The sequence below is a fragment of the Solanum pennellii genome, chromosome 11 (assembly GCF_001406875.1).
Source record: "Solanum pennellii chromosome 11, SPENNV200".
NCBI classification, from domain to species: Eukaryota; Viridiplantae; Streptophyta; class Magnoliopsida; order Solanales; family Solanaceae; genus Solanum; species Solanum pennellii.
The window spans coordinates 36,514,554-36,586,642 of record NC_028647.1 but is presented as its reverse complement, the minus strand read 5'-3'; the positions used below and the strand labels follow the sequence as shown (position 1 = coordinate 36,586,642).

At 34.4% G+C, this 72,089-nt stretch overlaps 1 long non-coding RNA gene, 1 other non-coding gene and 1 pseudogene across 2 annotated transcripts; 1 reads left to right on the top strand and 2 right to left on the bottom strand.

Moving 5' to 3' along the window:
* Positions 1-35,469: 35,469 nt before the first annotated feature.
* LOC107003467 lies at positions 35,470-38,458 on the bottom strand. The gene is made up of 4 exons (XR_001454671.2): positions 38,258-38,458; positions 36,864-36,972; positions 35,944-36,001; positions 35,470-35,860 (listed from the first exon to the last, which is right to left on the bottom strand). It is a non-coding gene; the product is annotated as an uncharacterized LOC107003467 (long non-coding RNA).
* A 4,433-nt stretch (positions 38,459-42,891) lies between these two features.
* On the top strand, positions 42,892-48,801 carry LOC107003822 (annotated as a pseudogene).
* A 9,921-nt stretch (positions 48,802-58,722) lies between these two features.
* TRNAF-GAA lies at positions 58,723-58,795 on the bottom strand. The gene has a single exon. It is a non-coding gene; the product is annotated as a tRNA-Phe (tRNA).
* Between the last annotated feature and the right edge of the window lie 13,294 nt (positions 58,796-72,089).

The window sequence follows — 72,089 nt, the reverse complement described above, 5'->3', positions numbered from 1 at the left end:
AAATTATTCTCTTTATTTGGTTTCCAATTCTATTAGGAAAAGGATTGGAATTGTAATCCTATTTGTAGTTGGTTTTGGCTTTGTAAGGAAAAGCACAACTCTATAAATAGAGGATGGTTTTGAGAGAATAATTAATTGCTCATTGGTATTATCTTTGAAAGACACTAGAACATAAGACAGGTTTTTGAGAGAGCTTTCAACAAGAGAAAAAGAGAGAAAGAAAAGGGTTCTTTTGCTGCAGTTTTTTTCTCTGACCAGCAACGTTCAGATCGTGTTTTCCGATTAAATAACCGTTGTATCGGGCTGAAATTTGGACTGAGTGTTCCTGACATCTTGGTGATTGATTTGAACGGTGGAGATCAGATTCGGAGGTTAGCAAGATCCTGTTTTAGGTCGCGGGACCAAGAAGCTGGATTTGAGTGGTGTTTCTTTCTATTTATTTTTGTTGGTGTAGCTATTGTTTGTTCTCTTTTGGCACTTGTTGTGTAGCCATTAGAAGAATATTTGTAACCCTCTTATTGGTATAGTGAAACAATTTGAATCTTGTCGATCCCGTGGTGTTTACCTTCGGTTTGAAAGGTTTTTCCACATTAAATTTGGTGTTCTTTATTTTTAGATTTTCCATTTCATCTTTTCGTCAGAACAATCTTAGGAGTTACATATATTACATATGTTACAAAAAAATGAAGGATAAAGAGTGATGATAAAGGATAAATAAGTGTAAGAAGTAATGGCCATGGTTGACCAACTTCTCCCTCAGAGAGGAACTTCCAACGGTTCAACAAATAATGACAATTATAACATTGATAAACAGGTGAATAATTAGGTACCTATAAGCCATTTAAGAGTATGAGCAATTTTAACATAAAATGTAATATTAAAATGCTCACTAACCAATAATCCCCCACTCATTTTAATATTAACTAAGAGAATATATCAGTTGAAGGAAGACTACCATGCATAATGAAGGTGTGCTCTCATTGAACCTTCACTTAGTGAAACAGTAATTTTTACTCCAGAGTCGTAGTCGTCTCAGACTTGAACTATGACTTCTTGAGGGAAATAAAATATCTCTGTCCACATATAATAATTAAGGTGTTGACATGAGCTCTAAAAGCCAGCAGGTTACGGTCATGTGCTATCACGGTTTCACGAGTGTTTTTGAGAATAATCATAATTCTCATAGAAAGCGACCTACTTCCACACATCACATAGGTGAAATTTGTCGAGAGTGCCCCCTGTAAGATTAACACTCCACTCATACGGGCTACAAATATTCATTAAGAGTTTTATTAACTCAGCCTTCACAAACTATAGGAGAAAATGCACCCACGTCATAGGGAGGGAACAAAAAGATCATGCATTTTTTCATAAAAAGTCATCATATGATTAGTTTTTCCCTTTGGACCTGGTTATAGGATCTCTAGTCCCTAGGTTGGGCTTCCTCATATATGACTCAAGGACTCAATCTCACCCCCTTCGATGTGCTCCAAACCTTTTCTCTTGTTAAGGCTTTAGTAAGAGGATCTGCAAGATTATCACAAGATTTGACATAATCAACATTAATGGTACCATTTGTCAAATATGACGTTACATTACTGTGTTTCCTCCTTATAGGTTTGGATTTACCATTGTAACGATTTTGAACTCTACCAATTGCAGCGGTGCTATCACAATGAATTAAAATAGGAGGAATTGATTTTTCAAAATAAGAAATTTGAAACAATAAATCCCTTAACCAATTCACTTCCTCACTAACTGAAGCTAAAACAATTAGTTCAGCCTCCATGGTAGAGTTAAAAATTATAGTTTGCTTTTTTATCTCCAATAAACAGCACCACCACGTAAAGTAAAGACATAACTAGTGGTAGAACAGGAATCACCTGATAAAGTGTTCCAATCCACATCACAAAAACCTTCAAGTATAGCAGGATAGTTTTTATAGAACAAACCACAAATTTTCATTCCAATTAAATATCTCATAACTCTTGTTACAGCATGCCAATGTTCATTATCTGGCTTGCTTGTAAACCTGCCAAGTACTCCTACTGCATATGAATATTAGTCCTAGTGCAATCAGTCACATATCTCAAATTTCCGATTATACTAGCATATTTCTTTTGATTTATTACATCATTTTCACTTTCAACAGGAAAAAAGTGAACACTTGAATCAAAAGGAGTAGCAACATGTTTGTAATCATGAAAGTTATATTTTTTTAAAAAAATTTCTCAACTTAATGTAACTGGTCAAGGAAAATTCCCTCACATGTTCTTGTTACTTTTATTCCAAGAATAAAATTTGTCTCACCAAGATCTTTCATATCAAAATGACTTCTAAGAATATTTTTAGTTTCATCAATAACATTCATGTTAAAGTTAGTGATCAACAAGTCATCAACATATAGGCAAATAATCACATGTGAATTATTCCAAGAGTTATGATATATGCACTTATCACACTCATTTGTTTTAAAAGCATTTTGAATTATGCAGGAATCAAACTTTTCATGTCATTTCTTTGGTGCCTGTTTCAATTCATATAGGGATTTAGTAAGTTTAAGTACTTTGCTTTCTTGACCTGCTTCAACAAAACACTCGGGTTGATCCATATAAATTTCTTCATTTAGGTCTCCATTTAGAAAAAAACAGTTCTTACATCCATTTGATGAATTTGCAAGTCAAAAATTGCAGTCATAACAATTAAAAGTCTTATTGATGTAATTCTTGTTACCGGAGAAAAAGTATCCAAAAATTCTAGGCCTTCTAGTTGTTTAAAACCTTTTGCAACTAGCCTAGCCTTATATTTATCAATAGATCCATCCAGTTTTAACTTTTTTCATAAGACCCATTTACAACCAATAGTTTTACAACCCGATGGTAAATCAACTAACTTCCAAATTTTATTAGAAATTAGATATTTCATTTAATCATTTACATCCTCTTTTCAAAAATAGTATCATGTGAAGATAATGCTTCTTTCAAAGTTAGAGGATCATTTTCAACATTAAACACATAAAAATCAGGAGCAAAATCTTTTTTACTCTAGCTCTTTTACTTCTTCTTAACTCAAAATCATTATCTTCTTTATTTTTCAAAGTAGAAGTAAAAGAACTAGGTAGTGACAAAATATTTTGTTCAATCCTTTGACCCCCGCTATTTTTAGAATCAAATGGAAATTTATTTACATGAAAAATAGCATTACCAAATTCTATTACAATATTATCTTCAAGATTAAAAAATATATACGCTGTACTATTTGAAGCATAACCGAGAAAAGCACAAGTAGTAACTCTCTTAACCAACTTTGTAATCTTGAGATCCATTAACCTCACAAAGGTTAGACAACCCCAAACTCTTAGATATCCCAAAATTGGCTTGTAACCTTTCCACAATTCAAAAGGTGTCAATTTAGAATTTTTATGAGGCACACGATTCAACACATAACAATCAGTTATACTAGCTTCACCCCAAAAATTTAAAGGTACATGTGAGTCAATAAGCATGACATTAGTAAATTCAATCAAAGTTCTATTTTTCCTTTCCTCTACTCCATTAGATGAAGGAGAAAAAGAAGGAGTAGCTTCATAAATTATTCCAATGATCTAACAAAAGAATTAAAATCATTTGATTCATATTCACGGCCTCTATCACTTCTAATTCTTTTTATTTTTCTTCCAAACTGATTTTCAACCTCATAGAGATAAGTTTTGAAATTTTCAAAAGCATCACTTTTATTTTTCATCAAGTAAACATATGTAAACTTAGAAAAATCATCAATGAAAGTGATAAAATATTTATTACCTCCATGAGTTAGAAATCAACCAAGTTCACAAATATTAGTATGAACTAATTCTAGCAAATCAGTTTTTCTTTAAACTTGAAAGGTCTTTTAGTGATTTTAGCTTTACTACAAGCCCCACACTTTTCAAAATTCTTTTTAACCATTGGGATTAATCCTAAACTACTCATGATTCCAACATAACGATCATTAATTTGACAAAAACGAGCATGCCAAAAATTAGTAGAAGAAAACATATAAACAGAAGTTGAAGTTTTATTCATTTCAACATTCAACTCAAACATCCCATAACATGCATACCCCTTCTCCACAAAAATGTCCTTCTTCACTATTACATGTTGATCAGATTCAATAATCTTTTTAAAGTCTGCTTTATTAAGAAGAAAACTACACATCAATTTTTTCTCATAGAAGGAGTATAAAGTACATCTTTCAAAGTTAACACCCTTCCAGAAGTAAAACACAATTCGACATCTCCCTTTTCAAGAAGTTGAGTAGTGTGAGCATCACCAAGAATTATGATTTTGGGCTCCTCAAAATGAGTATATTTTCTAAATCAGTCTTTGTCATAACAGACATGACGGTTTGCACCAGAATCATGCCATCATCCATCAATATTCTCAAGCATGTTTATTATGCTTGTAATCACCGCCAAAAAAGATTCTTCGATAACGTTTGCCTGAGGGTTAGGACCATGTTTTCAAAATCTGTAAAATCGAGCAATGTGCGCACTCTTGCCACAAACAAAGCATGATACCTTTTCTTGAACTTGGTGATTTTGTGCTTGGTTATTTTCACCATTATTTTTCTTGGGAGGTCTACCATTACTTTTCTTGAATTCTTTTTTCTTAGGCTTCAAAGAAGCATTTTTGTGAGTTTCAACAGTAGCATTATTCGAAATAATTAAGTTTACCTTCGTTGTGATATTGTTTTTTTCTGTTTGTAAAAATGCATCTTGTTCTTTTGCTTCTTCTTCCATGCAGACTTTCATTATCAAGGTTTCAAGAGAGGTTTCCTTTTGTTTGTGGCGCATAGTTTTTTGAAATTCCTTCCAAGAAGGTGGAAGTTTATCTTCTATGGCACAAACAATAAGGTTATCTCCAATTTTAACCTCTTCGGACCTAAACTCTCCAACAATCATGATAAAGTCTTGATCTTGGTCTACCACTAATTTATTGTCCACCTTTGAAAATGAAAGAATCTGCTAGCCGTATATTTGTCGTTCCCATCTCTTCGGTATCATATTTACTTTGCAATGCCTTCCAAATTTTCTTTGCACTAGAGTAAGTTCTATCATAATAATCATAAAAATTATCAGATAGACAATTAAGAATATAATACCGACATTTATAGGAATCACCATCGTACTTTTCCACTTTCTCAAGATAAGAAATAGTTTCATCATCATTCATAGAGGTGATGTCTACTTTATTCAGATTCTTCTCAGTTAACACATAAGAAACATTGAGAAGACTTAAGTAGAAAAGTAATTTATCTGTCTATCTTTTAAAATGGTTACCATTGAACCGAAATGACTTGTTAAGATCTCCCATCTGAACATCCATAGTTTTTTCATTTGTAGCCATGTTGAATTTCCTTAAAAATATCAGTGAAAACTTACAAGATAATAAAAAATACAATATTACAACTGAAAATGAAATGAAGAAATAAAATCTCTTCAGGCTGAGGCGCGGATATCTCGCTCTCTTTAAATAGATTCAAGCCCACTGCATGAAATGTTTTCACCGGTCCAGCAGTATTCCTCTTTGACTTTCCCCCTCCAGGATACAACAACCTATTCACAAAATATAACTTAATAACTCTGGACAAGAGTTGATTCTAAAGATCCACAAAAATTACACCTCCCTTCAACTAATAAGAACTCTCTTTTTGACAAACTTTATCACTTTATATTTTCTCTTATGTGTTGTATGTCTAAAACCAAATGAAAACCACCACTATTTCTACTACAAGAAGTCTTCCTAGCAATGAATAGGAAGATAATGGTGTAGTAATTTAGAAGTTACATATGTTACATAGGTTACAAAGAATAATAAAGGAATAAAGAGTGAGAATAAAGGAAAAATAAGTTAGAGAAGTAATGGTCATGGTTAATCAACTCTCCCTCAAACAGTAACTTCCAATGGTTCAACAAATAAAGGCAATTATGCCTGTAAACATTGATTAACAAGTGAGTAATTAGGCAGCAATAAGCCATTAAAAAATGAGCAATTTTAACATAATATATAATATTAAAATGCTCACTAACCAACACTTATCTTCTAGTACTTTCTCTAGAATATCTAGATATATCTTCAAGATCATTATTATAAGTATTACACTAGACCATCCTAGAAACTATACTAGAAAAATTTATGATATTCCAAAAATCAACTTTATCATTTTTCACACTCCTCCTTAAAGTGATTTTTTGAAACTACCCCACACTTGTTGTGGAAAAACTCAAACGAAGCTTTGAGCCATGTTTTGGTGAAAATCTCAGCATTTTCTTCCGGACTCGTCTTCCTTCTTCAAATGATAAAGATTTTTCACCGTTACTTGATCCATGTAGATTATCTCCTTGTTGAGTTCTCAAACTCCCCATTTCTCTCAACTTCTCAACAATAATATTATCGAGACAAGCACTATCAATTTTCTGTGAAGTCTCAACACCAACATAGGATCTACTGTCATATTCTCTTATCATCTCCTTGATATATTTTTTGGCAGCTTTGGAGTTTTCAAATAGCATATCGTTTGACTCCAAGACTTTAATGTCATCTTCTTCCTCTATTTGATCAACATTTTCTCCATTTGCTTCAAATATTTGATCTAAGCCAATGGCCAAACTCTATATGGCTGACGATTGATCAGAGACTTCAACTTCCCATACATCTTTCTCAGTACTTTCTCCATAAAGGTCACGATCGACACATATAGATCCAGACACTCCTTGTTCAGAATCTATTTCCTTGATTTCTTCGATTGAAGCTACCATATCACCACTTGGAACATCCTCAAAGATTTCTTGTTTCATACCGATAACATCAACTTCTTGCTTCTTTAAGTGATCGGCTGTATTATATTCTATATCCTAGATCCGGACTCTTTCAAGATTGATGGAAATCATGGCATCTATTGCTTGAGCCTCAGCTACTAAACACTTTTATCACTCTTATTTTTCTTCTGCAACTTTTTGAGCCATATTGCTCTCATTGGCTCGGCAATATCCTTTTATATGCCCTATTTCGCCACAACGATAACATTGTTTTATTTAAAGAAAAAATATTTATTTATGGTTTAAGACTGACTTTAGAGTCGCCACTTAATTTTAGGAAAAATCAAGAAACCTTTGTTTTCAAAAGATTTGCACAGAAAATCAATTGAAAACCTTAAAGGGGGTTTATAGGTTCTTATTAATATTTTAGGAAGGTTTTTACGACACATAGGAAATATTCGCTAACTTGCAATTATCCGACAACTAATTTGTTTGCTTAAAGGTGTAACTTTGTTGATTTTTAAAATAATTTAGGATCCTTTAAAGATGAAATATCGACCTGCCCTCTGAGTGAGATATCTAACTTGCAAAATTTATATTTTTAAATATATATTAGGTTTGGTTGACTTGATTAAGTGGTTAAAACGAAGTGATGTCTTGCTGGGAATTTGAATTTTAACACTAAGGCTAACGACAATTAATAACAAACAACAGAGCGATAAGGTAAGAGAAAGAGATGGTTAGTTCCACATTTGGTTTCTGTCCGCCTGGAGTGGTATTTCGACCCGTTTCCATTTTGGGCCTTAGGCTCACTCGATTCGGTACCTGTCCTAAACTAATCATGAAAGGTAAATATTTTTTCTTCAGGCTTCGGGCCTAATATTTAACAAATACATCTAAAAGCAAAATAAGATGTGGGCCCTTCCCCAAGCTCTTCAATTCTTGATCTGCTTCCTCAGTTTCCCTCAACCCAGTTGACTCGATAAAGGAAAATTGGGTCTTAAAGGCCCAAACTCAATATGCAAAGATTGGAAGAAAGTCCCCAATGGACTCGAAAGAATCAATGCAACAACAAAAATAAAATTACACCATTAGCATTTTTGAAACAATTTAATAAGGAGATATCAGTTAAGGCAAGATTCAGTGGAGGCTAAGACAAATTAACAACATAAAATAAAGTTCGACATGAAACTGTGACCCAGACATAAACTTATGAACACATTATAATATGTGGGCATACTTAGCCGATAGTCCACAACAACTCACAATGTTGAGAGGGAACATGCTGCAAAAAACATCTCATTCTATAGTCTTACCAACTTTATTTAATGGTGTCTAGAGATGGTGGATTAACACATGAAAGGAGACGAAGGGGGCAAAAAAAGTTTGTAAGGAACAACAAACCCAATTCTTTTGAGCGACGGATGAAGAAGAAAGAAAGAAAGCTAAAATATGACTGCCAATAATCGAAACCAAGCAACCTAATTTCCAGAAATACACACTGGACATAAGCTCATGTAGACATGAATATACAAATGAAAAGAAAATAAGTGTCATTGAGAAAATGTACCACCTAAATGTTACGGTAGACATCGAGCTAAAAACACGATAGATCTCTTCAAATTTGGACGAAATAAATAAATAACATAAAAGACACCACTACGATTTAATTAGCTACAACATGCTGGAAAATGATCACCAAGCCTCAAAACATCGATTGATTAACATTTATTTAAATAACCCGAAACAAGGTTGTAAGGACAATAGTATCAAAAGCAATAATAAATAAAAATTTTGAAGAAAGGAAGAAGACGTAGCTTTGACTCCACTCAAAACAAACACACAAGAATAAAGAGTAACCAAAGCAAACTCCTAATACGAAGACGATAAACCAACATGCCAAATCCAAACTCACGAAGCTTTAACTCGACATAGGACTAGATCACTGAAATGACTAAGAAAACATGTGCACATCGAATCATCAACAACAAATCAATAGTGAACAGAAAACAAGTAGTCACGTATCAAAACTTTCCCATACATCAAACATATTATATAAAGATGGAGACAGAGGCAAGAAGAATACCGAGAAAAGAAAAAAAGGAAGAAGAAGGATCACCTTTTCCGGTGCAGCGAAGAGACGACGAGTAGCAAGGGGCTAGCTATTCCACCACTACGAAGAGACTCCTACGACGTGAACTAGACTCAGACAGCAAACAAGGAAAATAGGCACAAATTCGAAAATCTCTCTATTTTTTGAAGTGTCTATAATGCATTTTTTTAGTGCTAGTTCTAGCTTTCTTTGTATTCTTGCTAAGTAAGGCTCCCGAAAATTTTTATCCAAATCCAATCTACAACAAATTTCCTCCTAAAAATTCTCCAACTAAAAGAGAAGATCCCAGAAACTTCTTTTTTGAAAAAATTCCCTCTTTCAATAGTGAATAATAAGCAATATATAGCAGGAAACTTGGGTTTGAAAAAAGTGGGGGGAAATGGGTCAATTTGTTTTACCAAAATCGATCCCTAATTCAAATTTAAAATGCCTAAACTTTTCACCACTTAGGCTAAACACCCTTTTTATGAGGTTTCAACTCCATTCCGAGAGAGGAAAGGAGAATTGACGACTTCGATCGATTCTAACATCCTTGCTAATCGACGTGAGGTCATCTCGAGCCATCATAATGGAAAGTACGTGCCTCGTGGTTGCTTTTGCTGCTACAAACAGTACAAATGTACTAGGGAAGACACATGGGAAAGACGGTCCGGGTCACGACCATTGGGCTGCTTGACATGGGCTTGATTTTCTGGGATCAAGATTTTATGGGTTTCTATTCTGGCTGATTTTCACGTTTTGGGGTTGCTGGAATTTCTGGGTTTTCCCCTGCTTCTACGTCATTTGGCTGAAGAAAAAGAAGAAGGAGTGCGGGTCTAGGTCGAGTCAGCTAGGTTAAAAATTGGGTATTCTTTTTTGTGGGAAGATGATGGGCTGGGTCAGTTTAATAAATTGGGCTGGTGCGCTGGGAAAATAGGAATGGGTCGGGTTTGGGTCACTGGTTACTGGAAATAGAGAGTGGGCTGAAAAAATAGAAATTAAAGAGGGAATGGTTTGGATCAAAGCAATGGTCCGGTTGATACGTTTGAGTTGGAATTAGGCCTCTTGGAATTGGATTAAAAGAAGGAAGGGGTTGCTGGAAAACTTGTAGCTATAGACCCAAAATTGTCTTGAAATCTTGGCTCATTAAAAGTTAATTTGGCCAAGTTGAGTTGATTAACAAATTAAAATTTAAACAAGATGAATTAATGTAATTAATTAAGGAGCCTCTTAATCTTAATGACTTAAAATGATTAACTTAATTGCAAGTTAGTGATCCGAAAATACAACTATAATTTTAACTAAACTACTTTAATAAAAACTTGTTAAAACATAAAATCTTTTGAGATTATTTTTGAAGTGTTTATAAAATACACTAGTTATGTACGCAATTATATAAGACATATATATTATTCACAAATATTAAAAATGACAGAACTTATTTAGAGCCGTCAATATGGGCTGGGCTAAGATTTTGGAGCCCATTTAAGAAAAGGGCTTTTTAGCCTGGCCTGAATAAGCCTGACAATTTGAGGGGCTTGAGAAATATCGGTAGGGTCGGCCCGTGGGACAGTTAAATTTAATTAAAAAATATAATGTAATATTATAATTTAAAATTAAAGAGAGTCCAAACTCAAAACAATTAGGTTAATATTTCTATTTAAAATATTTATACTTTTACTTGAAATTTTTTTTTATAATTTTTGTTCAAAACATAGTAACTTAACTTAATAAATATTTTATAAAGACAATTTTATTTGTGAATTTGATTAACAAGTTGTAACATTAACATCATGTAATATTGTTTTGTCTATATTTATGATAATATTTTTAAATTATAATTTATAATTTAAATTAATAATTATATAAAAAAATATAATTTTTTAAAAAGTGGGCTGGCCCGACAAGTTTGTATCCCACGTACTTATGGGTTGGGCCGACCATTTTTCGGCCACACAAAAAATGGGCTAGCCCGACCTGACCTGTAAAATGTCAAAGCCTGTATGGGTTAGCCGGGATGGGTTGGGCTAGCCCATATTGACAGCTCTAAACTTATTCAACATAATTTGCAAATTTTATATTTTCCTAAAATTTTATAAAACTAATTATTTTAGATTGTTTGAAATCGAAGAAGCTCAAAAATTAATTATTATCGAAGAGGGTCAAAATTGGGTGTCAACAACTGTCCCTTTACTTGAATTTATGCAAGAAATTCAAAGAAAATGAAATTGACTAATCCAATATTGACCGACCACATCTTTATTTTTTCTTAAAAACGAATTTGGTATGGACTTTAGGATTTATGGACGAACCCCGAAAATGGGTCTCCTACATATCTTAGGTCGTATGAGTATTAAGGCCACTTGTAGTTCGATACGCTTGATTCAATGCATACTTTTGAAAGAATTCAAAGCCATCTCGATACCGAATTATAAAGGGACCGAAATGGTTGGGAATAGGATTTAAGAGCGAGTGTTGGAATACAGTCGAGTTTTCAAATTGAGCCCACCTACATATTCTTATACCTTAGAAATCAGGCTGTTTGTAGTTCGACTAGATCGGTTGAAAAGAAAATCGATTATGCTGGAAAGCCTTTTGATTCCAGACAAGTGACAAATTAAGTTGAGTATGAAAAAGAGTCTTGTAACCTCTTAACCATGAATGTGGCATGCTTTACACCCATAAGTAAGAACTTACACGGACATACTTTCCAAAGCTCTTGGTGCATTGTCACTCAGATTGGAAAGCTGCTTCCGGTAGACCAAAGTTTCCGGATGCAAAACTGAAACCAAGAAATCTAAAAAAAAGCCCACATGCCTTCTGACAGGGGTGTGATTTGATTGTGGTGGAAGTCACTCCTCTGCTCGCGTCCTAAGAGTTTGACACTCATCTTTGGACTATGTCCAATTTCGCTGCTAAAAAAAATTCCATGTTGTGCTGCATCATTTTTATGTCATCCGCACCTATGGTTTTTTTTGGAGAATTCATCCTTTCAGATGCTCACAATAAAGACTGAGATTAAACTCATTAGTATAAAAATGCATTCAAATGGGAGACAACGTCTTTTACCGTCTTGACACTTAGTTGCTCTCCTTCAATATTTGACATCAACTCGATTGGGTTTGACGTAAAGAAAATAAAGCTTATTTCTTATGTTTGCCATATAATCTTCCATGTACTCTTCATTTGATGTCGAAGTAATAAAGCTGATACAATATCTCGACAGTTCTTTTGATGTTGTTGTTGATGATTCTCTTCATGTCATTTTTTGCGAAGAAAAATGATGCAGTTGATATTGATCTTCTGATAATTGATAAATATCTCTTTGAGATGCACGATTTTCTTCTCCTACAATGCATGACTCTTTTCCCGTGATGCATGAATTCCTTATTTTGCAATGCATGACTTTTTTCCGCGATGCATGAATTCCTTCTCTTGCAATGCATGACTTTTCCGTGATGCATGAATCTCTTTCTCTTACTATGAATTACTTCCTTTCCACGATTGCATGAATTCTTTCTCTTGCAATGCATGAATTTTTCGTGATGCATGAATTCTTTCTCTTGCAATGCATGACTTTTACGCTATGCATGAATCTCTGTCTCTTGTTATGCATGACATGTTTTCGCGATGCATGAATTACTTCTCTTGCAATGTGTGACTTCTTCTGCAATGCATGGCTTTCTCTAGCAATGCATAACTTTTCTGCGATGCATAAATCTTTTTCTCTTGTAATGCATGACTTCTTTTCGCGATGCATGAATTCCTTCTCTTGCAATGCATGACTTCTTCCGCGATGCATGACTTTCTTCTCTTGCAATGTATGACTTCTCCCGTGATGCATAAACTCCTTATCTTGCAATGCATGAAAATAAGGATGACGCCTCTCGACACTGAGGGAAAATGATGCTTCACCGAATAACAAGTGATCTTCTAGGTATCTTTTGAGTGAAAATATTGTCCCAATCAACAATAGAATAATAAAATAGAAAATAATAATCCTCGGAGTAGCGGTATCATTTGATTCGATAATACGGTATAGATGACTCTTCGGGTAGTACCATTATCATGTTTGATAATATACTATAGATAAATGTCCTTCAAGTATCTTTAGTTGACGAAAACTCGTAAAATATCTTTCCTCAAGGTCTTCATTTGTTCATCTTTGAACATAGTTGTACGTTCATTATGGTTTTTGTGTTGTTGGGAATTAGATGCAATAATGTTATTCATATTCTCAAGTCTTCGATATAAGCAACATATAATATTTCGTACACCCACAGAAAAATTGTAAATTTGGGGAACTCTTCGCCCCTTGACTTCTCCATATTCTTCGAATGGAGAAATATACTGATTTTAATGTAAACCTATAATCTCTTTGCTTGTCTGCTCGTTGTCCTGCTATCTTCGGTTTTTTCTGATCTCCCACCTATTGATAGATAAGACAAAATATTTAATGCAAAGATAGATAAAATATAAAGAATTTTTTTATTAAAATAGACTTTTCAAAAAGTAGTATTTGGTAAAGGTCACTGCCAAACGTCATGTCACAACTGGCTTAGCGAACTTCTCTAAGGCTGATGCTTGGAGCTATTTGTTGCAAAGTACTCAAAGTCGCTCTAGACTGCCAATAAACTAATGTTGAAATTTTGAGGCCATCCTCAAAATTTTTGTCCCTGTTGACTGTCTCGGTGTATTTTTAATTGTTGGTGGGCAAATCATGGAATTTTTGAGATACTCTCGAAAGTTTTGTTCTAGTTGCAAGTCTCAAAGTAACTTCAATCTTGACTTGTTGAGGAAAAATATTTTTCTCGAGAATTTTTGAGTCCCTCTCAAAAATTCTGTCCTAGTTTCTATTGTAAAGAGAAATAGAAATCTTACAGGAGATATGACCGAACCCTTGTGGCGCCTACGTATCCCATTGAGGCAGGAATCAGGTCAAACGTAGTCCCCCCTCAAAGGTTAAAAATAATAAGAAATTTACAAAGAAATCGACCGAGACCGACATTGGTCGCCTACGTATCTCACTCTTGAGAATTCAGATCGAACGTAGTTCAAATACAGATAAATATCAAAAGGGATAAATGGGGTGATTGAGGCCGACATAGGCCGCTTACGTATCTCATTCTTGATAATTCAGATCAGACTTAGTTTATTACAAGATGGGTAGGGTTCCAAACAAAACGATTACAAACAAATAAAATAAATAAAGGAAATAACAAAAACAAAAACCGAAGCTTCACACATAATATCTCTTGACAACATCTAAAATGATCGGTTTTGGCTACTCGGTGCCATCTATCTCTGACAGGATCAAAGCACCTCCAGATAATACCTTGCGAACCATGTAAAGTCCTTGCCAATTTGGTGCGAATTTTATCTCGATGAGGAAAAATGGCTTAAGGACCAACTGACCGATTTCAAAAATTATGGCTCTTACTCTCTTGTAGAAAGCTCAAATCATTCTCTGTTGATATAGTTGACCATGACAAACAACAACCATTCTCTTCTCATCAATCAATGTTAACTGATCAGTCCACTTGTGGACCCTTTCAACATTACTTAACTCAGCTTCTGGGATGAATCTCAAGGAAGGTATCTCAACTTCAGCAGGTATGACTGCTTCTGTTCCATATGCTAACAAGTTGGAGTAGCTCCAATCGACGTTCTAACAGTCGTTCGATAACCCAACAAAGCGTATGGAAACATCTCGTTCCAACCTTGGTGATTGTCAATCATTTTTCCAAAAATCTTCTTGATGTTCTTGTTGGCGGCCTGTACAGCTCCATTCATTTGAGAACTATAAGCGGTTGAATTTCGGTGAATAATCTTGAACTGCTCACAAATATCTCTCATCAAGTGACTTTTAAGATTCGTACCATTATCAACAAGGCAACTACGATCCCATCAAGTGCATATCAGATTGTTGCGACCAAATCAGCTACAACTTTTTTGGTTACCGACTATAGGAAGCTGCTTCCACCCACTTGGTGAAGTAGTCAATGGCAACCAAAATGCATATGTGTCTATTAGAGGCAGGCGACTCTATTGGCCCATAGACATCCATGCCCAAGCTACTAATGGCCAAAGTGAACTCCTAACATTGAGTCCGTGAGGCGGCACTCGAATCAAATCACCATGCACTTGACACTTATGATATTTCTACACAAACTTGCAACAATCGTGCTCCATAGTCATCCAAAAATAATCAGCTTGAATGATCTTCCTTGCTAGAGTGAGTCCATTCATGTGCGTACCACAAACTCCAGCATGTATTTGTTCCAGAAGCTTTGCAACTTCGATAGCATCAACACATCTAAGAAGACCTAAATCAGGAGTCCTCCTATAAAGCATTTCCCCTTTTAGAAAGAAATTGAGAGTCATATGGCGTATCGACTTCTTCTGGTTGGATGTTGCATTTATTGGATAAATTCCGGTTTCAAAACACTTCTTTATATCAAAATACCATGGCAGACCGTCTGGCTCCACTTCAACATGTGAATAATGGACTTGATTCTCTTTTACCTCTATATCCAGAGGATCCATATAATCAGCATTTGGATTTTTAATCATTGAAGCGATGGTGGTAAGTGCATCAGCTAACTCATTATGTGTTGTGGGACTATGTCTGAACTCAATCTTGTGGAATCTCTTGCACAACTTCTGTATATTGCACATACTATGTGATCTTTGGGTTCTTCACAGCCCATTCTCCTTGAACCTCATGAATCAACAAATCTGAATCTCCAATAACCAACAACCCATGAACATTCATGTCAATGGCCATTTTCAACACAAGAATGCAAGCTTCGTATTCTGCCATATTGTTTGTGCAATCAAATCGGAGTTTAGATGCCATAGGATATTGTTGACCGGATTCCAATACTAAGACCACTCCGATACCTTTTCTGTGGTGATTTGTCGCTCCATCAAAGAATACTCTCCAACCAGGGTATGCTTCAGAAATATCTTCACCCACAAATGACACCTCTTCATCGCGAAATAAGTCTTGAGCGATTCATACTTTTCATCGACAAGATTTTCTGCAAGTTGATCAGCCAAGCCTTGTGCTTTTATCACCTTCTGGGTCACATACACAATATCAAATTCACTCAAAATAATCTTCCATTTAGCCAATTTTCCGATCGGCATCGATTTTTGGAAAATATATTTCAACGAATCCATCCTGAAAATGAGGTATGTGGTATAAGAAGACAAATAATGTCTCAACTTCTGAGCAATCCAAGTCAAATCATAACATGTTCTCTCTAGAAGAGTAATAAACCTCGTATGGAGTGAATTTCCTGCTCATATAATAAATAGCTTGCTCTCTCTTCCCTGTCTCATCATATTGACCAAGCACTCATCCAAATGTGTTATCCGAGATGGAAAAATATAGCAACAACGGACTCCCTTCTCGTGGAGGGACCAACATTGGTGGATTAGACAAATGATTCTTGATGGCATCAAAATCAGTCTAACATTCTCCTGTTCACTTTGTCAAAGCATCCTTCTTCAATAACTTGAAGATAGGCTCACAAACTACGGTGGATGGAGCTATAAGCCAACTAATGTAGTTCTATATTCCTAAGAAGTTCATCATTTCCTTCTTCGTCTTCGGGGCGGTAATTCCTAAATTTCCTTGATCTTGGAAGGGTCAAGCTCAATGCCCCTTCTTCTAACTATAAATCCCAACAACTTACCGGCTGGCACCCTAAAAGAACATTTGGCGGGATTTATCTTCAAGTTGTATCTATGTAGACGATCAAAGAACTTTCTTAATGAGTCAAGTGGTCCAAACTCTTGTGGGACTTGATTATGATGGCATCTACATACACCTCAATCTCTTTGTGAATCATGTCGTGAAAGATGGTTGTCATAGCCCTCATATGAGTAGCACCAACATTTTTGATACCAAATGATATCACCCTGCAATGATATATACCCCAAGGCTTAATAAAAGTTGTCTTTTCTGCATCTTCATCATCCATCATGATCTGATGATAACCTGTGTAACAATCCACAAAGACTGCATTTCATGCTTAGCACAGTTATCGATCAGAATGTGAATGTTCGCAAGAGAAAATTATCTTTTGGGATTGCTTTGTTGAGATCTTTGTAATCGATAAAAATTTTTTGATCTTCCTATCTTTTTTGGCGACCAGAACAACATTGGCCAACCAAGTCAGGTATTACGTCACTTGACTTACACTAATTAAGAATTGATTTGTTTGTTAATCTCTTTTTTAAGGCTTAAACTTAGCTCGGGTTTGAACTTCCGAGCCTTTTATTTTACTGGACTGAATCTCGTATTAATCGGCAACTTATGAGACACCACATTTGTACTCAGCCCTAGCATATCGTTGTAAAACCAGACAAATACATCAATATATTCAATAAGCAAATGAATCAGGTCCCTTCTTTGAGCTTCATTCACACTGACACTAATTTTGACCTGTTTGACGCACTCTTCGTCTCCCAGATTCAGAGTCTCAGTTTCTTCCAAATTCGGCTTATGCTGATTCTCAAAATGTCAAAACTCGTAAATAACATTTTATGATACCTCATTTTTCTCTTCATATTCTTCACCTGCCTTATTTATCTCGTTTGGCTCGTGACGTGACATGACATTGGCAGGTTTTAAATTAATATTTCAAGATGTTCGGGGAATCAAGATTGGTGTGGAGGTCCAATTTTGCAGCTGCTCCCTTGGATCGGCGTCTCGGATATCGGATGTTTGGACCTCATCCTCTATGACCGCATCAATCTCTTTAAACATGCCTCAAATTCCTTCCCCAAGGCCATCATCGTCAGCATACTCTCGGACGGGAAATGATTGGTATAAATGAGGAATTTGCCTGGCTAATTCTCGATCAACATTCTTGCTCTTCATGTCTACTTCATCATCTGTGGGGATGTACCCTAAACCAAACTTTGCTCCTTTGGAAAGAACTTCGATAGGCTTGACAATTCCTTGGAAATTTCTTTCCAATATAAAACATGGATCGCATCTATACTGAAGCATCATAGAGCAATCATTTTGTATACATCAGGCATAGGGGGTTGAGGAGACAAATCATCACCGGTGGCATTTATTAGTTGTATCATGTAGAAATCACAGCCTTGAGAGACTTTATCAATGATCGGCGCATGCCCGTTGGAATGTCTTCCCTCACCATGAATAACCAATTCTTGATCCTTCCAAACAAATTTCAATAGTTGATGAAGGGTAGAAGGCACAACCCCATCCATATGGATGAACGACCTTCCCAAAAGATGGTTGTAGCTATTGTTGATGTCCAAAACTTGACACTCTACGTTGAACACTACAGGACCCATCTGACCAATCAAGTTTACTGCCCCCAGTGTGTCTCTGTGCACCCCATTGGAAGCCTCAATTCACTTTGTTCTAGTTAAGCTTTCCCAAGTCACACTTTAGATACCTCAGAGTCGATAGTGGACAAATATTGAGACCAGATCCATCATCAACTAATACGCAGTTTATAATCCTTTCTCGACATGCTATGGTGACATGTAAAGCTTTGTTGTGTATTGCGCATGACTATCAGGAGGGAGACCACCTTCTGGTCAATCAAGTCCTGGATCTTGTTCTTGAGATTAATATAATCCTTAGTACCATGCCCAATATTGTTGGAGAGATATGCACACTTCTGATCAGGTCTGTAAAATTTAGAGCTAGTGTCCTCCAGTTTGGGCCACACTTGATGGATATAACCTACCGCAATTAACCCCTCGAACATCTTTGTTCGACTTTTGATGAGTGGAGTAAAAGTGCTGGCGGGTTTTTTCTCATATCTAGGACGAGGGGGATCGTAGTTGCCTTGTTGAGGAGGAGGCATCTAATGATAATTTTGGACGTTTGGACGGGGAGCTTGATATCTGGGATATGGATTAGTCTGGTAATTTGGCAATGGAGCTTGGTAGTTCAGGGGGCATTTTGGTAAACTCGAGTTGGGGCTTGGTATGCCTGGGAAGGCGCTCGATAATTGGACTGCACGGTCGCACAGTGTGGAGCAACTCTTTTGCAATGATGAGACAGAGTTTGGTAAGCTGGAGGGAATGTTGGTAGACAGGAGGTGGATTTTGATAATTGGGATGGGGAGTATTTTGGTAAGTGGGATGGGCATTTTGATAATTTGGGGGGAGGGGTAATTTGATAATCAACTTGTGTGTAACAAGCCTGGTATGGACTCTGTGAAGGTCGAGAACGACCTTAGAATGATGAGGATCTTCTTGGGGTCATCTTCCCCTCATACGAGACAACAAACACATCTTTCTAGTTCTTAACCACCCTCGATAGTCTCACCTACCTTGACTATATCGGCAAACTTTTCTCCAATGAGTAACATGATTCTGTCATAGTACTCGAGTTCCTGTACCCACACAAATACTTCAACATTTCCTTTTCAAACATAAGAGGTCGAACTCTAGCCGCCTCCTTTCACCATTTATACGAAAACTCTCTGTAGCTTTCGTTGGAATTCTGCTTCATCTTTTTTGGGGAATAACGATCAGGGACAATCTCCACGTTATAAGAAAATTGTTCAATGAAGTCCTTAGCTAGAGCATTCCAAGGCCACTGTCTTGTTTTTGGGATGTGAACCACTCCAGAGCCTCTACGCTCAGACTTCGGCTAAAGAGCCACATCAATAAATCTTCATCTCTCTCACGTCCCACGAGTTGGTCAGAGTTGGCCCTTAGATGCGCTAAGGCATTTCTTATTCCTCTAAAAGTGTCAAATTTAGGCATCTTAAACCCTTCTAGATGGTCCAAGCCGGTGAGCTCAGGAACACATTGCAACTCCTTTATGTCCTTCCGGATCTCTTCCATATCCAATTTTGCAGCCTCTTCCTTCGACCTCCATTCCCTTTCTTTCTCTTCATAATGGTTGAACTCAGAACTATTCACATCATGCTCATTGGGAATGGAAATTTGAAAAGTGGTTTTTCGGGGTAGAGGTGGAGCAACGAAAAGACTTGAGGCGTTTTGAGTAGTTTGGTAGTTCTGCAGGAATGTTTGGGGATTAGTGTGTTGATTTTGGTAATGGAGGGGTCTTTGGGTATTGAATGTGTTTTGGTTTTGTGGGGTGGAGCGGTTTGATGATGGCATTTTGAGGGGGAGGTGGTATTTGAGGATTATTGTTTTGACGAGGAGGTGGGGTCTGGTAGGAGGCTGAGGTGTATTGAGGATTTTGCCCGGTTAAGTTGATGACTGAGGGATTCTGAGCAGGAGTGGGTGGTGGATTCTGAGCCTATTCCATGTTTGAAGAGGGGAAGTACAGCGGATGCCTTCCATCTGTCGAAGCATTGGCAGTAAAACCCAACAGAGGCAGATCTTGTCTCCTATGTATTTCAACCTTCATTTCGGCAATCTGTTGCATTAGCTGTAGGATCAGTTCATTCTGATCTACGATGACATATTGCGCCACCACCACGTCGGTCAGGCTAATTTATTCATTGTTATCACCCATCATTTCTTTTCCCTTATCTGAACTTTGATCAGGAAAGAAATTTGTACGACCTTTAGATATTGTGAATTAAGGATGATTAGCCAGCTTATCGACACAGACCAATTTTAAGTACCTGTTGAAGGAAAACAAATCAAAGGCGAATTTGTTAGTTTAAATTTAGAATACATAACACAAAATATCACATAGAGAGCATGTAAACACACAAAAGTTGCTTTGTTTGAGGACATGCCGACCCATGAGTAAGGGGGGAACTAATTTTTTAGACAAGCAGAAATTTGCTTATTTTAATTTTGGACTATCTCAGGAAGGTTAAATCACGTTGAGCTAAGGTCCTATTGTTGTATCTCTTTCGACGTTCGTTAATCTGAGCCTCATATTTGCTTGTAGAATGAAAGGGGAATAATGAAAATTTTGGAAGGTAGGGGTCGGGCCTTGAAAGGCTGCCTACGTTAAGGAGAATTCAGGCCCTACATAGTTCGAATACAAAAGGAAATGCTTGTTTTTTTCATTCATTCTTAAACGATTACAAGGAAATTGAATAACAAACAATATATATTCTAAAGATAAAGGTGATTCCATCTTAGCCAATCTTCTCGTTGTTGTACCATCAGTCACTGGGAACAAACTCAACTTGAATCTTTCCCATGTTTACGAGGGCTTCCACGTCGTGGCAAAATGCAAGGCACTTTTTAATGCTATGATCAGTGGTCTGGTGGTAGGGGCAACGATTTCAAACTTCGCTTCCCTAGGAATATAACACTCTCACATCCTTATGGAGAGGGGCAAAGACCCCGTTTCAAACCAGCTGCAAGTAGACCTTCAACATTGTTTCTTGAAAGGCGTGAAAGAGCAATTGTAGAACTCAGTATTCTTAGTGACCGGTATGTCGAGCCTCGGTTCATCGCACACAATGATAACTTTGTCACCCCACGTGTTCGTGACACTGTCAATATCAAGCAGGTAGCGGACTGCATTCTTAAACTCCACGCACTTCTCTATTGTGTGCCCTTTCTGGTTAGGATGACATTCACAGATCTTGCGGATGTCCCCTGATCCGATTTGGGAAGATGTTCTCTTGACGGGCTTCATCATACGCTCAGCCTAAAAGTGCTCGTAATTGAGGGCGCATGGAATGACTTTCATCCCTATTTGGTTTTCTTGAAGATATGCTTCGAGAGTGGCATTCTTGTCCCCTTCTGCCAGACGTACTTGGAAAGAAGGTTAGTGAGCGATCATTTCCTCAAAATCCTCTTCAATATTCTCCAACTTAATGTTTTCAAGGGCAAAGTGTGTATCATATAGGTACTTTCCGCGTAGCCTCCGTATGTCAGTCATTTCTTCATCCGTGATAGCGCATTTCAACGTCTTAGCCGCCAACTCCTCTACTAGTGGCAAGTTTAAAGCTTTAAAGGCTGTGGCAGTGACCCCTACCTCAAACCTCTTTACCATAGTCTCTTGGATCTTGTATTCAAGCAACTGTAAATCCTCTTCGTTGGTTCAATCTTGATGTTCTTGCCTTTATCCATAGCAGAGATTTTACCTTTCCTAAGACGATACAGTAATGTTTAGGATCTAGATACTAGGAATTTGCTTTTTGGGTTGAGAAACTTAAGACTCAGGAATTTGGTTGGACATTTGTAATAGTGACTTGTATATATTTGTTTGGAAGTTTTTGACAAGGAGTGGGTTAGCAAATTCCCTCATCCAAAGCAACACATCACATAAATAGTTAAACACACATATATCGCGTCCTAAACATACATGTGGCCCTTTTGTGCCGAGGGTAGGCCTAGAGATTTGAAGGATGTATCACGTCATTTAAAACAGATTGTTGCACCCCCCCCCCCCAAAATAAGCTTCACAAGTAATTAGCGATTTCGTTACAGAGTTTAACAAAAGGGTTCCATCTTTTGGGAAATGGTATAAAATGCCAATACAAATAAATCAAACCCACGCAAGGGATTAAGATAACTAGAAAGTTGAAGGCCTTGCCCCTTATCTTGCCTTTTCCACTTCTTCGCAGATGATGTACTTGCTTGTCACCATGTATGGCTTAGCGAACACAACTTTGAAGATGGTGGCACGGTCCGGAGAGTGTTGAGATGCTCATTCAAGGTTGTGTCTAGACGCATTAGGCACGCCCTTGTATTGGTCAACTCTTGTGAGACGAAAGCTAAGGCCTTTTGGCTTTCAAATTCTCTGAATTAGAGCTCCTGCTCCCTACGTAAGTATTTTTACTCTTTCTGCCGAAATTCTTTCTCTCTTCAGTCCCATTCCTATTGAAAGTGGTAGATATATCTGGAGCCTTACTTGGACATCTTCAATCTCTCGGCCCACGCGTGGTGTTGGGTTCACTACACCACGCAGATTATCATGTGTCCACTTTTTGTACTCATCAATATACCCAGCTTCATACCTGTTTTAAGTCATACTTTCTTTCATGTTGATCCGCCCGGCGCATTCCTGTCTAATAGTTTTGGCGAAAGGTATCTTGTCACACCCGTCGTAGTTAATGACGAAAGGGCTAGCATCTCCTTGGTTGGGTAAAATTTGTCTTCTGCCAAATTGCCGCATTATACTGCTTAAATTGTATGGTCGCATCTCCCTAGTGCTATGAAGAACCAAAAAAGGACACTTAGCTCCCTGAACCGCTATTTTCTCTGACATAAAGTCTTCAAACACCATTGTATGTCTCCTTCTTTGAGTTCATAGAACACTTTCGCCCATGCTTCCTTCGTGGTGTGAATTAGGAATTTGCGAATGCTTAGATGAAACTCGTAGTTATCAAAGGGACTCATATCGGTTGTCTTGGACAGCTCCTGTTTTTGAGTACTGTCTTTTTACACAAGTGTTCAATCATCCACCACTGAAGCAAAATGTTGCACCCTTGGAAAAATGGAAACCTGTTCTTGCATAAACCCAGAGATCGATAGATGTCGACTAGAATAATCGAGGCCAGATTATAGTGTTTCTTAACTTGTTTTGCTTTATCAATCCCACTAAAGATAACATCTGTAACTATCATGATCCGAGTGTCAATCTCATTCCTTTCATCCTGAGGAAATACCATTGTCCCCAAGAGGTATGCGGAGAATGCGAGAGTCTAAGTCAGCCTCCAGGTATTATGATCAAAGAACTCATTTGTAAAGTTTCTGAAGTAACTATCGTGTCCCCATCGTTAAAAAAATCTCATCAACGGCACAGTTTGGTGTCTAAAAAATCAGTCTGCATTCACTAGTTGTAATATGTCCTTCAGTTCCAGACTAGTTGGCTTATCCGGTAGCAGGATGTGATGATATGGATGTTTTTACTCTTACCACACATTTTGATGGAATCCATACAATCCTTTATCTCTTTTAGGGTCGGTGTTATTTCGACATCCCCAAATCGAAGAACCATTTTCTCGTCGTCCCAGATTTGAGTGATCACCTCGATAAATGTGGGCCAAACATCGAAATCCATTATAGAAGGGAGGTAGCCCAAGTGGATCGAGATATCCCTCATTTGAATCTCGTTGAGTTTGCCCCACCATACACGAAGAAGATCGGGTGCCTTGGTGACCATTTTAAAACTTAGGAACTGTTTTGATATCTACAAAAACTCATAAAGAGTTAGATGTCACCCCCACCCCCAAGACACAACAGTCCGTCAAACAACACAAACATCTTTAAAATAACATGTAAGTATGATCATCCATTCGGGTCGTGGGACCTTTTGGACTCAAGGTGATCTTTCTAATGAGCCCAACACGCCTTGGGCGTTGGTCATCTTAGGCAAATGCGCTAAATCTCAAAACTTGGCTTCGCTCTATCTTAGTCTGACTAAGAGTGGTTTTATTTATAGTGGATAGGTGACCCAAGCGGACTACTTAGGCTACGACAGTTAACGACTATTGACTATCAAGTAGCCAACTAAATTCGTCAGGGTGCACCGAGAAAAATTCGTTTAACGAACGATTGTGAACCCCCATACTCGTCATTTAAGTGATAATTAACACAACTTTCGTTTGACGAAATATGATATGCCCTGGAATGTGACAATTTAATAATGTAATATATAAAACTAAACAGTTAATTACACATAGTCAAGTTAGTTAGTTTAAGGGTTAGAACCGTTAAATCCCAAGCAGAGTCGTTATTCTATTTTATTTAAAGATAAAATATTTATTTATGGTTTAAGACTGACTTTAGAGTCGCCACTTAATTTTAGGAAAAATCAAGAAACCTTTGTTTTCAAAATATTTGCACAAAAAATCAATTGAAAACCTTAAAGGGGGTTCGTAGGTTCTTATTAATATTTTAGGAAGGTTTTTACGACACCTAAAATATTCGCTAACTTGTGATTATCCAAGAACTAATTTGTTTGGTTAAAAGGTGTAACTTAGTTGATTTTTAAAATAATTTAGGATCCCTTAATGATGAAATATCGACCTACTTTCTATGTGAGATATCTAACTTGCAAAATTTATATTTTTAAATATATATTAGGTTTGGTTGACTTGATTAAGTGGTTAAAACGAACTGACGTCTTGCTGGAAATTTGAATTTTTAACCCTAAGACTAACGACAATGAATGATAAACAACATAGCGATAAGGTAAGAGAAAGAGAGGGTTGGATCCAAATTCCGTTCCTGTCCACCTAGAACGGTGTTTGGATCCGTTTTAGTTTTGGGCCTTAGGCCCACTCAATTTGGTACCTGTCCTAAACCAATCATGAAAGGTAAATATTTTTTTATTTAGGCTTCGGGCCTAATACTTAACAAATACATCTAAAAGCAAAATAAGATGTGGGCCCTAACCTAAGCTCTTCAATTCTTGATCTGCTTCCTCGGTTTCCGTCAACCCAGTTGACTCGATAAAGGAAAATTGGGTCTTGAAGGACCAAACTCAATATGCAAAGATTGGAAGATAGTCCCCAATAGACTCGAAAGAATCACATGCAACAACAAAAATAAAATTACACCATTAGCATTTTTGAAACATTTAATGAGGAGATATCATTTAAAGCAAGATTCAGTGGAAGTTAAGCCAAATTAACAACATAAAAAAAGTTCAACATGAAACAGTGACCCAGACATAAACTTATGAACACAATAAAATATGGGGACATACTTAGCCAATAATCCACAACAACTAACAATGTTGAGAGGAAAACATGCTGCAAATAACAACATCTCGTTCTATAGTCTTACCAACTCTATTCAATGGTGTCTAGGGATGTTGGATTAACACATGAAAGGAGAGGAAGAAGGCAGAAAAATTTGTAAGGAACAACGAACCCAATTCTTTTGAGCGGCGGATGAAGAAGAAAGAAAGAAAGCTAAAACATGACTGCAAATAATCGAAACCAAGCAGCCCAATTTTTAAAAATACACGTTGGACATAAGCTCAGTCTAAATATACAAACACAAAGAAAAGGAGTATCATTGAGCAAAGGTACCACCTGAATGCTGCGATAGACATCGAGCTAAAAACACGATAGATCACTTCAAATTAGGACGAAATAAATAAATAACATAAAAAACACCACTATGATTTAATTAGCCACAACATGCTGGAAATTTATTACCAAGCATCAAACATCGAGTGATTAACAGTTATTTAAATAACCCGAAACAAGTTCGTGCTTCTTACCTGAGGACAACAATATCAAAAATAATAATAAATAAAAATTTTGGACTTGAAGGTCAAGAAGGGAAGAAGACGGAGCTTCGAGTCCACTCAAAACAAACACACAAGAAGCAAGAGTAAACAAAGCAAACTCCTATTAAGAAGCCGATAAACCAACATGCCAAATCCTAACTCACTACGCTTTAACTTGACATAGGACTAGATCACTGAAACGACTAAGAAAACATGTGCACATCGAATAATCAACAACAAACCAATAGTGACCAGCAAAACAAGTAGTCATGTAGCAGAACATTCCCATACATCAAACATATCATATAGAGATGGATACAGAGGCAAGATGAACACTGAGAAAAGAAAAGAAAAAAAGGAAGAAGGATCACCTTTTCTGGTGCAGCGACAAGACGACGAGTAGCAAGGGGCGAGCTATGCCACCACTGTAAAGAGACTTCTATCACGAGTACCAGACTCGGATAGCAAACAAGGAAAACGGGCAAAAATTTGAAAAGATATATATTCGTAATTGTCTATAGTGCGTCTTTTTAGTGCTAGTTCAAGCTTTCTTTATATTCTTGCTAAGTAAGGCTCCCGAAAACTTTTCTCCAAATCCAATTTCCAAAAATTTCCTCCTAAATATTCTCCAACCAACAGAAAAGCTCCCAGAAGCTTTTTAAAAAAATCCCCCCTTTCAACAGTGAATAATAAGCAATATATAGCAGGGAACTAGGGTTTGGGAAAAGTGGGGGAAATGGGTGAAATTTTTTTTACCAAAATCGAGCCTCAATTCAAAATTCAGAACGCCTAAACTTTTCACCAGCTAAGCTAAACTCCCTTTTCAGATGTTTCAACTCCATTTCGGAAGAGGAAAGGAGAATCGAAGATTCCATCGATTATAACATCCTTGTTGATCGATGTGGCATCATCTCGAACCATCAGAATGGAAAGTGCATGCCTCGTGGCTTCTTTTGATGTTGCGAACAGTAGTATCGTACTAGGGAAGACAACACGGGCAAGACAGTTCGGGTCACGACCTGTTGGACTGCTCGACATGGTCTCGATTAATTGGGATCGAGATTTTATGGGTTTCTATTCTTGCTAATTTCACGTTTGGGTTGCTAGAATTTTTGGGTTTTTCCCCTGCTTCTGCATCGTTTGGCTAAAGAAAAAGAAGAAGCGCGAGTCTAGGTCGGGTCAACTAGGTTAAGAATTGGATATTCTTCTTTTTGGGAAGATGATTGGCTGGGTCGGTTTAAAGAATTGTGCTGGGGCGCTGGAAAAATAGGAATGGGTCGGGTTTGGGTCACTGGTTACTCGAAATAGAGAGTAGGCTGAAAAAATAGAAATTAAATAGGGAATGGGTCGGATCAAGCATTGGGTTGGATGATACGTTTGAGTTGGAATTGGGCCTTTTGAAATTGGATTTAAAGAAGGATTGTAGCGACAGGCCCAAAATTGTCTTGAAATCTTGTCTAATTAAAAGGTTAGTTTGACCAAGTTCAGGTGATTAGCAAATTAATATTTAAACAAGATAAATTAATATAATTTAATTTAGGAGCCTTTGAATCTTAATGACATAAAATGATTAATTAAATTGCAAGGTAGTGATCCAAAAATATAACTATAATTTAAACTAAACTAATTTAATAAAAGTTTACTAAAACTTAAAATCTTTTAAGATTGTTTTTGAAGTGTTTATAAAATACACTAGTTATATATGCAATTATATAAGACATATTATTTAACATAATTTGCAATTTTATATTTCCCTAAAATTTTATAAAACTAATTATTTTAGATCGTTTGAAATCGAAGCTTTGAAAATTAATTATTATTGGGGAGAGTCAAAATTGAGTATCAACAAACATCTGAGAGGCTTCTGACCATAATAGTTAGAAGACTCTTGCTTCTCTCTATATGAGTGTGAACCACCTGAGGAGCGAGAGTGTGACATATCTCTTGTTTTTCCGTTAAAGTTCCTCTTGTTGGCTACAAGAGCTTTTTATTCTCCTTTGACAAATACACTAGACAATTGCTTAGCTAGTATTTCTTGTGACGACAATAAATTTTTAAACTCCTCTAAGGATGGTTGTTGAGTCCATCCTTAAATCGACGTCACAAATGGAATATATAAAGACTTCAAATCACGAATGAGAATTCTTCTCATTTGTGCTTCAGAGATAGCCTCTTCTAGATTCAACAAAGATATCTCAGAACATAAGTTGTTAATCTTCAAAAAGTACTCGGAAATAGAAAGGTTACCTTGAGTGGTGTTAGCCAATTCATTCTCCAATATCTGCAGTCGAGCTTCATTCTTCGAGTTGAACATGCAATCGAGGGTCCTCCATATCTCGTGAGCTAATTTACACTTTATAATGTGATCAAACAAATCGGAGGAGATTTTCCTCTTCATAGTGAACTCTACCTTCACATTACCTGCTTTCACTTCTTGCATGTACTGCTTATTTTGGTCCGTCAACAAGAGGACTGTGTCATTCCCATTAACGACATCCCACAAATCCTCTCCCACAAGGTATGATTCCATACATGTCTTTCATACCTTGTAATTGGACTGATTTAACAACTTCATCCCCAATCCATTGACACGGCCGCTAAAATCCATTTAGACAAAGTAGTTGAATTTACCTCTAGATAAATCTTGAAATAACACACAAAAATCAACGTATGGTTATGACTCTGATACCATGTAGAGAATAACAGAAGAAAAGTATAATTGGTAAACATTCTGCTAGCCCGAGATCATTAACCAAGATCGGAAGATTCAACTAAAGAAGAGGAAGCTAGAAAGGATAACTTGTTTATGGAAGAATACTCTTTTATTAGGTTGTTCTTGAGTTGCTTTGGTTGATTACAATTGTACAATATCATCCCATATTTATACTAACCTATGGATTATCCTAAATACTACAAGTTCTAGACTATTCTATTATTTACTACAAAAATATCTTCAAGAAAGTTTTAGTGAACTTATCTTCTAGCACATTCTCTAGAATATCTAGATATATCTTCAAGATAATTATTCTAAGTACTACACCAAGTCATTCTAGAAACTATACTAGAAAAATCTATAATATTCCAAAAATTAATTTTATCATTTTTTACAGGTATATCCCATATTTAAGTAATAAAAATACATTATTAAGTAACCCCAAGGAAACAAGAAAAAAGTATAACTTACATAAATTTCATAGCGTAAAGATCTAAATTACAATCTATTTCTATTCTTTTTCAATTTATAAAAATTCCTTAAAATCAGTGTTATCCGGATACATAACAAAAAAGACATTAAATATGATGCATTAAAACAAAACCAGTTACACTTTTAAAGGAAAGAGAATATAAAATGGGAAAAGACTCAAATATGCCATCGAACTTTTAAAAAACTCATTGATGGCATCCGTTAAAAGTTTGGCTCATTTATGCCATTGCTTTTAAAGAAAAGTCTCATCCATGCCATCTTTTTTAACTCCAATTTTGCAAAATTATTTTTTACACACCAAACAAGGTTTTACACTTTTCTATTTGTATTTTTGGATCAAATGTATAATTTTTTGTTGTTTTTCTTTAAATACACCAAGAACAAATGAAGAACATAAATAACTCCCAAATTTTCAACATCTCCAATTCTTCACGAAATCATCTCAAATTTCTGCTACAATTCTTTTTTAAAAAAACTAAAATTCTAAAATCATTTGTTGAGTTCAGAAAATTCACCCATATTTAAAAAATATATTCTAAAAAACAAAAATCAGTCCCAAAATTTCAATTTTTTTAATTCTTGTTTTTGTAGTTTTTTACATTAGATCTTTGTTGACTGGTGTTCATTGAGTTAATGTTCAAAATTTCAAACGATTTGAAGATGTGAAGAATGTACCATTAAAGAATGTTGAAGTTTTGAAACTTTAAAGAAATTTCAATTGAGTCTTATTGAGTTAGGTTGAATTCAAGCTCAAAAGAAATTGAGTTTTGGTATCTAGCTTGGAGCGAAACTACTCTTGAAATTTGAAGCGGTTCGTAAAGAATCAAATAAGTTTGAAATTTAGAAATTTTTAATGTTCTTATGTGTTCTTGGTGTTCTTAGAAATGTAAAAGCAAAAAACATACATTTGATCCAAAAAACATCAATAGAAAAGTGTTAAACCTTATTTGGTGTGTAAAAAATGGTTTCAAAAAATCGGTAAAAAAATGGCATGAATGAGCCTTTTCTTTAATAATAACAACATAAATGAGCCAAACTTTTGACGAATGACATGAATAATTCTTTTCTGAAAGTTTGATGACATATATATTTAACTTTCTCAACAACTTTTTTTAATTGTTGCCTGAAATTAATTAATCTTACTCAAATTTAAGTGAAAAATAAAGCGGCTGTTCTATTTCCCCCTTTCGCACCAAAATTCCACTCCCTCTTCTTAATTTCACATCTGACTCTCACTTTCTCCAATTCAATCAAAGTATTTTCATGTTTGGATTAAGACTTTATATGGCATGATTCTATTCTTCTAGATTTAGTTGTATTTTTTTTTTTTTTGATGTTGTGAATTAGGGAATAGAAACTGGGTTATGCCTGAGTGAACATAGAGTAAATTCGTTTGATTCGATAAGCAAATTACCAATTGAACAAGGTAATTTTGTTACGAGTATTCATCCATGGCAATTGCTCACTAATTGATATATGAAATGTAAAAACTTAGTTTCTCTATATCATTGTTGTGATGGTAAGAATATATTGGACTCTTCAAATAGATTGATTGATGATTAATTTATTTTTATTGTGTTATAACTTTCCAACTTAAAAAATAGTTAATTTGATTTGAGGATAAAAAATCATTCTAGAGATTTAGAGAATCCAAGAAAAAGCAAAATAGGTCAAGGTTTTTTTACTGTGATATTTTTCTTTTCATAATTGTACAAGAGAGAGCCCAATGGATAAGGAATAAGAATCATCTGTAAAGGATTGGAATAAAGTAATGTGCGTGTGGAAGCTCTTTCTTTCAATGTGTTCATGTGTCTTACAATAGGATGATAACCAATATATCATTGTCGATTTTCTACTTGATGATAGGTATGGAGAAACAAGCATTTTGAAGCACTCCTTAAAATGGCTATGTCGGTGAGTTGACTTCCACTAGTGACATAAATACTTTACACATGTCTCTTTATTTTATTATTTTTTATTTGCAAAAGATGCAAGTTCATCACTACTATTCATAAGGAATCTGCAAATAACATATTAAAACAAGAACATAATTACTACCCATAAGAAAAGAATCAATAATCCCAAGGTAGAATCAAAGAAGAGTAATCTAAAACTAACTTGTGTTTATCTTCAGCTAAGCATGTTCACACACGATGGACAAAATTATCCGTGAGCCACGTCGACTGGTTTTGGGAAAGGAGTGAAAAGAAGACTGTATAGTTGAATGAAGCATAATCTAATTTTGAAATACTTTTGGATGAACCTGATATTATATTCATAGTCATTCCATAACAACTTTCATTTTCTCAATAATTTGGTTTGCTTCTTCCTTAGATACTCCTTTCTTGAAAACAACAGGAGTTTTCTCGCCTAACTTCTTTGTTTCCTTGTGTCCCCAATCAGTTTAACTACGGAATCTTTGATTATCTTTATTTTTTGAAAATTATTAGTAGGATTAGAATATTATGATCTTGTATATAGATATATATATATATATATATGCTTATTTTTTTTTACAAGTAAAGATATATGTAGAAGTGTTTAGGTTTTTGACAGTAAATATCTAGTATATCAATCATATGTATTGACCTTTATGAATTTATATAATTTTTAATTTAAATATTTGTTGATACTTCTAAACGAAATAAGTATTGTGTACAAATTGTTGCTAAAGGTGTATGGAAAGTAATTGATCTATTGCAGTAAATATTATTGTCACTAAAAGTTTTTCTAATAAATTACTAACTAACTTCTCTTAAGTTTTTCCAACAACTAATATTGTTGGTAGATAAATTAATTTATGGCAACATTAAATTTTGTTGCGAAAATTTTTATAAGCCACCATTATAGAAATGTAAGGCAACAATATTTTGGGTTGCATGGAGTCATTTTTAGCAATAACATATTTTGTTGTTGCAAAAGCTTTTCCAATCAGCATTTATTGCAACAACTTTTTTATTGTTATAAAAAATACTTTTGGCAACAACATCCAATATGTGGCAACAAAAACATTTGTTGGGAAATGTGGTTTTTCTTGTAGTGGTTTACAAGTATATACATTGAAATTTATTGGAACATTACCCAATCTTCGCTTAAATTAGTGTATCATACATGACCTATTCAGCCAAGAAATCTTTCAAATTTGATTCATAAACTTTTGTCGAAATTTTGGTAAGCGAGGTGAGTTATTAAGGATACAAAAGTGATGGAATTGTTGTTGGACAAACGATTTCTTTTCTGAATCTTTGAGTTCATCGAAAATTCGATCAATTTTGATTCAAGATTGTCAAAATTTTGAAATTCAAAATTCTTCTCCCAGTTCATTGTAGATCCTTTAAGTTTTGATTCAAAATTGTTGAAAATTTCAAAATCATTCTTCTAGTTCATTGAAGATCATTTCAATTTTGATTCAAAATTATCAAAAATTTTGAGAAAATACATCATGAAAGATCCGTTCAATTTAAATTGATAAGTGTTGTTCTTCTAGATACATTAAATAAGAAACTGTTGCCCATAAAAAATTTTAGATTTGAGATCGATACGTTATTGTTTGGTAATTGTTATGTATCAGATGTAGTATGAATTTGAATTTACATATCATGCCTAAAGAATTAGTGCGTGACACATTATTATTTATTTATTTATTTTTTGAGAAATACTATATTTTATTTTATTTTTAAAAAACATTAATGTGTAATTGTTCCAAATAACATATTTTTTTGTGTGTGATACATTACAAAAGTTTATATCAAGTATATTTATATTGAACATGATAAATGTTAATCAAAGATTCAACAACTTTAGAGTTATGTATCAATACCTTAAATATGAACATGATACAATGCATAACACAAAAGTTATTATATCAGTGATGTGTTGAATCAGTACTAACACTAAAAAGACTAATTTAAGAATTAAAATAAGCGATATACATTGAAAGTAAGCCGAAATAATTGAAAGATCGATCCAATGGAATGAAGTATATCAAGACCGTTATTAGAAATTCCTAGAATCATTTCAAATGCATTCCAAGATGAACTATGTGGGTTAGCAAGGTTTTTCTATCTCTCTTCCTTAAAGAGACCGGAAGTAAAAGATTCAGTAATATTTTAAGATACTTTTAAAAAAAAAACTAAAAGAAATCGAAAAGTGAAGTGATTGAAAAAAATCTACATCTTGAATAACTTGATTCATTTATTGGAAAGAAAAAATATTTGAAATTCAAATATAGGTTAATGTAAGTAACTGTGTTGTGAGATTTCTGGAGTGAAAAAGAAAGAACAGTCATGGATAGAAGATTTCAAATTAATGTATCCTAAAAAATAATGATGAGATCAAAAAAATGAGATTTTTGATTATTTTTTTAAGTGGTAGAAAATATAAGAAAATATGATAATAGATAATTTTTCCAAAAAAAGATGCAACGCAATTTAAAAAAATAGCCAAAGAGATTTTGGGATGAAGAGGTTGTTGTTGCCCACAACTCGTGCAAAAAAGAAGAAAAGAAGCGAACAGGTCCCTTGTCTCTCTTTCTGTGAAAGTGCACGAAGAATTTCAATATCAAGAAACTGGTTAATGAAGAAGAAGTGGAACCCCTATTGTTGTCATTTGTCAATATGGATTTCAAGGTATTTTATTTCTTTAACATGATTATTTATGCATTATCGGATTAGGTTAAAACGATAGTAACAAACTTCATATGAACTTTAGTATCCGAGAATGACAAATTTTATTCTTCTAATGCCAAAATATATTCCTAGAATCACTAGTTGAGTTACATAGTGATGCTAAAATATAAGTGAGGACGAGCTCTACTCAAAGATTGTGTTTAATAAATATAAATATGGTTGACCTTTTACATATAATATTATTAGTGCTAAGACACAGAAAAATAAAAGACTAGATGTAATATCTTTTCATGAATTACAACAAATTTGTATAACAGAGAACTAAAGATCATATTCGAAAAAATAAGAAATTTTTCTTAAATTGACATAATCGGACCCATTATATGATCATTTACGAGTTGATATATAGGTTGGTTTTGTATCAATATAGGTTGTTGGAAGAAGCTAAACTAAGTGATCGAGGTGACATACTTGATTTTTCAACACCAGTATTGTGAGAATGACAACATTATGGAGATTAAAAAAATACAAATTTAGAGATAAATTGATATTATTGCGTGTCAATTAAATCATCCGTGGATATTATGTATTTTGACTTGTAGTTGCTATTTGTAGTGTTGAAAATTTTCAAGACAGGAAAAATTCAGAATAGGCGCAAAAAAACAAAGAAAACTTTGTTCGATTTTTTGTAGAATTATGGTAAGGCTTACTTTAGGATTCTCCCCTTAGCGCCGGTCATGGACCACAATTGGGTAGTGACAGGCTTTTACATTACAAATTTCAAACCAATAGATTGAAATTTTAACTGATGACTAAAATTTAAATATATCTATTTTTGAAATAGAGGTTTTCCAAGTGGATCTATGTGCAATTTATGCATGAACTACTAGGCCCAAGTGGATTTTAAACTCAAGGCCCAAATTGCTCTTAACGGGTCGAATGGACCAACTCATTTATCTATTTCTCCCCAATTTCATGTTACTCTTTCCAGCGGCGAAATTGTACTCTCAATTTCTCTCTTCGCTGAAGTCCGGTGAATCTACTCAGTCTCTCTGGCGAAATTCAAAGATCTCTTGTTCTCGTAGAGCCAAATAATCTAAAAAATACATGGAGATTGTTCGAAGCTGCTACTGCTGCTCCTCCTCCTCCTCTTCTCTATGTTATCTTCCATGCTTCCATCATACACCTTTCAAGTAAGTTTCCACTTTGTTGCTTGTACTTTTCAAAAATATCGACAGGCGTGTGTCGATAGGGGTGGACATTTGGTATTTCGGTTCAGTTTCGATTTTTTGGGGTTTTTGGTTCTTGTAAAATGTGTACCGAATATCAAATCGAAATAATTTGGTTCGATTCAGTTTTTATTATTTCGATTCAGTTTTTAGTAATTCGGTTCGGCTTTTTTATTTTATTTTTTCAATGGGTCTGCTTAGTGGTCTTTTTAAAATTTTAAACTTTACAATTTTTTTGTTTGATTTTTCAACTTAATGGGCTAAAAATAGACAATAGTTACATCAAAGAAGTGCATTGTAATTACATCAAAGAAGTGCATTACTACCAAATATCAATATATCAATATGACATTAGGCATTAACACCACAAATTTTAAATTCATAGTGTCACTAAAACACACAATTTTTAATTAACATGTCACTAAAACAAAAGTGCATTGTAGTTAATGTCTTCAAAAATACAACATAATAACAATCTAACAAGTAACAATACAGTCTTCCATGAGAGTTAAGACCACTTTCAAGTTTCAACTTTCTAGAATTCTAGTGCCAACATAATAAACAATAATGAGCAACAAGCAATGTATTTTAAACTTCTTGTCTTCTTCCATGAGATCACTTTCAATTCAAATGTAAACAATAACAAACAAAAATAGTGAGTTTTCTTGACCTTCTTCCATGAGACCACTTTCAACTTTCAAGTGTCACATGTCAACAAAATTACTAATAAAACTTAGTACTGTACGTCTTCTTCATTGTCTTGACTCTTGGACCTTTTAAGATAAAATCAAATGTTATAATACTACTTTTAAGATTAAAAAATGATAGGATTAAATAAATGATGTATTGAACTCACCCCTTGCAAGTCAATCATATATCAACAATGGAAGAGTTTCTTCCACTATTTTCCATCTCTATAAATAAGAAAAACAAACATGTCATACAAGATACAACACAATAAGTATTTTATTTTTTCCAAAAATAAATAAAAATTAAAAATCTTATCAAGTTCAATCTTTTCAAGAAACTCCAAACTTTCTTCAACACAAATAGACTTAGTTTCTTGTCTAAGTCAATCTTGGACACAAATAAGACATTGCACACATTTGGAAGTCAATAACCTTCTAAAGGGATCTAGAATACGACCATCGGTGCTAAATGCACATTCCCATGACACACTCGACATAGGAATAGCCAATACATCTCGAGTCAACTGTGAAATTATAGGAAATCTAGGAAAATTAACTTTCCACCAACTCAAAATATCAAAATCTCCAAATTCAAGCTCTTGGTCTTCAAGAAGATACTTATCCAACTCAGATTTAACACCTAAACTTCCAGAATCTTGATTTTGTTTCTTCAAGAGCAACTTAGTTCTCAAAGAATGTTTGGACACATTTTGAGAAATACCACAAGCAAAAGAATCAGATGAGTCAGATGAAGATGGTTGGCTTTTAGAACATTTTTCATACTTATATATATCACAAAAAAATCCCTTAAGTAGGCCTCTACTTTCGTATTCACTACATTTTCCGTTCTTCCCCAAGTAAATTTTCAAGAGCAAAACTAACATACACAAATTTATTGCGAGGATCCAAAACAGAAGCAATAAAAATCATTTTGTTCATTTTTTCAACAGTACCCCAATATTTCTTGAATTTTTCTTTCATTCCTGAAGTCATTTTACTCAAATCAAGGTCATCACTTGCTATACATAATTTCAAATAAGCATCAAGTTCACATATATCCTCAAAATGAACATTACAAGTAACATACCGTGAACCTGAAACTTTCAAACTGAGCTCATAAAATTTTTCAAGAAACTTTGTGACATTCCTCATATTATCCCAATCTTCATATTGAATTGAACATGCTATACTTCCACCTGCACAAACATCGGTAGCAAGAAAAGAATTAAAATTACCATCATAAAGATCAAACCTCTCAAAAGTCTTCTCAAACTTTTCTTCTGTGTCTAACATCAAATAGGTGGAATTCCACCCAGTAGGAACATCTAAAGACAACATCTTATCACATTCTATATTTTGCATTTCAACACATTTCAAGAAGTTTCTTGTCCTTGAAGAAGATGATCTAACATATTTCACCATTTGTCTCACCAATTTGATAGAAGGACCAATTTCTTTCAAACCATCTTGCACAATTAAATTAAGTATATGAGTCATACATCTCACATGGAGATGATTACCTTCCATCATATTAGTTCCCCACATATCTAATTTTTTGGACAACTCCAAAACTGCCACATTATTTGAAGAGGCATTATCAACCGTAACTGTATAAATATTATCCAACTTCCAATCAAGTAAACAATTACTAATAGACTCAGCCAAATGCTCACCTTTATGACTAGTGATAGGACAAAAATTCAATATTCTTTTATGAAGCACCAAATTCCTATCAATAAAGTGAGCAGTCAAACACATATAATTGATTCTTTGCATTGAAGTCCATGTGTCTATTGTGAGACAGATTCTTGGTTGTATTTCTCTTAAATATTGTTTCAAATTTATTCTCAATTCACCAAAAACTTCATTACAATCCCTTGTTATGGTTCTACGAGAAGGAATATGAAACAAAGGTTGGACTTTACTCATAAACTTCTTAAAACCTTCTTTTTCAACCAAACTAAAAGGTAGTTCATCCAAAATTATCATCTCAACTAAATCTATCCTACATACCTCTTGCTCAAATTTCCAAGTCTTTAAGTTGTTACTTTGAATATTTAACAATTTTTGAATACCAGATGCAACAGTCGGGGGCTTCTACACTTTACACCGGTAAGTCAAATGTTGTTTTAGTCCACTTGTTCCATTTCTGGTTGTATTGGCACCATAGTATTGTTTACAATGTAACACTTTGGTTTAACTAATGCACCAATTTCAAAAATCTTTTCAAAGTGTTGTCAAACAGGAGATCTAGGATTCATTTCTTTTTTTTTGGTTATTTCTGTTCCAATTGACGGATCATTGCTATTCATAGGTGTATTGTTCGTAGATTCAGCCATACTTATTCGACTTTGATCAGCTACACCCATATTTAATTGATTTTGTTCAGCCATTTATATTAAAAACAATTATTTCACAATAAATTCACACTAAGCAAAAATCAGAAAGAAAAAATGAAAGAACAAAGAAGAAAAACAAAACTGATTAGTGGTCAGCTGGTCGCCGATCGCTGGCCGTCTGAACTCGTTGGCCGTCTGAAGACTCTGAACTCGCTGGCGGCTGGCCTCTGAATTCACTGCCCGTCTGAATTCGCTGCCCACTTCTTGAAAGAATGAAGAATGAAGAAAATTGAAAGGAACTTGGAAGAATGAATTGAGGTAGATGAATTATTTTCACTTTTCAGATTAGGGTTTCTATTTTCTATAAAGTAGTATAAAGTAAAAGTATTAAAGTATAAAAGACAAAGTTAAAAAAGTTAAAGTAACTTTTACTTTTCACTTTTCAGATTTTGATTTCTTTTTTTAAAAAAATTATTTAACATAAACAATTAATATAAATATAAATATATAATATTTCGATTTAAATCGAAATACCGAAAAACAAAAAAATACGTATCGAAAGCCGTACCAAAATACCAAAAAATATAAAAATATAAACCAAATACCGAACCGAAAACTGAAATACTGAAACTAAAATATCAAAAAAATTTGATTCAGTTCGGTGTTTCAGTTTTCCAATATTTATGCCCACCCTTATGTATCGATACTCCAAAACTAGTGCATTTTTGGAGTTGATGGATATAAGTAATAGGTCTCTGTTGTGCTAATTACAGCAAATATGAATATATACATGGTCTATTCTCTAATGGTGTCAGTTTTATCGATTCACTGTTTTAAGCCAGTAACTTCATTGGGACAATAAGTCAAAATTGTGTAAATATATAATATAAGCTCCATTATGCTCTTTATTGCTTTAGAAATAGTTTCTTTAGCATTTTACTTGTTTCGTGTTTTCTTATTGGGTTCATTATTAACAGCTTGTTTGGATGATTGTCACTATTTGTATTGTTTCGCTAATTCATCCTTAGGTAACAACTTAAAATCTCATTCTGTTTAACAACTGATTTGGTGTTCTTCAGTTTAAAAAAATAATAACATAGCAGTGTGATCTCACAAGTGGACTCTGGAAAAGCAAGCTTCTTTGCTAATTTATAAGATAAAAAACAAGCTTCTTACTTATGCAACCATCACACTCTTTCCTTGAATTAACAGCTGATTGATTCTGGTTTGCAAAGAAAAAAAATGTTTGACTGGTCATATAGTAATTCTAATGTGGGTATGCTTATCATTCTAAAAAAAATCTGATTATAATGTAGTTCGTTAAATGTGATACCACGTTTTGAACCTTTTTTCACTCACTACATAGGAATGGAAAAGTTGTCATTTGAAGAAATGACAATCTTAGTTTTGTTGGAACAACTAGTGCTACTTTTCGGTTGCACAAACAGGCTGGTAAGAAGAGTATCTACATCTTGTCAGGATCAATAGTGTCATGTCTGTGTTGAGGTCAATATTGACATGTCACAGAGACAAGTAAGAACAATGTGATGTAATTTTTATCTTATGGATCTGTATCATATAACTGCAAGCATTTATCTAAATCATTCTTGTTTGATTGAAGATGTGGCAAGACATCTATCTAACATTGCTTAGATTTTATTTGCGGATATTAATTTGCATTTCTAAGACAATCTCCAACCCGCCTCTATATTACTCTTCATTATATATATTTGGAGAGTAAAATAAAAAATGGACTCTCCAACCACACTTTAATTGTCTCTCTATTCTCCATTTAGAGAGAGGTTGGAGAACTACTAATCACCTCTTTATTTTACTTTGTGGTTATTTTATTATTATTATTATTTTATAATTAACATATTATTTTTCATATAAGTCCATTAATTAAATCTTTAATATACACTATTCTTTTTAAATGTAATATAACGTTTTAAAAAACAGTATTATTTAATATATATTATTTTCATCCGAAATTAAAAATATTTCAACTTTTTTAAATTTTCATAACGTTAATATAATTTGATATTATTAATAATTTTCACTATGAAGAATCCACAAAATTAAAATGATAAGATGAAAATTTCCATTCGAATATACAATGCATAACATAATAATTTAAATACATGGATATATGATAATATTCTTTCAGACTTTTTGGGCCCTGTTTAAGGAAGAAATCACAAATACAATTCAAAATTTTCATTCTAATTAGATTTTTGAGAAGAGATTTAATGTAACCTTTATTGCTTTAATCCCAAAAAAACCTGGAGCATCAGAGTCGAAGGATTTCAGGCCAATCAGCCTGGTGGGGGGAGTCTACAAGATCATTGCTAGATTGTTGGTTGAAATTCTAAAAAAAGTGGTATTGAAATTGATCAACAAACATCAAATGACTTTTATAAAGGGGAGGCAAATCATGGATGCAACACTCATTGCTAGTGAATGCATTGACTCAAGAATGAAAGGAGGAGCCCCTGGTTTAATGTGCAAATTAGATATTCAGAAAGCCTATGACCATGTGAATTGGTCTTTCCTTCTGAATACTCTCAGACAAATGGGATTTGGCAGTAAATAGATAAAGTGGTAGATTGATCCACATAAACTCCGTTCTGGACTCTTTACCAACCTATGTGATGTCCCTATTTCCAATCCCAACGAAGGTGGTGAAAAACTAGATAAACTTAGAAGAAACTTCCTATGGAAAAGCAATAAGGAGGAAAAGGGTTATACCTTAATCAACTGGAAGAATGTTCTTCTTAGTAAAGAAAGAGAGGATTTAGGGATCAGAAATTTGAGGCTATGAAATGAAAGCCTTTTGATTAAATGGCTATGTAGATACACTGAGGAAGATGCAGCACTCTAGAAGGAGGTTATTGTAGCAAAATATGGAGAACAAATCCTTGGTGTACAAAAACCACCTCCGAACCATATGGAGTCGGGGTATGGAGAACAATCAGGAACCTATGGCCACAAATCGAAGGAAACATGTATATTAAGGTGGGTAATGGAAACAAAACTAAATTTTGGAAAGATGGTTGGATAGCTCAAACTTTTCTCAGAGAAATTTTTCCAGATTTGTTTCTAATATGTGAAGACCCTGATGCTAGAGTTAGTAATTGTTGGATAGAACTGGGATGGGACATATCTTTAAGAAGACTACTTAATGACTAGGAGATGGAGAGGATGACAGCGCTACTGGAAAAAATAGCTGGAGTGATTATAACTACAACAGCAACAGACATGATCATGTGGAAACATAGCAAAGATGGAGTCTTCTCAGTCAACAAAGCCTACAAAAGAGGAATAATGGGGATGATAGGGGCCCAAAATATAATTGGAGCTACTTTTGGAAGATGACATTCCTACAAAAGTAAAGTCTTTCACCTGGTTAGTGATAAAGAGGGCATGTTTAACAGAAGAAATTCTACAAAAGAAAGGCAAACAACTGGTTCCTAGGTGTTTTTTGTGCAACTTGACAGGGGAAACAAATAGCCATCTCTTCCTGCATTGTAACTTTACTACTCAAATTTGGAACTTGTTTCTCAACATCACAAGCGTGAACTGGACAATGCCAGAACATACATAAGATTTGTTGAGCTGTTGGATTAGGAGGGGAGGCAGTAAGAGTCAAAAGAGAAGGTGGAAGCTAATACCATCATGTGTATGATGGTCAGTATGGAAAGAAAGAAATGGAAGATGTTTTAAAGATATATCTAATTCCATCCACAAAGTTAAATGGAATTGCGCAGTATCTCTATACTTTTGGTATAAACAGCTTTGTAAAGATGATATAGACCAGATTATAGATTTGATAGGAAATCTGTATTTATTCCTTTTTGGAGGTAGCCAACATACCTTTAATGCTGAAGAATTCAACCTTACCTGTTTCAAAAAAAACATAATTTAAATACAAAATAACGATACAATACATAATATAATAATGTTATCACAACAATTTTGCAAGAAAGTTATGTTCATTAATTTACATATTATATAATATTTTCCTGCAATTTATTTCATTTAGAAATTTAGAATAAAATACAATTTTATATTAAATAAAAATTTAAAAAATATAATTTTATATTACATGAAAATTATATAAAGTGGTTACTTGAAAAAAGAAAGGAAAATATATTATGAAATAAGAAAAAGATCAAGACATGGTGGGAGTCTTTTCCTAGCAATGGAAGCCCTGACTTTGTTTTGATCTCCAAATTGAGGGAATTGAAGTATAAACTAAAGGAGTGGATTAAATCGACTCAATGGAATGTGGGAATTTAGAAACAGTTTGTGCTGGCACAGTTGGCAGATATGGAGGAAATTTAGGAACATAGAATGTCGCAAGGAGAAGAAGTAGTATCTAGAATGATGTTCATAATGAATTTAAAGAAATTGCAAAGAAAGAGGAGATAACTAGGAGATGAAGGTCCAGGATAACATGTCTTAAGGATGGAGATAGAAACACCAATTTTTTTCGCAAAACTGCAAATGCAGACAGAAGGACAAATACAATAGACAGGTTAAAAAGGGGGAAGAGATGAAGGAGGAGCCATAGGAGATCAAAAAGGAAATAGTGGACTTTTATGAGAACTTGTACGCAGAAACAGAGAGGTGGAGACCCCAATTAGAAATGGTGAACTACCCCATAATTAATGCAGAGAATAGGTCCATGTTAGAGGCTCCTTTTGACTACAAGAGATCCTAGAAAGCATTAAGGCAAGTTATGGGGATAAAGCTCGTGGCCCAGATGGTTATTCAATGGCATTTTTCAAGCGATATTGGGATGTCATCAACTCAGATCTGGTTAAAGCTATTCAAAACTTTCATGACCAATGCTTTTTTGAGAAGAAATTGAATGAAACATTTGTATCTTTGATCCCAAAGAAGGTAGATGCTTAGGAACTAAAAGACTTCAGGCCCATTAGTTTTATTGGGGGAGTAAACAAGATCATTGCAAAGCTTCTAGTAGAGAAACTCAAGAGAGTGATACATAGCCTAGTGGATAGACATCAGATGGCTTTTATCAAGGGCGGACAAATTATGGATGTCGCTTTGATAGCTAATGAATGCATAGAGACCAGATAAAGGAGTAATAAGCCAGGAATTGTACGCAAGTTGGACATACAAAAAGCTTATGACTTCTTAAACTGGGAATTTCTTATACTAATATTGAAAAATATGGGTTTGGGTCCAGGTGAATAAGATGGATAAAACATTGTATTGCCACTGTCAGGTTCTCTATACTTATGAAGAGTACCCACTGGCCTTTTCCCTTCCAAGTGAGGACTGAGAGAGGGGGATCCTGTTTCCCCATTTTTATTCATATTATCTATGGATGGAATGAGTAACCTCATTAATAGAGCAAGGGGAAAGGGGTGGATCAAAAGGTTCCAAGCTGGAGAACTTTCTAGTTTGGAGGTAACTCATCTACAATATGCAGATGACACACTGGTATTTTATGGAGCTGAGACAAAACAAATACTGATTTTGAGGGTTATTTTTGTCATTTTGAAGTTGTCTCTGGTCTCCACATTAACTGGGGGAAAATCTTCATCTATCCTATCAATAGTATGCTTAAGACGGAAGTTTTGACCAGAACACTAGGAGACAAGGTTGGAGAGCTTCCAACTACTTACCTGGGTATGCCTTTGGGAGAAAAAATTAAGTCCAAAGGCATATGGAATGGGGTACTGGAGAAATGTGAAAAGAGACTCACCAGCTGGAAGAGTCAGTACTTGTCCTTGGGAAGAAGATTGGCTTCAATTAACAGTGTGATGGATGCATTACCCTCTTATATGATGTTAGTCTTCCATATGCCTACCAGTGTATCTAATAGAATTGATGCTCTTTGAAGAAATTTCTTATGGCAAGTCAGTCAAGATAAGAAAGAGTTTCATCTTGTTAAATGGAAAGAACTGATAGTGAGTAAAAACACAGGAGGCCTAGGCATAAGAAATCTGAGGAAACAAAACTAGAGCCTAATGATGAAGTGGTTTTGGAAGTTTGCAAATGAAGATAACATGCTCTAGATTGAGGTCATCATAGCAAAATATGGCATGAAAGATAAGTCGATGATTAAAATGATAAGTACTCCATATAAATGCAATGTATGGAGGGGAATCAGAAATCTATGGCCAGTGCTATATCACAGAACCAAGGTAGAAGTGGGAGATAGGTCAAAGCCATCCTTCTGGGAGGATAAGTGGAATTGGTTTTTCATTATGAAACAGTTGCATCCTGAATTGTTCACTTTATGCCAACATCAAATGGCCACTGTGGCTACATTGTGGACTAAACAAAGATGGAATTTGTTCTTAAGGAGGAACCTTCGGCATTGGGAGATTGAAAAAGTGGCAAAATTTCAAGATTCAGTAGGCTCTTTCAGCAACCTCTCTAAAAAGAAGGACTTATTAGTTCGGCAGAATGATACCAAAGGTTAATTCTCAGTAAATTCAGTGTAAAACGAACTCAACAAGAATGCTGGACAAGAGATAGAATGTCCATGGAAGATCATCTGGAAACAAAAGTATCCTACAGAGTTAAATGCTTCATGTGGTTATTAACAAAAGAAGCAGTTTTGACTCATGAAAATCTAAAGAAAAGAGGCTATTAGTTGGCTTTGAGATGTACTTTATGTGGAGAACATGCTGAGACAATTAAACTTCTTTTTTAGCATTGTACATGGACAGAACAATTTTGGAGAATGTTCATCTGTCTAAAGAGGATAATATGGGTGAAACCAGGGAGCATTAAAGGAATCCTGAGCAGCTGGAAAAGAGATAGCAATGCTTCTAACAAGGAGAAAATATGGAAACTTGTCCCGGCATGTATTTGGTGGAAAATCTAGAAAGAGCGAAACAACAGGAGTTTTGAAAGTTGGTAGAATAGCTTACAGATGATCAAGATAGACTGCTTAGCTCTAATCTATTTTTGGTATGAACAAGATATATTAACAAGGACAAATGATATCTTTAATATCTTTATAGGTAGCAGTTTAGACTAAGACTATTTTATTTTATAAGTTGTACAACTTTTGAAGGGGAACTACACTTTTATTGTAGTATACCTATGGATATATAGACTAAAGTTACCATTTTCAAAATAATAAGAAAATAAGATTAAAATATAAATAATAATAATAATAATATAATATTGAGGAGAGAGAAAATGATTCTTTTTTTAGTATTGTAAAATAGAGAATTGGGTTTGAGTTGGTTGTCTAAAAAAATAGAGAACTCGAGTGTAAAATAGTGGGCAAGGTTGGGGATGCCCTAAGTCATACAAAGTTCAACTGCAAATGCAAATCAATGGTTGTTATGATTGATAGCAACTCGTATTCTTTCTTGGCTAGGTGACAAAGAAGTATATTTTCTAGAAGTGGTAATAACTAATACAGAACTGTAAACAGCTAAGGAAAAGCATTTTGTATGTTGATTAGGTCTTTTCCCAGACAAACAGGCATGTTTAGTTTCAACAGGATAAAAAACATACCTATCCTACACCCTTGTCTAGGCCTACATGTAGATGATGGCAAGCGTAAATAAACAAGTGAGCTAATTTACTTGATTGTAGCTTGAATTACATCCAGAGAAGTCTTTTTTCGATGTGCTAATTGAGAAAAAAAAACCTTTCACCTGTGAGAGGACATTTAGTGAGTTTAAGTGAATAGGTGGCGTGAGAAATGTAGAAAAAAATATTATTAAATTGTTCTCTACATTATTACACTAAGACCCTTAGACACCACATTAGACTCCTTTTCCAACTAGGGCACTACAATACAATTCTTTCCTAAGTAGGACTTTATATACCATTTATATTCCTATTATTATTCTAAGTAGGATGGTATATATTATTCTTGTTACTATTACTATCGTAACACTCTCCCTCAAGCTCGTGCATACAAATCTTATGTACCTAGCTCGTTACGAATGTAATTAAAATGAGGACCGATGAGGGACTTGGAGAAGATATTTGCAAGTTGATCACTTGACTCACAAATTTTGTAACAATATCTCCCGACTTCCCAAACCAAGCTTGAGAAGAACGTTTCAGACCATAAAGTGACCTACGCAATCGACTAGAAAAAAAAGTGTCAAAATGACACAATAGACCTCCACATGAGGTGTTTAAAATGAACAAAGCTTAGTTAAGGGGTCTAAGTGAAAAATTGGTATTAACTTTAGGTCACCGATGGGTTTGACCTAAATTAAATATAAAAAAGTAGTCATCGGAAGGATGGCACGGTGCTACACAAATTAAATATGAAAATTAGTCACCCGAAAAGATGGCACGGTGATACAAAAAAGTAAATAGTCACTGGAATGATGGAACAATACTACAAATATTAGATATGAGAGAGTAGTCGCTGGAAGGATGGCACAGTTCTACAAAAATTAAACATGAAAAAATAGTCATTGAAAAGATGACACGGTGCTACAAAAATCTAATATAAAAAAATAGTCACCGATAAGACGGCATAGTGCTACACAAATTAGGTACATGAAAGTAGTCACTAGAATGATGACACGGTAATATACAAATCAGATATGTAAAAGTAGTCGCTGAAAAATTGGTACGATGCTTACACAAACATTGGCTGGTATGGGGTTGACACAAACATTGGCTGGTATGTTACTTTGTCACAGAAGAATTTTTGCATGATAGAGAATAAATATGCTTATACTCGGAATTCTATGATATTGTCTTATGTTCATAATGGCCATTTCCGTGAGTCCCTGAATTGTTTTAACGAAATGTTGTCCACAACTGATGTTAAGCCTGACTTCTACACTTTTCCCCTAGTGTTGAAAGCTTGTAATAGTATAATTGATGGTGTAAGGGTACACAGCTGGGCTTCTAAACTTGGGTTAGAGTGGAATGTGTTTGTAGTTGCCTCCTTGGTGCATATATATTATCGTTTCCAATCTTCTGGTATTGTCTTTAGAATTTTAAGGGACATGCATTATCGAGATATGGGTTGTTGGAATGCTATGATATTTGGGTTTTGTCAGAATGGAAATGCTACAGGGGTATTGAGCTTGTTAGATTAGATGAGATTAGAGGGTATAAAAATGGATACAGTGACTATTGCAGTAGTCCTTCCTACATGTGCACAGCTTCTTTATATTGTGCATGGAATGTCAATTCACTTGTATGTTGTAAAGCTTGGCCTAGATTAGATGTCATTGTGTCGAATGCTTCTAATAAACGTGTATGCTAGATTTGGTGAGCTAACACATGCACAAAAAGTATTTGATGGTATAATGGTAGTAAGAGATTTAGTATCATGAAACTCTTTAATGCTGCATATGAGCAGAATATTGTTCTCGAAAAACTACTGAAGTACTTTCAAGATATGATGATAAAGGGGATTTAGCCTGACTTGTTGACATTGGTGAGCTTAGCTTCTAGTATAGCTCAAACCAAAAGTTTTCATTTTTGCAGATCGGTTCATGGATTTGTATTAAGGAGATCTTGGATTCAGGTAGATGTTATTATGGGCAATGTTTTTGTGGATATGTACGCGAAGTTGGGTCTCATTCATTGTAGTCGTAAGGTTTTTGACGAGATTCCTATTAAGGATGTAGTGTCATGGAACTCAATAATCACACGTTATGCTCAAGTAAGGCTATTGAAATTTACAACATGATAAAAGAGTGTGATGACGTAGAACCAAACCAAGGAACTTGGGTGAGAATTTTTCCTGCTTATACTCATCTAGGGGAATTGCTAGAAGGAACAAGGACTAATGGGCATGTTTTCAAAGTAGCTCTTAATTTGGACATCTTTGTTAGTACGTCCCTCATTGACCTTTATGGAAAATGTGAAAAACTGGATGAATTCATGTTATTATTTTATTAGGTGCCTTGAAGGAGTTCAGTCCCTTGGAATGCGTAATATCTGTCATGGTATTCATGGAAATGGTAGGGTTTCTCTGAAACTGTTTAATGATTTGTTGAATGCAGGTATTAAAATAGATCATGTAACATTTTTATCTCTATTGGCTGCTTGTAGCCATTCAGGCTTAGTTGATGAGGGTAAAACGTACTTTTATATGATGGAGCAAGAGTTTGGCATTAAACCTGGTCTAAAGCACTATGGCTGCATGGTTGATCTGCTTGCCACGGCTGGGGGCCTAAACACGGCATACCAATTTATAAAAAATGTCTTTGCAATCGGATGCTTCAGTTTGGGGTGCTCTTCTTGGTGCATGTAGAGTACATGGAAATATTGAGTTGGGTAAATTGGCTTCAAATAATTTGTTTGAAGTTGATCCAGAGAAAATTGGATAATATGTAGTGTTGTCCAACATCTATGCTAATTATGGGAGCTGGGAGGGGGTGAATGAAGTGAGATCATTGGCTAGAGACAAGGGGTTGAAGAAGACTCCAGGATGGAGCTCAATTGACCTAAACAATAAGATTGAAGTATTTTATACAGGAAATAAGTCTCATCGACTTTTGCTTATGGAATTCTTAACACTCCTCCAAAAAGTCCTTTACGGATCTATAAAAATTTACGGGTTTGTGGCGAATGCCACAATGAAACTAGAATAATTTCTTTTCTAAGATTACAAAGAGAGAGATTATTGTAAGGGACTCCAATCACTTTCATCACTTCAAGAATGGTGTTTGTTCATGTGGATCCACTGGTAACATACGCACATAATTCTGCAAAGAAATGTAAAACTTTTAAGGTTGGCATCATCATTTTTAAATTACAGGAGTTGAGAAGTTCTATTTGTAAATTTTACTCCAAACTGAAACAATGACCACTTCGAAACAAAATTTGCAATATCTCTCTTCATACCACACCACCAATAGGGCTGGGTTAGGTCATGATACATCTTTGCTGCACTTCGATGGATGGAATATGGGGAACCATCCTCAAGAATCAATTGAACCAATTCGCCTACTTGGGCATACAAGTCATACCTCCAATCTGCAAGACACCGTAGGAATCAAAGGACAACCTCCTAGGCTCACTCTCCCATCACCTTGCCTCGAATGAGACATAGTTTCTCATCATCGAACTATTTCTCACGAATCTACTCAACTAAAAAAGAACGAGTTTTAATAAAAGCAACCAAACCACCCTTGTCCTTGGAAATCTGCAACCGTGAGCTAATCTCTGGACATCTCTAGCCAATGGCCTCTCCTCCACATTAATAGCGGCAAGACTTCCTATGCTAAAAGTCTTCTTACTCAAAACAATGACCACCATATAGGCCTTCCTTAGATAATACAAAAGTAATATCATAGTCCTTCAGTAGCTCTACTTTTATATATACTGAAGAATCCGATGATCCGTGAAAACCTCACAATAAACTCCATAGAGATAGTGTCGCCACAACTTAAGCATAAACACTACAACTGCCAATTCTAAATCATGGTTAGGGTAGTTTCTCTCATGAGTTTTCAACTATCTAGAATCATAGACAATTACCATATCCTTTTTCATTAGAACATCACCTAACCCGAGTCCAACATCACAATAAATAGTGAAATGCCTTGGGTAAGCCAACACAGGAGCTGACGTCAACAAAGTCTTGAGCTTTTGAAAGCTCTCTTCACACTTGCAAAGCCACTAAAAACTCACAATCTGACAAGTCAACCTTTTCAAGGGAGATGCATTAGTAGAGAAGCTCCACACAAATCATCAGTAATAGCGCAAGTCCCACAAAAATCCAAATCTCAACAATCGATGTGGGTCTGGTCCAACCCTTCACTGCCTCGATCTTGGCTGGATCCACCCGAATACCCTTCTTGGATACAACGTGTCCCAAAAATTCAATAGAATCAAAGCCAAAACTCACACTTCGAGAACTTGGCATAAAAATTTTCTTCCCTCAATATCTGAAGTACAATTCTCAAATGTCGAACTTGGTCTTCCTCAGTCTTAGAGTACACAAATATGGCATCAATGAACACTATCACACGCGAATACAAATAAGGACAGACACTCTGTTCATCAACTAAATGAATATTGTAGGGGCGTTAGTTAAACTGATAGACATCACAAGAAACTCATAGTGACCACAACGAGTCTTGAAGGCTATCTTAGGGATATATTAATGGTAACTGGATCTCAAATCACTATTAGAAAACAGAGATGTATTTTGAAGCTGATCAAACAAATCATCAATATGACGAGGAGCATACTTGTTCTTCACTATCACTTTGTTCAACTGTTGATAATTAATACACATGCTCATGGATCCATCCTTCTTCCTAACAAACAACACACGAGCACCCCACGGAGAAACACTAGGGAAAATAAACCCCTTACTCAACAAATCCTGCAACAGATCCCTCAATTCCTTCAATTCGGCTTAAGGCACAGAATATGGAGCAATAGAGATGGGCATGGTTCCCAACTCCAAGTCAATAGAAAAATTGATATCCCTATCCGGGGAACACTTGGAAGATCAGTAGGAATCACATTTACAAACTCTCAAACCACGGGCACAGAATTCATGGGAGGTGGCTTAACACTAGTATCTTGAGTGAATGTCAAGTAGGACAAACACCCTTTATCAACCAATATATGAGCTCTAAGGAAGTAGTGATCTTGGTAGGGTAAGAACTACTAACACCCGTCCACTCAACTTTTGGACACCCGGCACACTAAGGTCACTGACTTAGTATAACAATCATGAATAACATAATGAAGAGCAAGCCAATTTATACCTAAGATATTATCAAAGTCTATCATCCCCAAAATGATTAGTTCTACCCAAATATCATATCAAGCCAAAGAAACAAGACATGATGATATACTTGATCCACTATTAAGGATTCACCCACTAGTATATAAACATGCATGCAATCAGACATCATATCAAATTCAGCAGCAAAATAGGTAGTCACATGTGAGAAAGTAGATCATGGATCAAATAATACAGACACAGGTCAATAGAAAACTGGGATGATACTTGTCATCACAACATCAGAAGTCTCAAGCCTTCCTCAAAAAGCATAGCATTGGCCATCTGGCCACCTGCATCTTGAATAGAACCTCTTGCCACCGTACGGAGCTGAAGTACCTTTACCAGAAGTCCTGCAACCTCTCCTGTCCTGAGCTCTACCTTGACGATTGGCCGAAGGCGCTGGACCCCTAGCTGGAGCAACTGAAAGAGAACGCTCAGGTCGTGAATGAGTTTGAAGACAACACCGTCCTGGATCGCCACAAGTATAGAAAGATATTGGCACATATATCTACTGTTGTGAATCAGAAGAACTATCCATGACCACCTCGGCCAGAATCATAAGATCCTCGGGCTCGATTCCCACTCTTGGATACTGGCATAAAAGCATGAACTGACCCATGATGTTGAAAGGAGCCACTACCTCTATGTCAACCTCTACCTCTAGATGTGATACAAAAAAACTTATAAATAGAATGAGCCTCTTGGGCTCCCCAAACTCCTTTAATACCATCAACTCCGCCTCCTTAGAGGTGCTCACAATGGATCGGAAAGAAGACCCCTCCCTAACTGCCTTTAACACATAAGACTTGATGGAGAAAGTCAAACCTCTCACAAACCGGTGAAATCTCACTGCCTCATCTAGAATAATAGTCAAATCATGCCTAGAAATCTCTCATAAATGAACCTCGTACTCGGACATGGACAAACTGCCCTTAACCAAGCTCTTAAATATAAAATGTCTCTCCTCCCCAACGCTCCAAGGAATGAAGTGGTCCTTGAAAGCACTGTAAAACACATCCTACTCTACCGAAGGAGACCTATGTCACGACCCGGATTCTGGAATCCGAATAACAACTGGCGTCGTTGACCTCTCAGAGGTCGCAGACAAGCCTCTTCTTGCATTCATCACATTAATCTAGTTAAATTTGCGCAAAATTTAAAAGTTTTTAAACGTATGAAGTATACATAGACTTCATATAATTATTAACTAGTTATACAACATACTAAGCTCAAAATAAAGAAACAACCATCTAACATAAGGATCAAATCGAAACCAAGAATTAATATGACATAATAGTTTGCCAAACACGACCTTATTACAAAGCTTCGAAATGAAAGTATGAAAGAAACTCTAGGGACAACATCCACTAGCTATGTCTAAAACTAAAGCTATACTAGAACTGTAGCATCCTCGAAATTGAGAGGACCTACCAAATGGGCTGGAGAACATTGATGTCCAAACCACTGCAAGAGTCTTCAATCTGTCCTCTGACCTGCACCTATAAAATAGTAAATTTGTATAGGGTTAGTAAACTACTTGTACTAAGTATGGGTGTATGCACACATACACATAAGGCTATGCATGATCAAGGAAAGTTCTTCCTAAACAACATGCCATTTCTAAAAAGTGTAGTCACTAAACTTTCCTAAATCGTTAGTTGTGAATTGTTGTATGAATATGATGTATTTTAATGCATTCAAATCACACAACTCATTTTCTATGTGATTACAAGACGTTAGAATCATCAATATAATTTTAGAACAACTCGGGTGAAGATTTTAAAATTTGATGTTGCCCAACCCGAAGCTCCTAATTTGACACTTAGTTTATTTTTCAATCTTTTTCTTCTTCTTGTTGTGTAGTTCAATAATTCCTTTAGTTCTATGTTTTACTTACAAGTGCAATGATTCATTGTAGTCCCATACCCACAATGAATCAAGTAAGTAATCCAAGAACTAAGGAATGATTTCACAATCCTTACAATGAGTCATTCATTACTCTATGTATCCATTAACATTTCATAAGCCAATCTGTATTGGCTATGTCATCTGTTTCACTACTTTCATGTTAGGGAAGTTATGAGGTTTTTAGTTGTCATTATGTGTCTACTTTCCTTTATTGGCATCATTTAAGAAGTCATTATAAGCCAATCTTATTTGGCCTTGCCCTTTATTTGCTGAAACTTCATAAGTATTGATATTGGCGATTGACATTCTTAAGCTCTTCTTCATAGCTCATATTGAACATACATTTCATCATCATTCTTTCTTGCTTACATAGAGACATCTTTAGAAGTAAGATCATACGAGCTATCATGAAATCCAGTGTCTTCCCCACACCAAAAAGATGTGATTCACCGATTAAAATGAATCTAGATCATGTGATCTACTAATGAAATCCAGTGTCTGCCGCACATCGAAAAGGGGTGATTCCCGGCTAAGGCGAATCCATCTCAGGTGTTCACTACACACCGAAAAGGAGTGTCTCACGGCTATAGTGAACCATGAACATGTTTTGAGCATTAACCGACATAGATTATGTGAGCTAGTAATGAAATCCAGTGTCTACCCCACACCAAAAGGAGGTGATCTCACCGGCCAAGGTGAAATTGAAACATACCTAGCTCTCTTAGGTGGAAACCACAGGCTAGTTCCAATGTTGTCTAGACATAGTTCGAAGACTAGGGACTTAAGGAGACTACTTATCCACCTCGTTGGTAGCCTCGTGTCATGAGACTTACACGTGCAAGCACATGCTCGTAACTAATCTATCGGTGCTTTGCTAAATTTCATTTTCTTCTTTTCTTCTAGAGTTGACTCAAACATTATGGAAGCTTGCTTCTAGACTGAGATTTACTTACTCAATTGATGACTTGTCATCCTTTTCTTTACATTGATAAATATGAATTGTCCTTACATAATATCGTTGGTGTTAATGAGACTTGTCTCAAACGTTCTAACACCTTCATTCGTAAGTATTTATAACATAGTAGCTTAGGTGTAAGTGAGGCTTGTCTCACTTCTTTTAACACCTCATTCTAATCACTTTATTAACTTAGACATATTTAGTTATGTTATTAATCAACTTACTTGCTTACTTTCGTTTAGTAGCTTCATAACATTGTTTATGGACGATGAGCATTTCATTCAATGAATTACATAAGTTCATAGTTCATTCTTTTAGAGCATGTTGTTGTCCCAATGAATGGCATGCCCTTGAATATGGATTCATTGAATTACATTAGAAGTACTGGTGATGTCATTTCCTTATTTTGGCTACATATGATTGGAATATGATTTAGTATTGGCTAAACAATTTTGGGAAGGATTACATAACCATCTTTGTTGGCATAGGCCCATTTTACATTCGTTCATGTTTAGTTTGGTATGTATGAACCATTAGCCAATCTTTTAATAATTTAACATAATATTATAGTCATTTGCATGCATCCTTTTTGACAAGGTACTTTTAGCCATTTCATTGGCATAAGATAGGCATTTCATTCAACTTTCGTTTCATGGAGATATTTCAAGCCATTTTTAGTTCATGACTTTAGGAATCACGTTTTTAAGCATCATATTAAAATTTGATGAATTTAGCATCTTCATAACGTCACAATAACAGCAAGTCAACATTTGAATAAACACATCAACACTTAAACATATACGGGCGTAACTAACATATATTTGATTCTTATTTCATGTTTTAATGATTTAACTTAATATGACCACAATTTCATAGGTTATTCGTTATTCATAATTTAAGAACGGTAAACGTTAAGATTAGCCAGCACCACATACCAACAACATGATCACTAACCTATTCAATATTTGAATCATAACAAGGATACTAGGGAAGGGAAGTTCGACGAGAACAACGGGAACAACCCTAGTTTTCAAGATCTTATGAAATGTTTGAAAGAAATTACTCTTGGAGAAAGAATTTCAGGACAGAAACCCATACCTTATGTAGAACTTAACCTACTAAGACCACCTTGAACGAAACCTTGAAATCGCCCTAGAGAAATTGAAAAACTTTCTGCCTTTTTCTTTCGTTCGTTGTTTTCTGATTTGCGTTGGGAAACTCTTAGTGTTTGAACGTGAGTCTAAGTCTTAGGAACTGATCTTGAATAATTCAACTAAGGTTTAACAAGTTAATTAAATAATTTAATTAACTAATTTTCTAAAAAGCCCCTCCTAGATTGACTAGAAATAGGAAAACACAACACTTAGTCAAATCTGAAAATTTTCCTAAGAATTTCGTTTTACCCTTTAAATTAATTAATTAAATGGATAATTTAATTAATTAGGGGACCTAGGGTAATTTCTAAAGTACCCCTAAATCATTGAAATCATAATTAACCTTTTTAACCATCCTAGGTTAAGTATTAGGATGTTACTTGAGTTGTACTAGGTTAGTGTAAGAATTTCGGTTTGACCCCTTTAATTTAATTAATTAAATGGCTAATTTAATTAATTAAGTGACCTAGGATAATTACTGAAGTACCCTTAAGTCGTTATAACCATAACTAATCCTTTGGACCATCCTAGGTTAGGTACTAGGTTGTCTCTTTAACTAGTTACTAGGTTAGTGCCACCCGGTTAAGTCTTAGGTCGTCGGGTGCACTAGATAATGTATTTTTGTTTGTACTAGGTTAGTTAGTTATTTAGGTCAGTAGGTTAGGGTCTAGAAATAGTTATAGACTAGTCCCCACATGGGTGAACCCATGTGCATGTCTTGCCCCCTAACCCTAACCAAATTCGGTTAGGGTGGTCCCCCTTTGGCCGATTCTCTCTTGTCTTGCCTATATGCTTGCACATGAGTTGGTTGTACATTCCTAACTAACTATTCTTGATGTACTATTGGCAATATTTATTTATTTTCCCAAGGACCCTCACTATGTCCTTGGGCACTGCTTAATTTACAAGATCATTTTAAATGGTCATGTGCTATGGTACTAGGCTTGACACTTGGATGCCTAGTACATAGTGCATTGGGTTGACAACTCATCATTTTTATTAGCTTAGGGTCTTCATTGCAAGTACATTTCTTAAACAAGCTCATTAATACTTAGAAAAATTGGCTAACACCTTTTAAGCCAATATTTTCTAGTATGCCCAATATTTTGCTTATTTGGTTATTATATAGAAATTGGCTAACAGCCTTAGCCAATTTTCTATACTATGCCCAATATTTCTCAATATTGGGCATTGGAATGCCTATGTATCCCCAATACGCATTCTTAAAGACCTATTGGGCTCTTCACTAGACATGTAATTTTCTGGAATGTTACAACCCAACTAGTCTTGACCTCACAAAAGTCGTCCACCACTCTCTCAAGCGACCACGAAGCTGAAGTGCAACAAATCGAACACTACAATCATCCACCATACCCACCACCTTAAGTATCTTATGTCATAAGGTCAAGAACTTATGACCATCCTCGCTTTTATCACCTTGAGACTGAGGTAATTTCATCTTCTAAAACTTCTAATAGCACTGATGATATGTCATTGTCCAAATAACCTTAGAAGCAATGTGTGTATTAACAGCCGGTGTGAGAACTAGCTGTGGCTAGCCCACCTGAAAATGAGCACCTAGAGTCTGCTAATGACCTAGGGTCTGCACCCTCGGAGAAAGGTTCTCTAACACACCAAGCATCTTCAAATAAGTCTTTTGAAACAATGAAGCTCCAAACTCGGGAATCAATAGAATCAATTATAACAAGTCACACACTCATACTCCGGAAATACTGAAACAAAGAAATTCCACGATCAAACTACCAAGAGAAAATACAAATGACTATAAATCGGAGCTCTAAATGATTCTTTTTGGACTCAAAAGAACGGACTTTGTGGTCCTTATAGATCTAATTCATTTGAAATCTCATCAAATAAAATAGAAGAATTATAAATCTCCAAAATAATTGATAAAAATACCGCAAATAAGGCAATTACGACACCCATCAAAGGGGTAGTTCCCCACCCACGAGCTACTTTACCATATTCCGAATTCACTTTATTCTTTTTCTTTCTGAAGTTTTGCTGTAAAGAGTCCTCTACGAACACATTTAACTCCATTCCATTGAGTCTTTACACCTATCCTTTTTTTCTGAACCTTTATTTGTTTTCAGAAAACAGGATTTGGCTCGGGATCGCCCATTTTTGTTAATTCTAGGTTTCTCTGAATTTGAAAGTGATCACTTAGTAAGTTTCCATACCAAGGCTCAATCCAATTAAGTTTGTAGCATCATTAAACTAGGGATTCCTTGCTCAATGATGTTCATTTCTATGTGTATCATAGATAACAAATTGTGAGAAGAGAAAGTCATTTCATTTTTTATTTCAAAAATTTCTTATAATTTAATCCATAATAATTTTTGCATTGAACCGACAAATGCTTGTATTTTTGAGTTACCTCGAGATCGTTAGAACTTTCTCTTATAATTAAATCATTTCCCTTTGTGCGAGTTCGTCTAGTGGAACCCTCATTTTCACTACTATTTAGACTTTGACCACTACAAATGGGCTTAAACACGCGTGAAGATATCTATAATATCTCTCTTTCTTCTCTTTTATTGTTTTATTGTCGGTTAAACTTTACTGCGGTGACGATACTGTAGAGGAGGTCCTGCGGAAAAATAGCTCGATGCCAGGATGATAAAAAGCTTAACACCTCTCATTCTTATTACTTTTTCAATATGAAAATGAAAAAAAATGAAAAAGAAAAAGGCCGTCTTATTCAAAAACCCAATTGTGACATCCCTTCTCTCCCACTTCACACCTCGGAACCCAGTGTGGCCTTCTTCCCCCAATTCTTCTCATTCTACCAACGAATTCTCTATAATAATTTGTAAATCTAGATTGGCTGATTGTTGTAGGATAGCACCTGCGCCAGTAGAGTTTTCATTTGCGAAATGTATCGAAATCCTGGGTAGTAAAAAAAAGTGGGATGCTATATTTCCAAGATTGGATTTCATATTTGAATAAACCTCGTAGCAATAACAAGAATATTTCTAGTAGAACATCTTTCACAATCCCTGGAGAAATGGTTCACTAATAGACCGAGGGATAAGTCATTCGACTCATTCACATCGAGATCATGAATGTTTGGAATCCATATTATGCAAGGAGACATTGTTTTTACTAATTCAAATTGAAGGGTGATTAAAATCGGTCTATTTTCGGCATCATATCCACAGTTAGACCATTCATCCTAGTTAGCCGTTCCAGCTCTGTATCAAGGTCAGGATCGATATCGTCACTAGCATCAAGATTGTCACTATCATCAATATCGTCACTATCATCAATATTGAACCCAAATCTGTGATTTGAGATTTTATCTTTGAATTGAATATTCTATTAAATAGAAGTAATTCACCATCATTTGGTTAGGATCAATCTAAATCAACCCATCATATTATAAATATGATTCAACATGCAAACTATTAAACAACTTATTAGAAATACAAGACATCCAATCAGAAATGTCACGAAATCCCCCGCTCTTTAGGGGTGGCCTCTATGGTAGAATCAGTCGGGGGACCTGAGAGGCGGTGGTTTACCCTGCGGTGGATGTCAGCAGTTCAAGTCCGCTTATCTCCAACTCGTGAACTTAGTCGATACAAAGCTTTATAATAGCACCCAATTTTTTCGATTCGGCGGTTCAATATATGATTCATCATTCTTTTTATTTGATTTTTGATTTTACTTGTTCTATCACTCAAATCCTTCATTTTTGTTTCCATCAGTGAAGAATTTGGGCCTTTCTATACAATCAAATAAAAGCCCCAAAGGCGCCATATTCTAGGAGCCCAAACTATGTGATTGAATAAATCCTCATGCGGGTCAAGGGCTCCTTTTCCCTCCCCTTCTTCAAATGCCAAGAACCAGATTCGAACTGGTGACACGAGGATTTTCAGTCCTCTGCTCTACCAACTGAGCTATCCCGACTATTCCCAATCTTGATTGGAACTGGTGTCACGGGGATTTACAGTCCTCGACTAAGCTTGGGCTTCTCTTGCTGACATAAAAATATCTCTTCCATATCTTCGTGTATAACCCAGAAGGGTTTGCCTGTTTTTTCTACATAAAACCTTCTGAGGGTTTCACGTAGTTTCGCCAGGTCCTGCGGAAAAATAGCTCGACGCCAGGATGATAAAAAGCTTAACACCACTCATTCTGTTTTTCTAATTTCTTTTTTCGCCGAGTGTGAAAGATTACCTTTTGATTTACCAGAAGAGCTTACTCCTAACTTTTTTTTTGTAAAGTTTTTGTAAAAACGAAGAATTAAATTCTATTTTCTCTCCTATTTACTACAGTGACAAAGAATCAAATTATCACTATATTTATTTCTTCTTCTACTTCTTCTTCCAGCACCATGCCAAATGTGTCCGAGGAAGAAGAGCAAAGCAAATAAAGCATGCCCAAAAGTAAACCAGCCCCGTGGACTGCTATGAAAAACACCATCAAATTTCAAAGTAGCATGATCTAATTCGAAAATTTCACCCAATTGAGCACGTGTATTAGATATACTAATACCCTACCACGTTCATCTGGAAATCTTAGTTCAAACTCTTCGTTATTGGGTAAAATATGTCTATTCTTTACATTTATTATGATTATTTCTCCACAAATAATGTAATTTGAATAGTCTTATTACTTCAAAGAAGCCCGATTACTCCTTTTCAAAAAGAATCAAAGATTCTTCTCGACCTCAACTTATTTCTCAAGGAAACCTCTCTAGCCCTACCTCTGGCTGGTGCTGCTCCACAGACACGACCTCTACCTGGTGCTACTTCACGAGCAAGACCTCTAGCTCAGGCCCTACCTCTACCCCTAGTTGGGTTCTCACCAACAACCTCACGGACTGCCTCCTTTCTACCACTGGAAACAGACCTGGGGTCTGCACTCCTGGAGAAAGGTTCTCTAACACACCAAGCATATTCAAATAAGCCTTTGGAAACAACGAAGCTCCAAACTCGGGAGGAACCTGGTACTCAACGACCTCAACTTATTTCTCAAGAGAAGCCTCTCTAGCCCTACCTCTGGCTGGTGCTGCTCCACAGACACGACCTCTACCTAGTGCTACTTCATGAGTACGACCTCCAGCTTGGATCCTACCTCGACTCCTAATTGGGCTCTCACCAACAGCCTCGGGATTGCCTCCCCTCTACCACTGGAAATAGAAGCTCTAGACCTTGGCATATGCCAAAACAACATGTGGCAACTCAACACTGGCGAAGGTAAACACGCACAATAAAAAATGATGAATAAAAGTAAGTTTCCTAACAATCTTTATAGCCTTTTGAAGATAAATATAGATGTCTCCATACCAATCATGAAGAATCTACTTAGACTTGGCTTGTACACATATGAGACCTATAAACATGAGCTCTGATTCCATTTTGTCATGACCATAAAATGTAAGTGATGACACTTGTGTGTTCTCAAGACACGTCAGCCTCAACCTAGTGAAAACGAAATTAAAAGCAAAAATACAATAAATGGAATAAGACAAGACAAAAATAGGCTTAAACCAATTTACAAGCTTAGAATTAATACTCAAATCTTCAGGAACTTATTAGGAAGGAATTTAAAATAGGCTTAAAATCAGTTTATAAATTCAATTTTACTCCAAAGCTTAAGTTCATGATGAACCCTCAAATTATCAACCCAAAATCATGATTTATGTTGGGTTTTATTTGCCCTAAATTTCTTACCATATATAGGTTTTCCTTTTAGGAAAAGGTTTTGCATTGACTAATATTTTTCTTGTAGGAAAAAGTTTAGGACTCTATAAATAGAGGAATGTTCCTTCTATCTTAATCAGCATTCACAATGTAGTCTTAAGGGCTTTGAGAGTTTTGGTTAGGGGAAGAATTTATGGGTCACAAGCTTGATACGTTATCACTTGTGTGAACCTCCCATGTATTCCGAGTAAATTGGTTGAGGTTGTTTCTCTCTGTATTTTGTACTCTCATATTTATAGTGGATTGCTCATCTCCTTTGTGGACGTAGGTCAATTGATCGAACCACGTTAAATCTTTGTGTCTTTTGGTATATTTCTCGTTTGTCTTCTTACTCGTGGTCTTTCGAGGTTTGCTTTGCTAGCTTCCGCATTTACACCTGCTTAATTTCGGTCCTAACAATTTATACTCATGAATTTAATAACAATAATGGGTAATTGAAGATTTAGAGTTAAGAAACGTTAACCAAATGATTTCCCTCGAAAATCTGGTCCAAATTGCCTTGTCAAAGTTCTCAAAGCTAAAAAAAAAGTGAAATGGGATTGGGACCTTGATTATCAGAAAAATATTCTACCTAGGCACAAATTTCTTATTGCTATCGCGATGACCAAGGATTTGTGGTTGTTATGAGTTGAATAGGTAAAGTTATTAAACTTGACTATCGCAATCACGACAAACTTCCATGCGGTCGATATGACCATAATCCCATAGCTTTGAGATCGCAAAGGTCATCTACATTATCCCAAAGAACAATTGGCACAACACTAGAAACAACTAAAACAGCAAAACTCAAATTCATCAAAATGACCCTCGGGATTCATTCAAAACCCTGCACACACAAATCACATACACAGTTAATTCTACTCGCGACGTTTCAGATCCATGGAACCGTCAAAACATGAATATGCGATTTCATCGACTTGACATTCTTAAAATTCACAAGAGACTAACTCACGCCTAAAAGACTAAAACAAACTTTGGATCTCTCAAAATTAATCGTGATCTCATCAAGGCCGAAAATCATCTCCCGAATTGAATGGAACTCTTTGAATTCTGATTCGAGCATTCGAACCAGAATGTTGACCAAAGTCAAAACAAGGCTAAATTACTACAAATTCACAACTTAGGACTTCAAATCCTCAAAAAGATTCAAAATCTAAAATAGAGAACTCCCACATATCACATTTTAGAACTGATGGAATCGCCAGAATTCCATTCTGATACTCGAACACTAAAAGACCCAAAAAATCACTTTATTAACAACTTAGCCTTTTAAACTTAAAAACCTACCAAAACTCATCTTTTAACCCAAAGTTCATAATGAACTCTTCAAACTCAATCATAAATCTTGGGGTTGATATTAAGAGGTCAAAATGGTTAATTTATAAACTTTCCAAAAATGACCGACCGGGTCATTACAATCTCCAAGTTCATCAAAAATCCTTTCAATTTTGATTCAAAATTATCAAAAAATTTGAGATTCAAAATTTTCCTCCTAGTTCATCGAATATCCATTCAATTTTAATTCAAAATTTTTAAAAATTTTAAGATAAAAAATTATCTCCTAGTTCATCGAAGATCCTTTCAATTTTAATTCAAAATTATCAAAAATTTTGAGAAAATACACCATGAGTATATTCGCTAGTCTTGTTACTATCATCATCAAGGGTTTGAAGAAGTTCTTAATCTTCTCTAAGGGCTCCCAGCCTCTCCCTTGGCGTCGTTGCCGCTGCCTCTCCCTTGGCGTCATTGTCGCCACCTCTATGTCACTTTTCTTCTCTATTGACATTGATTGTTTAATTGCATACTACATCTCAAATTCAAACTCTCCCTGATTATGTAGAGTAAAAGAAATAGAAAAAGTAGAAAAACACAACATTGATAAAGCAACTGGTTGGATTCATAAGTATCAGCTTTTATGTATTTATGTATCGTGCCCATGAAATTGTGCATGATACATTACTATTTATAACTTTAACTTCAGGGTTAAAAAGATCTGATGATGAAAGATATGGAATTACACACATTGAGTTATGTAGTTAATTGTTTATCTATTTTTTATCTTATGAGGATATATTACTCATGATACATTACTATTCTAAATATTTAGTAACTTGCTAAGTACTGTAATTCTACTTGATACATTAAAGTAGTAAAGACTGGGAATAAGGTACAAGTACCCCCATAGTCTATGACCGAAATCTCAAAGACACACCTTAACTAAACTAAGGTCTTATTACCCATCTAAACTCATTTTTTTTTGTAATTTTGTGCACCTTTTAGACTTACGTGGCATCCAAATATCTCACACGTGCCTCAACTGCGTAGAGTCACGGAGTGTGTCATGTAAGTCAAAATGTGTACAAAATTAAAACAAAAAAATGAGTTCAAGAGGGTAAGAGGACCTTAGTTTAATTAAAGTGTGTACTTGAAATTTCAGTCATAATATTAGAGGGTTATATGTGCCTTATCCCTGAGATTGCCCATAAGGTGTTTGAGTTTATATCGATACATTATTGTGTGATAGTTATTATGTATCAAATACATGTAATGTTAACTTGTATAAATATATCTCATCGAAGTTTTTTTGTATAATTTGTTTTTTGTAGATGGATATATTACTCATGATACATTAGTATTCCTAAAATATTTAGTAAAATTGCTAAGTATTGTAATTCTACCAGATGCATAGAGAAGTAAAAATTGTCTATCAAGTATTTTATTTTAGATCGATACATTAATGTGTGATAGTTATTAAGTATCAAATATATACATATAGTGTTAGGTTGTATGAATGTATCATTGTTAAAGGATGGGTATTTAACAATATTTTAATGATTGTTTCATGACCATTAATATGTATCAGATAAGTGTGATAGACATTAGTCATTAATATGTATTAGATACATGTAATATTAATTTGAATGTATGATTTTTTTGATCAATAAGTGGCATGACATACTACTATTTATTTATCTTAATATGTTTGGTAAGTATTATACCTTATTTGTGAGTGATCCACAAGACAATGTTAATTAAATAATCAAATAACAAATCCATACATGAGAGTGTTGATACATAGCATCTGATATGTAAAATTAATCTTTTCTGTTACATTTAAAAAGAAAAACAAATATAAACTTAAATAACAAATTCATAATTCACACAATCGCGTTGTTGTTCCTTCTAATCAACAAGGTGCAACAACTTAGAACAATTCAAACTTCAAATTTCTTCTCCCAAATCGTCTAAAATTCTTCGATTTTGATTTCAAATCATCGAAATTTGAACATATATATCATGAATATCTCGATTTTATCGAGTATTCAGGAATTTCAGAAAATATTGTATTGATTGCCTATATAAAATTTGACTTTTTCGAAGGTAATAGAAAATCACATCAATATGCTATGCAATGAATAATAAAAAAAATATATATATAATAGTTAAAAAAATATAAATATCATAATGTGATGCATAATGAAGTAGTCAACATTGTCACTTGTATGTATCATACGTCTATTATTGAATATAATATATAGTGCTCCAGTTATTGAATATTAAAAATAATGTATCAAGAATATGATTGGGTATTATATGCATATACATAGCCTTCTAAGTTGAATGAGACTGAACAAACATTAAAGAGTGTACAACTGATTTGATACTATCTAATAACATTTTAAATTGGAATAAGATTGAAGATACATTATAGAACTTGATACATATAAATGATACATTACATAGTGTTTGTGTATCAAGTACATTTATATTGAACATAATAAATACTAATTGAAGATTCAACAACATTAAGGTTATGTATCAATACCTTAAATATTAATATAATACATTGAACAAAATAAAAACTACAATAAAAGTGACATATAAAAGCAGTGGTAACATTAAAAAAAGTTAATTTAAAAATCAAAAGGAATGAGATACATTGAAAATATGTATCTATGATAGTGATGGTCGTGTAATGACGGATTCAACTTTTTTCCTTTTTGGGTGTTTTTTCAACAATAGATTTAGAAAGGGTGCACCCTTCTTCAATTTCTCCTCTCTCATATTCTTCATGATTAATGGACCGTTTCGTTGTTTAGATCTATTATTATGAAAGTTCCATCATTGGAATAAAATATACAAAATGTTGTATCTTCAGTAGGTGAAACTAATTGGAAAAATTCAATATAAAAGAGGGAGCATAATCCATAAATATCATAAAATTGTAGATTAAAAAATCATATTTTTAAAAAAAAATGATAATTGAAGATCTAAAAAGATAAAAATTGATGAAGAAATAATTTTATCTCTTTAGAAACTTGAAATGATGAACTCGAGATAATAGATTTGAAATTCAAAAATGGAGGGATTGATGTAACAGCTAAGCTAATACATGAGAGTGATTAGGCATGACAAAATCGTTGGATTGAAAGGTATGTGAGGTGATGTATAAGGAAAGGAGAGAATGAGAGAAAAAGAAGAATTTTTGTAATATTTTGAAATGGTAGGAAATTTTAGAAAATACGAAAGAAATGTTGTGTAGTTAGTTAAATTTTTTTTGGGTAAATCACATAAATATCTCATATTAAAAAAATATTTATCATCTATGACAATATAATTTTTCTAACTAAGTATAACAATTTTTTGAAATAAAAAATTAGATTGTCGCTTCTTTCTTCGCCTCTTTTTCTCTTAGTGTTCTTATTTTTTTTCTTCTTCACTTCTTTCTGTAATATTCTATCTCTTCCTCTTCTCTTTTTTTTTAAAACTAATTTTTCTTCTTTAGAATTTTTCATCTAAATAATTATTATTAATGAAACAGTTATATTAAAGTTGTATTAGATATGTTACATGATTATATCAATATTATGAACAATACATTTTCAATACATTTTTTAACTTTTACTTATTTTTAGTGATATAAACCAAAATAATTTTAGTAACACACTTGTAATATATTTTAATATAGGCACAATATATTTATAATACATATTGCAAATATCGCTCTTCTTCGATGATACAAATCAAAATAATTTTTAAGCACACTTCGCTCCTTTTTAGTGATACCAACAAGAATAATTTAGGTAACACACTAATAATACATTTATAAGATATCCATAATATATTTTCAATACATACTGCAACCGTCCCTCATTTTCTTAGTTTTAACTCAAAATAATTTATATGACACATATAATATATGTTTTATTCATGAATAATACAAGTTTAATTCAGTCTATAGGTTATTGTCTTGTCGTTCGTTAGTTACATTTTTTATTTATTTTTAGTTTTTCGCTTTTAATTCAACTTTCATATTGTATAATACACTCTTAATGCAAATTTAATTCATTTTGTAGTTTATTATTTGTTACTATTAGATTACTTGTTTGATTCATTATTGATGTAAATTTAATTCACTCTATATATCATTGGTTGGTCTTTCATTAGTCACATTTTTTATTCATGTTTAATTTTCTCTTCTAATTAAATTTTAATATTTCTGTAATACACTTTTAAAACAGTTTTATTCATTTTGTAGTTTATTAATTGTTTTGTTACTATTGAATTGCCTGTTTATTTCATTATTGATACAAGTTTTTTTTAGTTTACTGATTACATAATGTCTTTTAGTTTGTTACATTTTGCATTCATGTTTAATTTATTTTTAGTTCAACTTTAATTCATTTGACCGTTTATTATGTTTCTTCATTTGTTACGATTAGATTACTTGTCTAATTAATTATGATACAACTTTTATTTAGTCTACTAATCTTGCTTTTTCATTTGTTATATTTTGCATTCATGTTTATTTTTCTTCTTTTTCAATTTTAATATGTGTGTAATACATTTTAGTAGTAGTGAAATAATCTGATTTGTCATGTTTTTTCTAGCACATCACCAATAAATTAGAAAATGACTAAAAATGTATTACACATATTAAAGTTGAATTAGAATAGATTTAAACATGAACACAAAATGTAGCAAATGAAAGAGCAATCAATGATTCGTAATAAAATTTATATCAATAATGAATTAGATAATTAATCTAATTATAATAAATGAAGAGACATAATAAATTGCAAAATGAATTAAAATGTATTACACACACATTAAAGTTGAACTTAAAGAGAATTAAACATTTAATTCAAAATGTATTAAATTTTTTATATATTGACAGTTAAGCATTACTTCAAGGTGTTACGCGAAAGCATATATATCGTAATATTTAAATAAAATTGTTAAATCTTAAATGATTATTTTGTTACTATATTAAGGGAACATCTCCAATTTAGAAAAGTACAGAACTTTTTACTCAACAAAAAGAACAACAATTTTTCACCAAGATTTTCAAAAAAAATAAAATATAAACATGAAGAAAACTAATAATCAAGATGAACAAACTTTCATTTGAGATATTTTGTTACCCCATCTCATTCATCAAAAAGTATTTGTCATCCTTGCTTAATAAGGAGAGACAGATAAAAAGAGAAAGAAGCGAGATAAAGATAAACAACTTTAATAAAATACATAATATTGTTATATATTGCTATAAATGGTAATAATTAAAAATTGTATGTAAAATAAGTAATTATTTTCTAAAAGGAATCCACCTAAGTAATTAATCCTTTTTTTTTTCAAAAAGTAATTAATTGTGCACTTAGCTCAAGTGGTGGAAAAATTACACGAATTAGTACATTTTAATAAATAATTACTGATTTTATCATTTATAACAATACTATGTTAAATCTGCAATAATTAAAAATGAATTATGTATGCAATATATATAAATTATGATTGTTCTTTGAAATATATTATGTTTGTTTGGTAAGAATTTGACACATTGTATTATAAGTGTATTAAAAATATATGTGGTAGATGTATAATATATCATTAAAACTTGTATTATATGTGAATAATAAATTATTCTTTGTAAAATGTATTAAACTTGTATTATAAATAAATTATAAGTGATCAAGTGAAAAAAAAATATTATGGCTATATATGGTAAATAGTTTTTTATTATAATATACTTATGTAAATTTCTCTCATAGGCCCAAATTTGTTGTCTATTGATTTCTGCCCAATTTCAAATGTACTCTTATTCTACGGCGAAGTTGGCGCCGGCAAAAATTTTCTCCCTCCATCGTATTCCGTTGGATCTCTTGAGTATAGCTCCGGTGTAATCAAGTTGTGTCACGATCCAAAACGTGTCGTGAGTGGCACCCACACTTAACCCCCTAGGTGGGAGAACCAACGAATTTAACCCCAACTTACAAACTACAAGCATAATGCGAAAGCTCAAAAAACTTACTAAATATTCTTTCCCAAAATCTGAAAGTCATCACAACAAGGACATCTAATCTCCAATTACTAAGTCTAAGAGTATTAAAGACACTAAAATAAATGAAATAAAGTAATTCGTGTCATGTAATGACTAAGAGAATCCAACCCAAGTTCGAATGAATAGCTCCCCCTTGAACCTGATATGCCGAGACTTGATAGAGCTGATGGCGATTCAAATTCGTCGGTACACCTGCTGCACTCCATATAAGGAAAATAAAGAAAAATACAAGTAGGGCTTAGTACGAGATAACATGTACTGAGTAAGTATCATCGGCCAATCCAAAATAATAATTAATATACAAAGAATAATAGTATAAATCAACTATAGTACTTAATAGGTGAGAAGGAACAAACAACATGAACAAGTGACAACTGAAGCAAGTACGTAATCAATCACAATATTAAGCACACACGAGGACTCATGCCTCCACACCACGTTCGTTGGGAAATGGGTTCTTTGAGATTGAGTACATTAAATTAATTCAATATCCTTTTCCTTTAATGTTACTATGTCGGAGCGTGATTCTCTGATCCAATTATACCGTGTCGAAACGTGACACTTCGATTCAATAATATCGTGTCAAACGTGACACTCCATTCAATTATACCGTGTCGAAACGTGACACTCCGATCCAAGAAAACTGTGTCGGAACGTGACACTCCGATTCAAGAATACCGTGTCGAAACGTGACACTCCGATCCAAGAATACCGTTAATTTATCCTTTATTATCACCACTTTCAATTTATTGTTATATTATTTCATCAAGCCTTCTTTATTCAAGGCATCACTTCGATAAAGAAGGTTCAACGGTTTTCAAAATTGTAGACCAATCACAAACCACACCACCAAGTCACACAATCACACAGTCAAGTACATAGAGAACTTCACAATATCATTCAATGCATATCAATCACTATTAAGAGTTTACTATCAAATATCATAAACCATAACCTACCTCCATCGAAGAACCGAAGTCAAGCAACTACTTCTCCAATGATTTTCGTTTACTCAATGCTTTCGAACATTTCTAATCTATCAAGTATATATTCATAATTTGTAAGTTAACAAGCCTATAAGCACTCATATTATTCTATGTCTAGCCTAGATCCAAAAATCATCAAACACAAATCTATACTCAATTTCTCAATATTGAAGCTTATTAACATGTCAAGTCTCTTATTTCTTATATTTAAGATTAAGATTAAGTCTTAATTCTTCAAATTAGCATAAATTTAATAGAATTCGTATAGTATAATACACTTATTTCATTATATTCAAACTTGAATCACAATATGATAACAAGACGAAAACTTGCAACCTCAAATTCACGTTAGTCTACAAGTAATAATCATCAGCCTATAAAATATTTAATTATCATTAAGTAAATATCACCCAAGAAATCATTATCCCTCCAGTTCCTAAAGGACCATGCAACACTTATCAAAACTGCACCATTTTCCTTCAACTCACCGTGCTAATTAAATAATAATAATACTAATAACAATTCCAACAGCATTGCCTTCCAACTGCACATGCATATAATAATAATAATAATAATAATAGCCCTATACTCTTAATAATTATTCCCAATAGTCATTATTGTTTATCAATTATCCACCCCCAACTTTATCCCAAGAATCATCAAATTTACAACATAACAATAAGATTTGTTGTTTAGCCATTAAAAGTCAAAATTTCAGCTACTATAAAGGGAAAATTGTATATAATAGCAAATTAATAACCTAAAATAAATAAAGTCTCTAGGGTTTGATTTAATTGTGCTTCATAGCAAACGTTTGCAAAAAATTGCCAGACGCCTCTCTCCCAAATATCTCGCTCGCCACTCTCCTCTAATCTCTCGCTCGCTTCCTCTCTTCTTATACAAATACAAGTGTATAAAAATTGTTTCTAATTGTATAAAGCAGAGAAAATTGTATAAATACATATATTTTTGTTCCCCTCTCTCCCTTCTTCCAGATCTCGCTCGCCACTCTCCCAAATCTCGCTCTCCACCCTCGCCTTTCTCACTAATACAAACAGAAGCGAAATGTATAAATTGCGTTTCTATTTGTATAAAGCGTGAGAAAATTGTATATACACATGCAAGTACATATATTTTCGTCCTATGCACTTATAATTATACAATAAAAATACTCCCCTGCCCAGTTTCTTTGTCTTTCTCTCTTTCTCGTTTTATACAGTTTTCAAATTGTATCTAATNATATATATATATATATATAAATTAATTTGTTTAACGAATTAAAGAATGGAAAATTTGTGAAAACTGTCCTGCAGCATTCGCCGATTTCTCGCCTCAAAACCTTATACTTTCCCCAGAATATTTCCCCCTAATTACTATATAAGAACAAATATAAAAAAAAAATGCGAAAGTGATCCTCTATTAATTTCAATATTATTTTCTTTAACTATCAACAATATAAATTATTAAAACTACCCCCATTAATTTTATATGTGTAGTTACAAATAGTCCAAGCTATCCATTAAAAATCTAGCGGAAGAGCCTTTTAATAAATTAAAAGACATGCTACTCAAAACAACCAAATGAATCGTTACATTAGATACCAATTTATCCATCGTTCATCCTCGAACGATCAAAGAAGGTGAGGGTAAGAAAGGGTACAAGAATCGACAAAACAATGTGTGAATGTCTTTTGTGCATATCATGCTCAATCTCCTTAGGTCTTACCTCAAATATATCAAACCAACCAATGGGAGAGCTACATCTCTTCTCATACTATGTCTCAAATAGGGGCATATAACTACTCAAGTGGTAGCTATTGTTGTATGTAAACTCAACTAACAACAAAATGTATTCTCCATAGTCATTAAAGCTAATCCTACACACATATCCAACATTTTCTCAAAGACTTGACACAATCATTAGGTGAAATCTTTTTCATAACCACGATAAATAAAATGTTGAATCAATATTGATTCCAATCAGAAGTGAACTTAAACCAACCACCACAAACTCATATTACACAAACCATCATAGATCTTATCAATATTTCTTTCTCGCAACATAAACTTTTCACGAGCTTAAGTAATATATAAAAAAATATTTTATACACCAGGTACTCATCAAGGGAAAATTAAACTTATCTAACCTCAAGAAGATAATGATCAAGTAACCCTCCATCAAGAAATACACCCAAGCGTACAAAACCTCTAACAACACTATCGAAATGGAAGATTAGTAGCTATTATAGACAAACCTTAAGGATGACAAAACTAGACCTAATTGTTCTCACATTTAATCACACATAGACAAAACATTATATCGATGTTGAAATAACTCTTAAGTCTATCAAACATCATAAGTACACCGTCCATTTACCTTACTCTCAAACTATACACCGTCCATTTACCTTACTCTCAAACTATCACTCGAATAAAAATCTTCTAAGCAAACATATTGTAGCCTCTAAAAGTTCCAAACTATGGCTTCCTCTCTTTCCATTTACACTACCCATGATAGATAAGGGTTTTACCCAAGGCTGATAAAACTAATTCCATCTAATAGTACTCTCCTGTCGAGATAGAGCTATTGAATCGCACACAATGTACAACTCTACACAATTTTTCATAAACCTAGTTTCAACTACCATTCAAACCATTATATAACTCATACCAACACTTAATAAATTCTTAGTCACCACAATAAATTTATATACTATGAGTGCATAACCTCTATTTACTATCAAATGTCTATATAACACATCATATTAGTGTGTGTAGTCCCATATAAAATAGTAGTTTTAATTCAACTCTAATTTCTTAATAACCATGTAGAATTATATCTCACCTTGTGTATCATTCTTAAGTCATATCATAACTTGAGCAATCTAACCCACATAAAACTCTAAAGTTTCAGTATCTCACTGTTTGTCACCCAAATCAGAATTCAATATTCATAAAAGTCGATGATAAACTCCTAGTTTATCTGTACCGAACTAATTCAGATCTCACAGTCATGTCTAAACTAATAGGTAAAAATCAAAACAATCTTTAACTACATCCCAAGGGTATACGGGAGGTGTTATTCCTTTACTTTTCTCAAATTTTTCTCATGGTGCAAAATTCTAAATATCTCGACCCTTCAATATATCAGAATGTTATTTCTCTGGC